This window comes from Abramis brama, assembly GCF_963993115.1.
Source record: "Abramis brama genome assembly, chromosome: 4".
In the NCBI taxonomy this organism is placed as follows: domain Eukaryota; kingdom Metazoa; phylum Chordata; class Actinopteri; order Cypriniformes; family Leuciscidae; genus Abramis; species Abramis brama.
The window spans coordinates 19,217,310-19,289,398 of record NC_139966.1 but is presented as its reverse complement, the minus strand read 5'-3'; the positions used below and the strand labels follow the sequence as shown (position 1 = coordinate 19,289,398).

The window sequence follows — 72,089 nt, the reverse complement described above, 5'->3', positions numbered from 1 at the left end:
ATGGCGGACGGGCGGCACATAGATCTTCACAACCCAGAACATTAATACACAAAATATTTGCAGCATGAACATATACATCGGAATTACAGGACTCGTGTGCATATTAAGTTGTTGTATCATACCTGTAAAAACAGGAGCAAACGTGTCAGCGTAATCATAATCCCCAGCAACTGGGAGGTCGCCGGCGCAGCTGCTCTTCTAACGTTATAGTCCTCAGTTAATTTTCATAAGAGTCCCGATCTCACTCAGCAACAGACATGACCCAGCTTTCAGCAGACCAAAGTCCCACATCATTCCTCCATTTACATAAGTAAAATAAATCTTTTCTTACAGGATCAAAATGTGCACATACTTTAGGACAAAACGTGTTTGTTGCCGTTTGTCTGTGCGGTATGAATTGGCCTTAAGCCAGCTAATATTTGTTCCACTTTATTTTTTTCCACAGATCAAAGACTGTGCTCGTAAATATCATTCACGTTAATTGCATTCAATAAAAATGGTGTCTAGCCTAGCGACTAATTCTTTGCCAACTAGCAGAACGAAAATATGAGCTGCTAGCGCAAAAACAGCGCAGCTAACGTTAGTCAATGTTAGCTTCGTTTGCGCCATAAAAGTAGTGTCACAGGTCGGGATGGGCCAAGCCAGACTGCGCCCACCCCTGAACCAGGACCACCTCGAGGAGCGTGTCAGAGGGAGGAGTCGGAGACAGAGAATAAATTCAACAAGTTTTATTTAGAAGTAAAAGCAATTTGAAAATCCTAATCTAAAATCTTCTTCCTTCTTGCCCTCAGGGATCGAAGGTGAACGGTGCAACAGCCGGGGTCTCTCCCGCTCTCTTCCTCAGTGCGGGCCCTGTAATGGATGGGACAGTGAACAGGTAAGTGGTCAGGTAGGTCTTTCACAGGTGGGGATACAGTGAACAGGCGAGCGGTCCGGTAAGTCTCTTCTGGCAAGTAAATACTTCCAACCTTCCTTCCTTCTTTCACAGGTGCAAGATTTGGGGCAGATGGATATCAGTCGAGTACGTATGCAGCAGGTACACGGTCCTATGGTGGGGCGGCTGGGGAGTCTTCCTTGGGTAAGTAAGTGATTCCAACCTTCCTTCCTCCACAGGTACGAGATCTGGAGCAGATGGACGTCGGTCAGGTACGTATACGGCAGATTCACAGTCTAATGATGGGGTGGCGAGGGAATCTTTACGGGGTAAGCGAATAATTCCAACCTCCCTCTCTTCACAGGCACAGAAACTGGAGCAGACGGATACTCCAGACAGAGTGTACCAACCTCACGTTCGTGACAGAAGGACAGCCACTTCTCTCAGCACAGGTGACTATAGGGATACAGTAGACTCGAAGTCGACCGGCTGCACAGGGCTTCTACTGACTGAGACAGACAGAAGGAATACTTCAAAGCAAGCATACAGTTCACATGAGTTGGAAGGGGACGAACACTTCTCACGATACAGATGAGTTGCAGGAATACAGCGGACTCAAGTCGACAGGCTGAACAGGACTTCTTCTGGCATAGATGAAGTGGATATTCCAGACAGAGCGGGCCGGCTTTACGTTCACGGCAGAGGGACAGTCACTTCTCCCAACACAGGTGGGCTCCCAGGATACAGCAGACTCGAAGTCAACCGACTGCACAGGACTGCTACTGAGACAGACAGAAGGGATACTTCGAACAAAGCATACAGTTCACATGCGTTGGCAAGGACAACCACTTCTCACAATACAGATGCACTGCAGAAATACAGCAGACTCAAAGTCGATGGGCTGAACGGGGTTTCTTCTGACATGGACGGGATGGATATTCCAGACAGAGTGTACCAGCCTTACGTTCGTGGCGGAGAGGACGATCACTTCCCCCAGCACAGGTGGACTACAGCGATACAGCAGACTCGACGTCGACAAGCTGTACAGGGCTCCTACTGAACAGACAGAATGGATGCTTCAAACAAGTATACAGTTCATATGTGTTGGCAGGAAACCCACTTCTCACAATACAGATGAATCGCAGGAATACAGCAAACTCGAAGTCGACTGGCTGAACAGGGCTTCTTCGGGCACAACAGAATGGATATTTCAGACAGAGCGTGCCAGCCTTACGTTCGTGGCGGAGGTACAGTCCCTTCTCCCAGCACAGGTGGACTACAAGGATGCAACAGACTCGAAGTCGATAGGCTGCACGAGGCTTCTACTGAAACAGACAGAAGGATGCTTCACACAAGGTACACAGTTCATATGCATAGAGGGGAGCGAGAACTTCTCACAATACGGCTGCGTTGCAGGAATACAGCAGACTCAAAGGCAGCGGGCTGAACGGGGCTTCGACTGAGACAGACCGCGAACATTTCAACAGGGCATCTCCTCTCCTATTAGCTCAAACAGAGGGGTTAATTCAAATTCCAGATGATAATTCTTCAACATCCACACAGTTAGAACAGATCAATGACACAGAACTCACTATTGACAGTAGACCAGCGTAGCACAGGGAGAGTGCACGGCAAAGGGAATGTATCTTCCACACACACAGCAATTCCACTTCTAGCATATAATGTGGGGAAAACGTCAATCTTTAGGCACTGCAAACTCACTTCAAAGTGCAATTTAAAGCCAGCACTCACCCTTGGGTCTCTATGCGAGGGGGGGCTGAGATCATCAATACTGCTGGGGATGCTTTAGGATATTTTTCTTCACATACACAAGCAGAGTTCACATCACCATTTTTAATGGAGAGAGAGATAAAAGACCGGTAATGAATCCATACAATCCACTCAGTGATATTTATGATCGTAATCCAAACACTCCCAGCCACATCCAATTCAGTGTCAAACACATGCAATTACGAGACTCAGTTCTCAGTTACTTAGCTCTTCTCCAATGCAAACGGGGTATTTCACTCTCCCTCTGTTGTCCTCCTGTCTCTCATCAGCTCACACTCTCCTCTTCGTTCGCCCGTCCTCAAATAACTGCAACCGCCCAATAAAACAACTTCTCACGGGGGAGAAAGAACCAACCTCAACTACCTCTCTCTCCTGCTTTTTATCCTCTCAAATGCTGGCGGGGTTTCTTCCAGACTCTCTGGGTAAATTCCCCACACCTGTTGCCAATCTGTTCAGGTTGTCATGGCGACAGACGTACACACAGGCCTGTGGACGGAGTTTCACCCATAAGTGTCCCACCGGAAACACTTCTCAGCAAAAATAGGTTCCATATACTTTGTCACATCGTGACAAGTAGCTTTCATATTACCCCCATTTGCACTACTTTACTCAGACAAAAATTTGATATTGTTGTCCTAATCTTTCTTTTCATTTCATCTAGGGAAGCACTGTCAAATGAACATGAACAAAGTTTAAACGGATCGATAATAATCAACATTTAATCAGCAACAGTTCGAAATATGTAGGTCGACGTAACTCGATTGAAACTATGCTCGGCGTGAAATGTTGATGCTTTTTAAGGAAATTGAACACAAGACTTACCTCAAGTTCACTGTAATGACGCAGGATCGAAAAGGGATGATTTTAAGTCAGGCGTTGAGTTTTATCTCACCGAAAGTTGTGCACACGTCACTCAGTGCTGACGCTTGCTGCAGCAACAAATCGGCTTCATACTGGTAAACACATCTGAGCCGAGCGCCCAGAGTTTAACCGTCACTGCTGGTAAACATTTGAAATAGCCAGTAAAATGAATTTTAGACTCAGTGTTGCTAACAAGACGTTGTGCATGTAGGCTACCCATCCCATCAACCCAAGTAAACACAGGATAGCTATCTTAAAAATTATGTTGGCCGGTAGAAAAATATTTTGGCCGGCATTTTGTTTCTGTTACCCACCATTGGTAAACGAGCCAAAAGTTAACAAAGTTGTAGTATGTATAGATGCCTGCCTGCAGGTGGCAAAGTGACGGCCTTATTGCGGTTGCCACTACTCAGCCGATGCGCGACTGCAATCACCGTGACTGTGCGAGTGATGTCAAGCGCCCATGCATGTTTAAAATACACGTAAAGAATCTTCATGACAACTAAATATTTTTGCTATGGTTATAAATATTAAAGAATGCTCTGTGCAAAATGACACTATTATTATTATTATTTACCACAGATATTTTGTTTTGAACAACGACATTCGACGAGTATAACCTAAAATACAGTCAGGAATTTACGTCAATTTTAAAATAATTTTGATGTTAATTATTGCTACATTCCATTTCCAGTCATTTCCAGAAGTGGTCCAGATCATACAGCAGAGCCGAGTTACCAGTTACGGTGAACATTGTAGTGGATTTTTTCCCTAAACCTAACTATCTGGGGCGTCTGCACTCGACACCCACCTGATCTTAATATCTCTGGCGTCTACACTCGACACCAATACCTTAATATCTCTGGCGTCTGCTCTCGACACCAATACCTTAAACTGCTCTTGCATCTTCAGTCGACAACTGGCCGAGTTTCTAACTAACTTGCTTCCCTAAACTAGTTTCCTGCGCAGGAATAAATCGACAAACAGACCTGCAAATGTCCTTTAAATGCTTTAATCACGGTCAGGAGATCTTCCCGAGCAGTTCTCAGGGAATCTCTCCCAAGAAACAAGGCCGGAGGATCTCAGACAAATTCCATTGAGAATCCCACCGTAAAACACATATACAACAGTTTTTATAGTATAGCGGTATGGCTTAAATGTCAGGCTGCATTACATAATTTCCCCACTATTTGATTGGTTCTTCATATGCAAACCCCTCTGTTACTAGGTAAAGCAAACTCTGATCTTGTGATTACTTATCACAAGGTTTTAATGATGACTTCATTTGTTCTAACAGACTGTCTAGTTTAACTTCCCAAAACTATGTTATTTTTACCCATAGACACATACTCAAAGTCACAAGTTTTTCCCCAAAGAGTTTGGAAACATTAAAAGCATATGAATGTCATTCCTGCAAGAAAAACAAATGTTAGTTGAATATTTATAGTTGATTAATTAAAATTCATTCACAACATGAATCGGCCCAGTGCTTTACAGCCGTAACAAAAATGCATGTGCCAGAGCGAGCTGCGGGCCACAATCGGCCCGGTTAACACACGCCGATGCCGAGTCTGAGCCGCAGGCACCGCGGGGCAGCCGAGCTCGGGCCGATTATACATGCTATCTGGGAAGGAGTTGTACTCATCCACAAGCAACTTCCCACTCTTTTCTTATTTTCTTCTCCTTTGGAAAGCAGTGGAGGCTTACATCACTCCCCTTATTGCCTTTGGACTGGAAATCACAACCAAACGCTGTACAATGATGCATTATATTCATTTTTAGGATGAAGCACCATTAGCTCACCTCTCTCTGTTCTGAACACAACCGACACAACCTTTACACGTCATCGACCCAGAATGCATTGCGCGCGCAAAAATAATGGCTGCCTTCGTAGTTCAAATTCTGTATAACACTGTGAGGATTTTTTAAATAACGAGAATATTTTATGTATTTCTAACTATGTATGTACTCCTATCTGTCTTAATAATTGGGGTTCCTTTTAATGTCACATTGGATTCAACTCTGATTGGTTTAATGACAAAACTATCCTTTATCTCTTCGTCACAACATGCATATTTCAATGTTTACTCATCTTCAGTTAGTTATCAATCATATTTATTCTGTAAATTATTAATTGAACACATATGACTGATTACAGAGCAACAACGGTGTAACAAAACACTCACCAGGTTCCTCGAAATAAAAGTATGAAAATATGTTTCTTCCCCCAGATTTCACTAGAAAAGAACTTAAAACTTTTTTCTTCACACTCTTTTACTCTCTTTTAAAATATTTACACTCTGAATCGTCTTTTTCCTCCGCTCTCTCTCTCGTTTTGTAAAATGGCTTTTTCTCAATTATTTCACTCGTCATGGAGAAACGCCCTCTAGTGGAGAATAGTAGTTACTAAATTTTTCCTTCAAATTAAGAGTCTGTTAACTTCATACATTTAAAGGGGTTATCATAGGTCACAGTCTAAAAGTGACAGCATGTATTGCTACAATCTTGGGATTTCATAATTTCACTCTAAAATGATTTCATCACTTTCTTTCTTTCTGCGAACTTGTGTGAATGTGTGTGTTTATGTGTTAGGTATTCGTTTTGTGTGTTAGAATAGTTAATAAAGTCTTGTTTGTATTAAAAAAAATAAGTGTCTTAATAAACCGTGCTAATAAATAGTATTTTTTACTATAGTTTAGATATTAATATCCGCTGAGCTGATAGTTACTGCTCGCGCTGGACGACTCGTTTGTTTGGCCGTAAAATAAGTGACTCTCAATAAATTAATGATTTCTTTTGAGCTTAATTGACATGTTTCCCTTACAGTGCCCATCCTAAGAAAATTAGGCCCAACCTTCTGGAAATTGCCATCATTTTAATCATTTTACTTGCAAAAAAGGAAAATAATAATTCAAAAACAACAATTCACAAAATCCAGGTGGGACTGATAAATATTAAACGTCTCTTTATTCTCTTATAATTTTATGTAGGATGAAGAGATGCAGATCAATGATCAATAAGAAAGTACACTTAAAAAGATATTACTTAACATTCTAGATTTAATAATTTAACAAAACACTTGAGTCACATGACATTCATGGGTCCTGTCTGTCTCAGTGATGAAACTCTTTATACAAAGTCACATGAATAGACTTTTATACAGTAATCTATTGCAAGTTTCAAACACACATTAGTCCTCATTAATAAAGGTTCATATGTTAATGACTCTTCATGATTTTCATCTTAAATCATACGCTGAAGGTTCAGAATTATTGGAATTACATTCTGCAAAGCTCCTGTTATCTTAAGGGAAACAGTATGTAACCACTGAAAGTGTTGCGGTTAATCTGGCTATCATATATCCTCCTGCCAGACCAAAGTCTCACATAGACAACATCTCCAACCTCCAGGATCAACACAACTCCATTAGAGGAGTTTAACCAATCCTTAGCCTGATAAGCATCTGCTGCAACCACACGCTCTCCATTCTTATAAATGAATGCAGATGATCCAGTTGGTCCATCACCAAATACAGAGACTCTGAACATGTACGCTCCTTTCAGTGGGGCTGTGAAAACACCTAAATCAAATAACAAGAGATACAGAATCAGATGTTTCCTGTATGATTGCTTTATTACCAAGCACACTGTGTGATAGTTTTGAAAGATGGCAGATCATTTAATTCTCTTATACACATTACACAACTGCCGAGAGGTCTGAATGGAGCAGAAGAGTTTTCATTACTATAAACTGGGTTTTATGACTCATTTCATTGATCATTACCTGTAATTGGGTTGTAAGCGTTCCCAATGTTTGTGAAGACGTTCTTGTAGGTTAGTGTGATTTCAGTGGGAGAAGGACCAATATATCCACTGCCAGATTGCATCAGTGAAGCTGAAAAAGCTATTTCTCTGTCTGTTGTTGAAAAAAAAAAGCAACATTGCGATTACAATTGTGATATTACTCTATTACGCTGAGAATGAATACACACTGAATTTAACATCATTCAAGCACACTTTCACCTCTATTTTCCTTTCTCAACTCCACTTGACTCAGAGTAAGATTCAAAATTTCTGTGAAGGAATGAAGATTCTGTTAAATGACATTGTACTTATTGTACTAGATAGATAACACAATTTACACAGTATACACTCAATTTTACACTAACATTTACACTATGCAATGTATTTCATTGGTGTTTTACTTTGAGGATCATTGATAAAAGAGTGAATGTTTTGGTGAGGTACCATCATTTTTCTTGTTCATCTCATCCCTCAGTCGTGTCTCTAAAGCTCTGATGTTTGTTTTCTGCTCTGTAACTGTGGCGGTTAGTTCTCTCAATGTTGCATAGATGTCCGGGAAGCTTGGTTCGCAGTTTTGTTGGCTGTCAGTTGAAGCTTCATCTCTCAAAGTGTCTGTTTGAGGTGGATTCTGTCTTCCGTCCTCAGATCTGAGCTGTTGACTGATCTCATTCTCATTGAGTCCTCCATCTACCTGATGCTGTACGACACACACAAAGGTTTCCAACAGCAGCAGTAAACACACTAAACCCTTCATTCTTCACTGATGTTTGTTTCCAGCTCTTGCTCTTCATCCTCACAGCCTCTCAAGATCCTTTTATAGTGTCCTGATTTACTGTCTTTTGTACATGATTTACATTGCTTCAGATAAAATAAAGTAGTTCAAGTTAATGGTTAATCATAATCAAAGGGATGTTCCGGGTTCAGTAGATGTTTATCTCTATTTGCAACATTTGTGGCACTGTTGATCCCAACAGAAAATAACTTTGACTTGGTTTAAGCCTTGTGGCTTTACTTTTGAAACAGTGTGTATTTTAATCATCAAATTTTGTTAAATAAACTTCTTTCTTTTCATTTGTCCTCCTCCACAATAGATATGTTTATATCATATTTAAGTGACAGATCTCAGACTGTAAGAATCGGCTTAGTAACATCACAGCCACGAGTGTGTTCTGTGGGAGTTCCACAGGGCAGCATTTTAGGTCCTTTACTTTTTCTTATGTACATTAATGATCTTCCTTATGTGCTTAATTTTTCTAGTTCTTTGTTATATGCTGATGACACTGTTATTTTTCTGTCTGGTTCAAACATTGACATAATTAATTACAAACTTAACACAGATCTGCAGCATTTACATAACTGGCTGCAAGATAACCATTTAACACTTAATATCAAGAAAACAGAATGTATGTAATTTTTACTCATCTAGGAGACAGCTATCCATTTCCAACCCCATCACCTTTTCTAATCAAAAGCTCTCAATTGTATCTACGTATAAGTTTGTTGCTTTCTGTCTCTAAAACATATCTGCATGCCATCGTTATGTCCACTCTGTCGTATTGTTTACCTGTTTGGTCACTCACAACAAATGAGATCCTTGAACCAGTAATAAGACTCTATAATAGAGCCTATAAGATTCACAACAGACTTCCAGGCTGGACTCACCACTGTATTGCACTATCTTTGTGTAATGCCTTGACATTTCAGAACTATAAAATAAGCCATGGGATAAATCTGTATTATCAAATCTTAAATGGATACACTTCAGCAGCACTGACTGCGTTGTCCAAAACTCAGCTCAAGGTTTGAGCGCACTACGAGATCTGTTACAAATGGACTTCTGGCTTTACCGGCTTTTAGGAACTGTTATGGACAGAGATCTTTTTTTCATGTGCTCACTAAAGCCTGGAATGAGATTCCACAACACATCAGAACTATAACATCAATAAGACTATTTAAAATAACATTTGCTCGCCATCTAATGGACAGGTATATCTGTGACCACTGAGATGGCTTCATGGCCTCCCCCTGATGCTCATTCTCTTGGTTTGTGTGTTTGTTGCTGTCTTGTCTAGGAGTTTTGTTGCGTATGTGGTATTTATGTTCTGCAGAGCAGGAACCTGCTGAAAATCAGTTTTATACTGAGTCAGGCCCGATTGTCTTTAATCTTTTCCTGTTTAAAAATATAAATAAATAAATAAATAAACAGTGAGTACAAAATAAATATTTTTATTTATAAAGATATTTTTATAAAATATATATATTTTTTATAAAAAATATAAATAAGGGGGGGGGGGGGGGCACTGGTTCAGAATGAATTAATTTGTCTGCTATTAATTTGCACAGTAGCTAGGTGTCACTAGTGAGCAATGCTGAATGAAGCTTTGAGTAATGAACCTTTGGCTGAAGCAATGGGCTGCGAGGTCTCAGTGGTTCAGGAAGCCTCATTTTGCCATCACTAGCGAGCATTGAGGAAAGTCAGCTGCAGTACACTGGTATTCAGACAAAGCAGCCTGGGAACCTGGACTTCCTTTGCAGAGTAGTGGAGTGCATTGAACACGATGGCAGCAAGACAACAGCAGTAGGACAAGGGATGGTTTTTCCAATCTCGTCTCCTCACAAAAAAATGGCTTTTATATCCTTCAACCAGGGCATGGCCAGTCGTTAAACCATTAGTCGTTAATTGTGATCATGAGCAGCAAGACAGAGGCAATAATCTATTCTCATCTACTCAATCAATGACAGGAAGTATCGTCCTTTCCTCTGATTCACTGCCCTGAACACACCGCAAACCTGTTGTGCCTGAAGAGTGAGTGTGTGTGGGCCGGGCTCTAAAAGGGGCGTCGTCAGGGATATATGTGTGGTGGAGGTGGTTGTGGTTTTCTCAAAACGAGCAAAGAAGTGATTAAGTTCTTCTGCTAATGAGAAAGTTAATTCTCTATTTATACTGTTGCCCTTATAATTTGTAATGCATTTCAGACCTTTCCATACCTGCCTTGGGTCGTTGTCTGAAAGGTGGTCAGACAGCTTGTTTGCATAGTCCCGTTTAGCCTCCCTGATGCCCCTCTTGAGGTCTGCCCTTGCACTGCTGTACATGGCCTGGTCCCCGAGTTTATAAGCAGAATTTCATGCTTTTAGCAGGGACTGGACCTTACCCATCATCCAGGGTTTGCGGTTAGGATAAATCAAAACACGCTTTTCTATGGTGACGGTGTCCATGCAATGAGCGATGTATCCCAGTACAGCCTCTGTGTGACTCTGTAGGTCCTCATGCTCAAAAACACTCCACTCTGTGAGGGCGAAGCAATCCTGCAGCTGAGCCAGGGCTTCATCAGACAAGATGTTAATAGTCCTGAGGATGGGCTTTGTTCTTCTCCTGAGTGGTATGTAAGCCGGAATAAGGAGCAGGGAGAGATGGTCTGACATTCCCAAGTGAGGGAGGGGTACGGATCTGTAAGCTTGCTTGATATTTGTATAAACATGATCCAAGATGTTGTTACCTCTAGTGGGGCATTTGACATGTTGGACAAATTTAGGCAACACAGTCCTTAAACAAGCTTTATTGAAATCCCCTGCAATGATGTGTACTCCCTCTGGATATATATGCTGCTGTTCAGAGATTAAGTCGTGTAAATAAGCAAGGGCTAAGCTAACATTTGCAGCCGGGGGTATGTAAACCGCAGTTATTAGCACTACAGACAGTTCTCTGGGCAAGTAAAATGGCCTGCACATGACGGACATTGCCTCTATGTCCGGGGAGCAGACTGTGGTGACAATTTTACTGTTCATGCACCAGTCGTTATGAATATAAATGCACAAACCTCCTCCTTTGCTTTTCCCAGCTGAAGCTTTTCTGTCGCTACGGTGCATCGTGCGGCTTGCTAGCTGCACTGAAGCATCGTGGATGTCCTCCCGGAGCCACGTCTCCGTCACTACCAGGTATAACAGTCCCGGACAAATAAATTTCCTGCGAGTAGTGCTTCCACTTCGTCGATTTTGTTCACGATCGAACGGGCGAAAAATGCCCGAAAAATGCCCAAATTTCATACTTACCAAATCCTTAAAGGGACAATGTGTAGTTTTTTAGGTATTTTATTATCTAAAATTAATATTTTTAAAAAGCCCAAAATAGACCATAAAACGAAACGTGACCAGAGATTACAAAAAACAAGGGTTAACTGTATCGAAGGCTTTTCGAAAATCTATGTATATAACTCCAGTAACCTGACCCTTATTTAAAGACGCACGTATCTGCTCAGTAAAAAGCAGCAAAGCCGACATGGTTGACCGCAAGGGTCGAAAGCTATGCTGGAAATCACTGAGCAGGTTATTGTTTTCAAGGTAATTGATTAGTTGATTATATAATGTTTTTTCAAGTAACTTGGAAACAGTTGGGAGAATTGCAATTGGGCGGTAGTTGGAGACATTAGTTGGATCATCAGACTTAAAAATCGGGGTGATCTGGGCCGTTTTCCACATGGCAGGAAATACTGATTGCCTAATACACAGATTAACTAGATGATGAAAGAGTGGTATAAGAGTACTGGCATGAGTTTTAAGAAAAATCATGTTTAAATTATTTACATCACAAGCATGGGAAGCGTTCAAAGAACACAAAATATTAGTTATATCATTTTGTGCGATTTCAGAAAAATAGAATTGCTGAGATGCTGCTGGTACTGATGTGAGAGACAGAGGAACAGTAAATCTAGAAGATAATTCTTGTACAGATGCAATAAAATACTCATTGAAAGAATTAGCAATTTTATCATGATCAGTGAGAAGAGTACCATTTATGGATATTTGTAAACTGTTGCTATTTTTAATTTTGTTTTCACCAGTTATAGATTTAATTGTTTGCCATAATGTTCTTGGGTTGGAAACCGTTCGATTAATTTGATTTTCAAAATAAAACTGTTTTGCTTTGTACAATTCAAAATTACACTTATTTCTAAACTGTGTGAAAATAAGCTCAGCCTCAGGTGTTTTTAGTGATCTGTAGGCTTTCAGAGAGGAGGCCTTTTTTTTAAAAGCTGCAAAATGTCAGGAGTTACCCAAGGTACTGTATTTTGCCTTATATGTATTTTACAGGTAGTAATACATTTTTGACGTATTGTCTCCACTCTTCTATGGAAATTTGACAGAACATGATCAGGATTTTGCAAAGACATCTCATTATTCCAATCAGTATCAGCAAATTCAGCATTAAACTGAGATAATTTTGAGTTTGGTACTTTTTTAATATAATTATTTTTATGACATTTTGGCTGTTTAAAACATTTCCTAATGACATATATGAGTGAATGATCTGAAACTGCTGTGTTTATCACTCCAGATATACCATACTTGGAGGGTTGATTAGTGAAAATGAGGTCCAAAATTGAATTTCGTGTTTTACCAAATCTGGTGGGATCTTTGATTAATTGATGAAGACCATATTTTATGGCAATTGTTTTCAGAAGTTTAGATTAATTATCAATCCAATTCAAATTAATGTCACCAAGAATAACAAGCTCCTTAGTTTTAACAGATTTTATTAAGTCAGAGAACTGCAATAAATATGCAGTTGGACTGACATCTGGAGGCTTGTATGTGACAATAATAGTAACTGAGAATTGATTTGTAAAGTGAACAACTAGTTGAAGTGACTCTGAAACTGTTGAAAGTTTTACTATAGAATGTGCATATTTTTTATTTACATAAAGAGCAACACCACCACCAATTTTATCAGTCCTGTCTCTGCGATATAATGAATAGTTTTCAATCGCAAGAAAGGAATCTGATATAACAGGGGTCAGCCATGATTCAGATATTGCCATGACATGAGCCTTAGTTTGGGCAAGCATGATTTTAAATTCATCCAGTTTGGGAACAAGGGTTCTCATGTTTAGATGACAAATTTTGAAACCTCTAATTCTACCAAGCTGGCATAAAGTAACTGGATTTTTCCTTAGACACGGTGGTCTTTTTTGTGCTCTAACAGGTTTAGAATTAAAGCCTGGAATAACAGGAGGAGATTTAAATAGCAACTGAGGTATAGTCGATGTGCCTACAGGTTGTTGAATGAATGTACTGCAGTTGAGATAGATCCATGTGTGGGACACCTGCATGTAAACCCAGGCCCAGAGTGTAATTTAAAACCTGAGTATAAAATCCCAGGAAATATAAAAAAGTAGACATAAAGGCATTTTTGCCAGATGTCTGTAACCTTTCATTTGCAATAATAAAAAGACATGAGCAGACATTTGTCCATTACTGTGTATAATATAAAATACTGTAAGTATCTTTCTCTGTCTGAATTTACTTGTGCAGAGTCACACACACAGTTAATTCATTATTCATAAATTGTTTGGATAGTGACAGTATGAACAACAACAGTGACACTGTGTTGAGTGCAGTGCTCATGTTGGAGGGAGTGTAATAAAGTAAACTGCAACAGAATAGTCTGGAAGGAAGGATTACAATATATTTTTATTGAGAAACAGAATTATTTCAAGTGTGTTGGGGTTTAGACGATTCCTCTTCTTGGTCAAAATCTCTCCAGCCTTGGAAAAGATCCTTTCACAAGAGGATGCAGGGGAACATAAAAATGCCAGTGCCAGCTGGTATAAATGAGGACACTGATGCTTCTGTTGAGCCCAGACAGGGGAGGATTTCCTCTTTCTTGCTGGTCCATTACCAGGAAAAAGGAAGAGGTCACAAAAAACGAACAAAGCCAAAAGGCCAATCCAAATCAAAAAGCAGTTCAATCCAGATCCAAAAAATAATCTTATCTAATTACAGTTTTTCTCGATTGCTTAAACACTATAACCAGGCTTTTGAACTAAAATTTCAAAACCATAACGCCATTTATCAAAAAGCACACCCATTTCACTAAACTATAAACACTATTCCCTGTTTTGACACATGAGTCAGATTTGTTGAACTGTCACTGCAAAACTCTACACACAAATCCCTTCATTTCTCATTGCTTAGACCATGTTGTCATTTAGAAAGCACTAGCATTCAAAATTGTTCATTCAAGTCAGCACAGCTTCAGCTCAGTTAGCACACAATTATCCAGGTGGAAACACTAAGAGTCAAAATTTAACACACATCAATCAGAACCTTCAATAGATATATAAAAGGGCCCAAATCAGTTTATTGCGTTTTGGAACAATGGATCCAGAAAGACATGAAGGAAGAGGGATAAGAATGAGGAGGAGGAAGGGCAAGGGCAAGAAGACAAGCAGTCTCAGATGAAATTTAAGCCACTCTAGTTGCCCATGTCTTTATCAATGGTGTGACTATATGAGGGAGGCTGGGCTACGAGTAAGGCCAAATTTGAGTCGCTTTACCGTCGCCTCGAGAACCTTCAGGAGGTGTGGTGGCAAACAAAATTCTTTCACTGAATAAGAGACAAACATTTCCAATTGTCTTTGATGAGGTTTATTTTCTTGCAAGAAAAGGTCAGCAGTCATACAGTCACACGGAGTGGCTGCAGAGTGTGACAGTGAAGGGAGGGCATCCTTCCTCTTTTAGTCTTGACTCCCAGAATGTTATCTTTCTAGGCCAATGATGGTATTTCAACCATATGTGGAACATTCTTAGACGTGTTCATCATTTTGCCTCCTTGAGTGGAGACCCTCTTGTCACGTCCCAACACTCTTTACCATTCCAATACAATTCGAATTCCATATTAGAATATGGTTTGTGTGTGCTCTTTTACTGTCATATGTTGGTCACACACATCTTACTGTAAGTAAATATAAAAAAAAAAAATTAGAGGAGAGAGTAAAAAAAAAAAGAGTAAAAAAAAAAAAGCGTAAAACAGGAAAAAAAATTTTTTTTGTGTGTGTGTGTTTTCTGTGTATGAATAAAAATGTCTTATGTGTTTATCATGTGAAAAGGTTTGTGATGGGGGGAACCACAAGCAACATAACTGACCAGTTTTGGAAATGTTGTTTTGAATTTATTGCACCAGTGTCTTAGACTATGTTGTAGTGTGTGTGATTTTGAGGGCTTGTGTGTCCTGTCTGAGGGCAAAGTTTGGTTTTTCAGCAAGAGTGAATGGTTTTGAGTGTAGAGCTTCATTTTGACCTGAAAATAGGATGTTTGGGGAATTGGGTGAGACGTTATGGATTTGTGTTTATAGTTTTGAGAATACGAGGCATAGTTTCAAGAAATGTGTTTAAGCAACCGAGAAAAACTGTAATATAACAAGACTATAATATAGCTAGGCCTACTATAATTAATAATAACAATATACTATAACTATTCTAACCTGATAATGTAATAATATACAGCCCTAACACATATATGACACAATAACGACAATGACAATGATAGTTATCTAACTTTCTGACTCTCTGACACTACTACAACTGCTTCTACTACTCCTGACAACACCCACAAGGTGGCGCGAGTTTCGAACCGCCTTTTATCCGGAAGCGACACTCAGACCGAACCGATGACGTATCCACACAAACCGAGGCCTCGTTTGTCATTAGTCACGTGATTTTCACGTGTCGTGGAAATTACTTTCACGAATTTAAATAATAATTGGAAGACAGCTGGAAATTTCAAAAGTTATAAAGATCTTTATTTCTTGCAAGAAAGGCTGTTCACACATCAGTCAGAGTCTGATATGAGAAGGCAAAGGTTAGTTCCCTTTTGCCCAGCTATATACCCTTAACACATCCTGGTCTGTCTCAAAAGATCGCCTTGGTTTACCTTAAAAGGAAACGTCTTTGTTCAAGATCTCTTGTCTAACATAAATTCTATCTAGACAGAACAATATCACATCTGCAAAAGTTTCCTGTTTTTAGCTGCTGCTCTTATTCACACATTTTGCTTATCTCTATTTTCATCAAAGCTGCGCACATACTTTTCACACTTGAAGTACACAATAGGTCACTTTGAGTACTAATAGTCTCTTTGCTACCCAGAACATTTTGTTCCTGCAAGCTTATATGATTATATTTCTTTAAATTCTTATGAGTAAAAATAAATGTTCAACGTTAACACAAGTTGCACACACCTAAAAGTAAAAGAACACATCTAAATGTAAAATTTCCATTACACATGTTAACAACACAAGCCTTGAATCGCGGCTTCATCTGGCACGCCCACTTTTTCTCGACACAAGCTCCGACGCCTCGGTTCAAATGTCACATCACTAATGCTCGCTATAGAGTGCCGAAGTTATGACGTCACTTTGTAGGCCAAAACGCGGAAGTGAGTTAGCATTTTAGCACTACCGGTTCCCTCACCCTAAAGTCTATGTGTTTTTTGAATGGGTTTTTGCTAAATCCCCTGAAATAAGGTCTGTGGTTAACAAAGCCTCTAAATATTTTCACGTTTTGATCTATGACATAAAACACACCAGTTATAACCTGCTTGTGATTTTTTTTAACTTTATTGTGTCTTAAAAACGGTGGTTGCTAACAAGTTGCTAAAAGGGACTACATCCTTTGGCGGGGACTTTAGACATCATGACAAACATGAAATCTCTCACGAGCCCGCGTTTCAGCTTCACGGTCTTAGAAGTTTACCTTTCAGTTAATATACATAACGTTATTTTTGTTTTGTCCCGAGATGCAACCACAAGTCATTGAATGAAATCTCGTTTGACCATTTTCCGTCCGATGTCACCCAGCGGAGACTCTGGGTTTGTGTCAGATGGAGTAAAAAAGGCTAGCAGTAGCAAGAATAAGCGTTTTTCATAACCAAATCAACAGCTAAAATACCTTTTGTCTTTCTCTTAAAATATCTAAAAGCTTGTTGACTTTGCCACTGTTTAATAGATTAGATCCGCTGCAGTTTTATTAAAGGCTAACGTTACGTTGAGAAATGTGTTTAATTAAAATATTCAAAATAATACCTGGTTTATTGACTTTTATTGTAACTTGTTTGGATATAATTATAGAAAGGGTGGGTCCTGCACCCTGATATTTGTGAACTTGGCTTTTACCCACTTATAATAATATGATTGTATTTGTAAACAGCATTACCGGTAGTTAAGGCATTAGGTAACAATGTTAACCTTTGTTATTTTAGTAGTAAATGTTAAACTATATTTAATGTGCTATATAAACGTGGACAATTCCCAGAGAACATGCTGATATGTATAGCCTTAATGCACTGTAAGTTGCCTGTCTGACACACAAATTAAATGTTAAACTATTGTATACTACTTGTATACTATTGTAACTACACTCCAGTCAGCTCACAGTAATGTGAATGTGAGATAAAATTTACTACACTGGCTCTCACATTGGGGCTTGTGGATTACCAGGTAAAAATATATAGAAAATGTTAACAAAATTAGTATATGTGGTTTATTTAGGGAACATATATGGTTTAATTATATTATAATAGGCATTTGCTATTGGACAATTCTCTTTAAATTCAACATATATAATTATATACAACTATTATATTAAATGTTTGGAATTTAACTGTGTTATGCTTGTTCAGAGATTATTTGTATAGTTATCTTAAATACATAGAACACTATTATAACTCCTCCATCTCTCCCTAGTTTTACTTACCGAGACTCGATTAACCTTGTCCCTCATGCTGGCCCTTACAATACCAGCAAGTAAACCAGCATCTAAGCTGCACTGTTCATGTCCAGATTTATAGTGGTTCTCTCCTCGATCTATGGTTTTTCTATCGTCTAAGAAAAAGGACTGGAAATTGATACGGCCATAGCTAACGTTAGTGCTTCTGAGAAAGCGCGTTTTTTCCTGGCGAATTAGCAAATGGTATGCAAACATACAATCAAACATAATACAGTGAAAGATAATCTTTAAAGTTTATTTGGGGCACAATGATCAGGCATAATAATCTTAATCACAAAGAAAATAATATTAAGGTTTATATAAACTAACAAAATAATAAACGAATAAATAAAACATTAACAAAAGATAAAAAAAATCTCAGAGAGGCACGCATAAACAAAACTAGAAAAAAAGTTTGTTGAGACAAACTTTAAGTTGGCTTGAGAAAGCCGGACCAGAGAGTTTGAAAAAGTTAAAAGTAGTTAGAAGTTTAAAGTAGTTTAAATTTTGATTGATAAATTAGTTAGAAAGAAAGAAAAAATATTAGTTAGAAAGAAAAAGATAGATTAGTTAGAAAGAAAGATTAGTTACCACTTACCACGATTTACCATAGTTTACCATGATTTACTATAGTATACCACGATTTACCATGTTCAAGTATAATTTACTGATTCTAGCATGATTTACCATAGTTTACCACGATTTACCATAGTTTACCATGATTTACTATAGTATACCATGATTTACCATGTTCAAGTATGATTTATTGATTCTAGCATGATTTATCATAGTTTACCATGATTTACCACGATTTACCATAGTTTACCATGATTTACTATAGTATACCATGATTTACCATGTTCAAGTATGATTTACTGATTCTAGCATGATTTACCATAGTTTACCATGATTTACTATAGTTTACCATGATTTACCACGATTTACCATAGTTTACTATGATTTACTATAGTATACCATGATTTACCATGTTCAAGTATGATTTATTGATTCTAGCATGATTTATCATAGATTACCATGATTTACCATAGTTTACCATGATTTACCACGATTTACCATAGTTTACCATGATTTACTATAGTATACCACGATTTACCATGTTCAAGTATGATTTACTGATTCTAGCATAATTTAGCATAGTTTACCATGATTTACCACGATTTACCATAGTTTACCATGATTTACTATAGTATACCACGATTTACCATGTTCAAGTATAATTTACTGATTCTAGCATGATTTACCATAGTTTACCATGATTTACCACGATTTACCATAGTTTACCATGATTTACTATAGTATACCATGATTTACCATGTTCAAGTATGATTTATTGATTCTAGCATGATTTACCATAGTTTACCATGATTTACCACGATTTACTATAGTTTACCATGATTTACTGTAGTATACCACGATTTGCCATGTTCAAGTATAATTTACTGATTCTAGCATGATTTACCATAGTTTAGCATGAATTACCATAGTTTACCATGATTTACCATAGTTTACCATTATTTACTATAGTATACCATGATTTACCATGTTCAAGTATGATTTACTATGATTCTAGCATGATTTAAAGAAAGATGGATTAGTTAGAAAGAAAGAAAGAAAGAAAGAAAGAAAAAGAAAGAGAAAGAATAGTGGATTAGTTAGAAAGAAAGAAAGAAAGAAAGAAAGAAAGAAAGAAAGAAAAAGAAAGAATGGTGGATTAGTTAGAAAGAAAGAAAGAAAGAAAGAAAGAAAGAAAGAAAGAAAGAATGGTGGATTAGTTAGAAAGAAAGAAAGGAAGGAAGGAAGGAAGGAAGGAAGGAAGGAGAAAAATAAATAAAGAAAGAAAGGTGGAGAAGGAAGGAAGGAAAGGTGGATTAGTAAGAAAGAAAGAAAGAAAGAAAGAAAGAAAGAAAGAAAGAAAGAATGAATGGTGGATTAGTTAGAAAGAAAGAAGGAAGGAAGATAGATAGATAGATAGATAGATAGATAGATAAGGTTTGAAGATTTGAAGATAGATAGATAGATAGATTAGTTAAAAAGATAGATTAGTTAAAAAGATAGATAGATAGATAGATAGATAGATAGATTAGTTAAAAAGATAGATAGATAGATAGATAGATAGATAGATTAGTTAAAAAGATAGATAGATAGATAGATAGATAGATAGATAGATTAGTTAAAAAGATAGATAGATAGATTAGTTAAAAAGATAGATAGATAGATAGATAGATAAAAAGATAGATAGATAGATAGATAGATAGATAGATAGATTGGTTAATGATGTGGCCCTCAAGGACATATTTAGGGTGAGTCTGAATGAGCCCATTCGCTCCCAGCTTCCTGGGGGAAAAATCCACTGGTCCTTGGCCCAATATATTGACTATGCCCTATTATTGAGCGGTTCCTCATTTACTGTGGGTTTTGAGGAGAAGCCCCACAAACCCACAGTATCTGCCAAGCCTGAGCCATTTCACGTCATGCCTGCCAAGCCTGAGCCACTTCACGTCATGCCTGCCAAGCCTGAGCCACTTTGCGTCATGCCTGCCAAGCCTGAATCTCTTCACGTCACGTCTGCCAAGCCTGAATCTCTTCACGTCACGTCTGCCAAGCCTGAATCTCTTCACGTCATGTCTGCCAAGCCTGAATCTCTTCACGTCATGTCTGCCAAGCCTGAATCTCTTCACGTCATGTCTGCCATGTCTGGGTCTCTTCACGTCATGCCTGCCAAGCCTGAGTCTCTTCACGCCACGTCGGCCGCCGAGCCGGTGTCTCCTGACAAGATGGCCGCCGCCGAGCCTGTGTCTCCTGACAAGATGGCCGCCGCCGAGCCTGTGTCTCCTGACAAGATGGCCGCCGCCGAGCCTGTGTCTCCTGACAAGATGGCCGCCGCCACGCCTGAACCTGAGCCCTCAGTTATGGCTACACTAACAATTATGGCCACAGCCATATGGTGTGTGTGGTCGGTGCACACATTTGAAGTTCACGTCACGTCTGCCGAGCCAGAGCCTGTTCACGTCACGTCTGCCGAGCCAGAGACTGTTCACATCACAACTGCTGAGACTTTTCACGTCATTGCTGTTCTTGAGCCATTGTCTGTTCCAGCCCATAACCCCATAGCTGTCCCCAAGAAAATTTTGGGGGGGGGGGGGGGGCAGTAGGGTCCTTGAAAGGACCATGGAGGCTGCGCCGCCATGGTCCCCTGAACTGTCTGGTCCACCCTGGCCACCTGAACTGTCTGGTCCACCCTGGCCACCTGAACTGTCTGATCCGCCCTGGCCTCCAGCACAGCCGGATCCGCCCTGGCTTCCTGCACTGCCGGATCCGCCCTGGCTTCCTGCACTGCCGGATCCGCCCTGGCTTCCTGCACTGTCGGATCCGCCCTGGCTTCCTGCACTGCCGGATCCGCCCTGGCTTCCTGCACTGCCGGATCCGCCCACGCCTTGCCACGGCCCAGGTCCGCCCACGCCATGCCACGACCCAGGCCCGTCCACGCCATGCCACGTCCCATGTCCTGTCCCCCTGCACGGGCCTGGCCCACCATCCCTCCCCCATGACCTCCTCCACTCCACCACCCTCCTGGTCTTATGTTGTGTTTTGGTTTTGTTGGGCGTCGGGAGACGCCCTTAGAGGGGGGGATTCTGTCACGTTTTGGGTTTGTTATTGTCATGTTTCTGTGTCATGTCTTGTTTCCATGTCTGTCATGTGATTCCCTGTTTGTCATGTGATCCTGCCATGTCTTGTCATTTTAATTGTCTGATTATTGTTCACAGGTGTCCCTTGTTTTGTTATTAGTCTATGTATTTAAGCCCTCATGTTTGCCATGTGTCTTTGTCAAGTATTGTTTCCTGTAAGTCTGCTGTTGTGCATAGTTCATGTTCATGCTTTGGTTTGTGTTTTCATGCCACGTCATGTTTTTGTTTCATGTTTTGTTTTAGTTATAATAAACTGCATATGGGTTTTCATCTTTCAACTTGCCTCCAGTGGACCTCTTATTACATGCATTTAATGGCCTTTTGACATTTAACAATATAAAAGGAGAAGAAAGTTGTGTCTGAAAGCTGCAATCTTTTACTTGTATTGCTAAAATGAATGGATATCTCGTGTTTTTCCGTGGGTGCTCGAGTTTGTCGGTGTCTGTTGGGGCAGTGTGAACATGACACTTATTTTTCATAACATTCTGAATACACCGGCCAACTTTTGGTGACTTTTTTTTTTTTGGTGTTTGTCTGCGGTGCGAATTGGCCCTTTAGTTGTACTTTTATGGCGCAAACTGAAATCACACTTTATAGCTAACATCAACATTACCTTTGGCTAAATGTGGTCTGTACAGGCAGGTTTGAAAAGTTTATTAGCTAACAATACCTTCATTAGGGCTGGGCAATATGGCTGAGAACTGTATCATGATATAAGTGTTTCATATCTATCGATAATTTTTGATATTTTTATTTATTTAAAATAAGGACCAGGAGAAAAATATAGTTAACTTTATGACAGTATATTTAAATTTAACATTTTTATTTTAAACTTAACCTTCCTCTGATTATAATCCCCTCAGTTATAAAGGCAGAAATGTCAACACAACCATGGAAAACAACACCATGGAAGACACAAAAAACAGGTCTTCTCGGGAGGCTGTGCCTACAGGTAGGAATTCTACAAAGTGATCTCTCTCGGTTTACTCTGACATATCTACGTACAATGTTTTGCTACTAATCATGCCTGCTTTTTCTTGTGTCTTACAGCAATTGCTAAGGAGATCCTCATCCAGCTTGATTCTATCAGAGAGCAGCAGTTGCTCATCCTGATGCAGCTCCTACAAATCTCCAGCAGTTCCAGACTTCACGCCAGACCCAACACATTTTGGGCTCCCACTTTCAACTATTGAGGAGCTACAATGTTTGGAGGAGACATTAAAGAATCCAGAGGAGAAGAAGAATTTGGTGAGTTAAATTATGCATTAGTCAGAACATTCCTAAAAGTCAGTCCCCACTCTCACTCATGCTATATTCCTTAAATAACTAACGAGTTACATGTCTTTGTTTCAGACTGTTCTCCTTGGAATGGTCGGAGGCATGACTCTTAAAGACACTGTGGGGTGGGTCCTGAAAAGAGCAATGAACACTTCGCTGGCGAGACTCATTAAAAGTGTGGTTCTGGGTGAGTGTCAGTGTTGGATAATTGCACTGTGGTGACATCCTACAGTGCGAAATGTTTATTTTTTTACTGGGTGTAACAGTAACAAAGTATTTAGGGGCACCAGTGAGACTGACCTGATCAGGGTCTATGGGTGTACCCTCCATTGAAACTAGGGCTGTAACGATTCCTTGATTAAAGTCGAGTACTCGAATTAAAAATATCCTCAATTGCAATTTACCCGTGTTGAGTAACCGGCAAAATACTGGAAGTGGCGCATTCCACAGATGAGAATCCATGAACCACATTATTACACCGTTTTCTAAGGCTACGCGATCTATTTAAAATCATTTACAATCATAATATAGCATAGTGCTATCATGAAATCACAAAGGCTGTGATTTAGTTAAGAATGCTCCGGCATCGCCTTATAATGGGTAGGTTATTTTGTCAAAGATCAGAAGGTGCTCCTAAATTTTCGACTGTGCTCTTAAACTTTTTAAATTAAAAAGAAATGTAGGCTAAGTGTAGAGCCCTGCATCCAAATTAAGCTTTGGTGGTTGCTGAGTAACATCACGTGGTCATGCTGCCCTCTTCTATCTTGTGTTTTTCTCAGATGCAGTCCGCTGGAATGCCCTGACCAAAGATTCTACAGAAGAGGAAACAGAGCTGCTCATCACCAGGTGGCTGTGGCTAACCTCTGATAGGGATGGTGGCCGAAGCCAGAGGGCGAACAGGCAGACAACGTAGACAACTCAAAAACGCGGTGGGCCAGAATTAAATGATTCACAGTTAAAAATGTTGATATTGGAAAATGGTATTTGAACTCCTTGATTCTACATTAATGCTGTGATATTATTTCTATTCTATTCAAATCTGTTATTAATAGGTGTGTGTGCGTAGACAACTCAAACGCGGTGGGCCAGAATGAAATGTTTTAAAGTTAAAAATGTTGATATTGGAAAATGGTATTTGAACTCCTTGATTCTACATTAATGCTGTGATATTTATTCTATTCTTTTCAATTCAAATCTGTTATTAATAAGTGTGTGTGCGTAGTAGGGGTGTCACGGTATGCAAAAAATCACGGTTCGGTACGTACCTCGGTTTTAAAGTCACGGTTCGGTTTATTTTCAGTACAGTAAGGGAAAGAAATGCAAACATTAAACTGCAGGTTGTTTATTACTATAAACTGGCACGGATTAATGCACAGGCTTGCCTAGGCTGCAGCCTAGGGGCCCCACGTGTGCAGGGGCCTCGGATTGGCCAGACAATTTTTATTTTATTTTAAATTTACTTAAGCGCAAAGGCATGGCGCCAGGATTCCAGTTTTGGATGAGCCAGACCAATTGTGGGTGGGCCTTAAATTAAAAACGTTAAATTAAAAACCTTATCCAATCACTGTTTAACCTAATAAAAATGACTGACTAATAGGCCTATACTGTTATATTATCTGTGCGTATACATAATATAGATTTTAATAGCTTGATGCTCTTTAAATATTTTGTTGCATTGTAAAAAGTTTCGGTGCATAGGACTGACCTATCCGCGGTCGCTCTCCATGGTTCTGACCAAAGAAGAGCGCTTTGGAATCTCCATTACACATCATATGCATCATACCTGGGCTGCGTTTCCCGATAACGCTGTCTCTTAGCGCGCTACGAAGACTCATAGGTATAACTTAACTAAAGGTATACTACCACTAAAGGTAGGCTATACCATTGCTAGGCATCTTCAGGGCTATCATCCACTCGCGAGGCAGAGGCGCTGGCGCCCTCCTAGCAACGGCGCTGGTCATAGCTGCGCTAGCCGCGCTAGTATCCTGGGGTGGCAGAGATGAAGATGTGCTAGGTGATGCGGATCTCGGCTCTCTTCATCTCCTGGTTGCAGCGATGACTCCGAGACTGTACGTGCGCATTTAAGGTAGCCTACCTAAACAACGACTGTTGCAACAGGGCCGAGGGCTGGGTTGGAAAATGTGACGTCATTATGTTTTTTAATTTAATCAATGTTGATTATGAAAGTGAGCATGCAGCATGAGAAAGATATGATACATCATGAGATGCGCAATGTCTGGAGACATGATTTTGACCACTTCATTGAGTCTTGTTTTGTAGAAAGTCTCTTTTTAAAAGATTTTTGTTTTGTATAAATTGTATCTTAATTTTGATCAATGTTTTATCAACCAATTGCCCGTATTTACTAAATAAGAAGCAAATATATAGCAGACAATGTAATAAGGTGCCAACACGATCACTTGCATTGCACGTGAACTGGAGGGCGCCGAAACTCATCTTGTGCCTCACAGATTTGAGAAATATAGGCTATCTATTATAGAAAGCTTGAAATGTCTACTTTCAAACGAAAATATTCAAAACCAAAAGAAATAGGCTATTCTCTGAATATGTCAACTGAAATGTGCATTTCTCTCTGGCATTCATGGCGAGACCGCATCGTCAACTTCATCTTTGCAGCGACACAGAAAACACCAGTATATTAATAAATAATTAAATGTCTCCTTGCTATTTTAGACACATTCATAATCATTACTTTAACCGGTTCTTTGTGGCAAGCTTTATGCGTGCGGTCGTGCGCTTGAATGTGGCTCATATGTAAACGCTCATAGGGTATATAGCCTGTAATTAAATTAATATAAAGGGTCGATTTGTCCACGAATGGCTTAAATTAACAACTACTAATCGACTAGAAAAAACTTTAGTCGGAGGCAGCCCTTATTCCACATATTTTCGAACCAGGCTCAGGCTATTCTGGGTTGAGCGAGCGACCCTGAGCGGAATGAACGAGCGGAGCGGAATATTCAGACATCAAAATAGACATAACCAGCTTTTTAAAATTGTTCTTAAAACTAAACATTTAGACTATTTTAGCACAAATTATGAGCTTATTGATGATTTTGTATAATTCTTGACAAAATTAGAATATATTAAAAGTTTTTATTTTATTTTATTTTTTAAGAAAAGTTTTGGGTGCACCCATAATGCCGTGCCTGCAAAAAAGACCCTAATTGGCCCATAAGAAACATAAAAATAAAAAAAAACAAGCAGGTGATTGGGTAGATGTGAATTGGCCACCACTTGAAGGAATGTAAAGGAAACGCTGTAGTGTTGGCTCTCTCAATAGCCGCGTTTCCACTGTCGGGCCAGGGCCGGGCCGTGCTAGAGCGTGCCAGGGCCAGTCGCGTTTCCACTGTCACTTCCGGGGCTTGATCGGGGCTTACTCTGGGCCAACGGCCAGGATTTCTGGCCCGTCGAATACCTTGGGCCAAAGCGGGCCAGCTCGGGCTAGAGGAGTGGTTACGAACAGAGGCGGAGTTCACCTGAGTCGGGAGACGGCAGCGCCGGATGATTCTGTCAACATTAAAGACTTTTAAAATAATTTAACTTGCGTTCATGTTTGAATGCCTTCTGTTTGTGATGCAAAAGACTATGCGCGCTAAACGTTACCATAGTAAACATAGTAAACGCTTGAAGATACGCATAGTAAAAAAAAAACATAGTGAACGCTTGAAGAAATCAGGCCAATCTTAACCCTCTGGAGTCTGAGGGGTTTTTGGGGTCCTTGAGATGTTCTGACATGCCCTGACATTTGTGCTTTTTTCAGTTGCTTATAAACATATTAATGGCAAAGGTGTAAATTCACTCTATTTAGCACAAACAGGGCTACCATAATATGTGAACAACTTGCATGTACATGTTTGTATTTTTGATAGAATAATGTTTATGCATGGTTTTTTAAAAAACAAAAAACTAAAGTTTCTGAAATAAGGCCATAAAACACATTCTAAATATATGTAAATAAGACTTTTGACTAATGGATGTCGTTGCCTAGAATTTTTTCTTCAAAAATATGTGAAAATCATCCTGCCTAATCATTCACATAACACAATACATTGATTTAAATCTTGTAAAACACTTTTTGTTTGGAAAGGCCATATGCGGGTGGGCGTGATTCACACCTGAGTCAATGGGGCCCGCATAATGAGGCTGCATACGTAATGAGCCTTTCATTCAGGTGTGTGACTGAGCCACAAGAATGCAAGGACAATATATAACTGGTTTGTTGTTTTTTCCACAAATTTTGCTTGCAAATTGTACAATATCCAAGGTAAACATTTCTAGTAATTGTGCAGTTAATTGTTCTCATACTGTATTTTCAGATTTGGAATATATTCTCTTCCCAAATGTGTCACTAATAAAGCATAATAAAATTATTTAAAGATAAGGCTTATAATGACCTTTTAAGATTTTGTTTACATCTATCCTTATATATATATATATATATATATATATATATATATATATATATATATATATATATATATATATATTTTTTTTTTTTTTTTTTTTTTTAAGGTTATACAATTACAACAACATTTAAAATTGTAACAATATTTCCAGTGTAATCTTTCTTTGTATTCGCGATTCATATTAAAACAGTATTTTTGCCAGCTGTAGTAGCTCCACAACAGCGCGCATCTTTGCGTTCATTCATTCATAGTAACGCGATTCATATTAAAACAGTATTTTTGCCAGCTGTAGTAGCTCCACAACAGCACGCATCTGTGCGTTCATTCATTCATAGTAACGCGATTCATATTAAAACAGTATTTTTGCCAGCTGTAGTAGCTCCACAACAGCACGCATCTTTGCGTTCATTCATTCCGATTAGAACAAAGCAAACAGAACTGACCTAATTCCTCAGCGGGATCCGTTTGCTCCTCGAAATGATACTTCCAGAACTTCTGAGGTAAATTTTTGCAGGATTATTATCAAGATAGTATTATTCCTCACAGCATCCTAAAGTACATAAGTCTGAAAGTGAACTCGCGGTGTGTGTTATCCAGCTGATGGGCGTTTTACAGGTTTGTTTGGATCGGCTCACATTTGCGTTTGAATAGCGCGTGCTCTCCGTGGGCGGAGCACATTAAAACTTAATTAGCTGAGATGAGAACGACTGACACCTCTCTCTTTGCATACATATTACATAAACTGTGAATATTTGTTTTTTATAAAAATTACTTCGTTTAAAAGAAGATAATTCAAGCTTCATGCCTGTATGTCTGAATGGCTGTTTGACTGAGTATTCGCTGAGTTTTGGTTCATTTTCGGACGCGTTTCAGAATGGACTACACTGACAGAGAGGAGGCAGAACTCGCTTCGTGTTTATTTTTCTTTATTTGGCAAAAAGCACAACACTTTGTTTTTATTGTGAGTATACACAAAAATAATACACATTTAACAGAATCGATTGATGTATGAAACTTGTTTTGTAAAATCAAAGTCAAAAGAGTATTTTGGGTCTCAATTCAACTCATAAGGAAAAAAGCGAGCAGATCACGCCGGCGTGATCTCCGACCTCTGAGGGTTAAAAAGATAGATAGATAGATAGATAGATAGATAGATTAGTTAAAAAGATAGATAGATAGATAGATTAGTTAAAAAGATAGATAGATAGATAGATAGATTAGTTAAAAAGATAGATAGATAGATAGATAGATAGATAGATTAGTTGCAATGAAAGTCTATGGGATTTTTATGATGTTTAATATTAATTTTTAAGAAAACTGAAAGTCAAATCAGTTTGAAAAGATATAGCATACCGAGTCAGAACAGTCTGAAGGTCTGACCCGAGTTTGGAGTTTGTAGAGTTAAAGCTCTAGGGGGAGTTAGAATTGTAAATTTAGGGTAAGAAGAAAAAGAAGAACTAGAAAAAAAAGTTTGTTGAGACAAACTTTAAGTTGACTTGAGAAAGCCGGACCAGAGAGTTTGAAGAAGTTAAAAGTAGTTAGAAGTTTAAAGTAGTTTAAATTTTTATTGATAAATTAGTTAGAAAGAAAGAAAGAAAGAAAAAGATTAGGTAGAAAGAAAGAAAAAAGAAAGAAAGATTAGTTGAAAGAAATAAAAAAGAAAGATTTGTTAGAAAGGAAAGAAAGATTAGATAGAAAGATAAGTTAGAAAGAAAGATAAGAAAGAAAGAGAAAGAAAGAAAGAAAGATTAGTTAGAAGAAAGAAAAAGAAAGAAAGAAAAAGAAAGAAAGAAAGAAAGAAAAAGATTATGTAGAAAGAAAGAAAGAATGAAAGAAAAAAGAAAGAAAGATTAGCTAGTAAGAAAGAAAGAAAGATTAGGTAGAAAGAAAGACAGATTAGTTAGAAAAAGAAAGAAAGATAGAAAGAAAAAAGAAAGAAAGATTAGTTAGAAAGAAAGAAAAAGAAAGATTAGTAAGAAAGAAAGAAAAGTAAGAAAGAAAAAAGAAAGAAAGATTAGTTAGAAGGAAAGAAAGAAAACTAAGCAAGAAAGAAAAGAAAGATTAGTTAGAAAGTAAGAAAAAGAAATAAGAAAGATTAGCTAGAAAGAAAGAAGAAAGATTGGCTAGAAAGAAAAAGAAAGAAAAAAGAAAGATTTGTTAGAAAGGAAAGAAAGATTAGTTAGAAAGATTAGATAGAAAGATAAGTTAGAAAGAAAGATTAGAAAGAAGAAAGATTAGTTAGAAAGAAAGAAAGAAAGAAAGATTAGTTAGAAAGAAAGAAGAAATATTAGTTAGAAAGAAAGAATGAATGAATGGTGGATTAGTTAGTTAGAAAGAAAGAAAGAAAGAAAGAAAGAAAGACTAATTAGTTAGAAAGAAAGATAGATTAGTGAGAGAGAAAGAAAAAAGATTGATTAGTTAGAAAGAAAGAAAGAAAGAAAGACTAATTAGTTAGAAAGAAAGATAGATTAGTGAGAGAGAAAGAAAAAAGATTGATTAGTTAGAAAGAAAGAAAGAAAGAAAGATTAGGTATAAAGAAAGAAAGAAAGAAAGAAAGAAAGAAAGAAAGAAAAATTAGGTAGAAAAAAGAAAGAAAGAAAGAAAGATTAGGTATAAAGAAAGAAAGAAAGAAAGAAAGAAAGAAAGAATAAAGAAAGATTAGTTAGAAAGAAAGAAAGAAAGAAAGAAAGAAAGATTAGTTAGAAAGAAAGAAAAAAGCAAGATTAGTAAGAAAGAAAGAAAAAAAAGAAAGATTAGTTAGAAAGAAAGAAAAGTAAGAAAGATTAGGTATAAAGAAAGAAAGAAAGAAAGAAAGATTAGTTAGAACGAAAGTAAGCAAGAAAGAAAAGAAAGATTAGTTAGAAAGAAAGAAAAAGAAAAAAAGAAAGATTAGCTAGAAAGAAAGAAGAAAGATTGGATAGAAAGAAAGAAAAAAGAAAGAAAGATTAGTTGAAAGAAATAAAAAAGAAAGATTTGTTAGAAAGGAAAGAAAGATTAGTTAGAAAGATTAGTTAGAAAGATTAGATAGAAAGATAAGTTAGAAAGAAAGATTAGAAAGAAAGAAAGAAAGATTAGTTAGAAGAAAGAAAGAAAGAAAGAAAGAAAGAAAAAGATTAGGTAGAAAGAAAGAAAGAAAGAAAAAAGAAAAAGATTAGCTAGTAAGAAAGAAAGAAAGATTAGGTAGAAAGAAAGACAGATTAGTTAGAAAAAGAAAGAAAGATAGAAAGAAAAAAGAAAGAAAGATTAGTTAGAAGAAAGAAAAAGAAAGAAAGAAAAAGAAAGAAAGAAAGAAAAAGATTATGTAGAAAGAAAGAAAGAATGAAAGAAAAAAGAAAGAAAGATTAGCTAGTAAGAAAGAAAGAAAGATTAGGTAGAAAGAAAGACAGATTAGTTAGAAAAAGAAAGAAAGATAGAAAGAAAAAAGAAAGAAAGATTAGTTAGAAAGAAAGAAAAAGAAAGATTAGTAAGAAAGAAAGAAAAGTAAGAAAGAAAAAAGAAAGAAAGATTAGTTAGAAGGAAAGAAAGAAAACTAAGCAAGAAAGAAAAGAAAGATTAGTTAGAAAGTAAGAAAAAGAAATAAGAAAGATTAGCTAGAAAGAAAGAAGAAAGATTGGCTAGAAAAAAAGAAAGATTTGTTAAGATTAGTGATTAGCGCAGCACCCGAGAAGCGCCGTGGTGAGGAGCAGAGAGTTCACTCAGAATTGGAGTAATAGAGTCAGCAATTACTAGATAGTAAATGCAAAGTTTACAATCATGGGTGTTCGCTGTATTGTAAAGAGCTGCGACAATAAACAGGGGAATTCCAACCAAAAACGCTGACCTGATGAATCAATGGATACTTGCTCTGGATATAGATCCAATAACACCTGTAGACATCATCAAGGACTATCGCGTTTGCTCAGAACATTTCACTGAGGACGACTATTTTGAAAAAATTTAATTTGCCACACGGAGCATGAAACATGTGCTGAAGGATAACGTTACGGCCATCCCATCGATAGTAAAGACAGGACAAAGTGGATCACCTGCGGCTGCGGTAAGTGTTCCGTTATGTTTTTAGATGACTAGCCTACTGTTACAGTGCCATTAGCTAACGTTAGATGTAATGTAACCTTCGTGACACTATTACATGAATAGGGTGCTCACTACATATTACAGTTGTTCCCGGGCTCCATGTATCCCCTGTAATGTTAGTATTGTGTTGTCATAAACGCGCTCTATCGCCCCAGTAACAAATAAGCGGCGCTAAAGGTAACTTTCAGGACTGAAGCCTTCAACTTATAATGAATTGGAGGGTGGTATGGGCAGTTTTCATTTTTGAGAAACAGTGACCTTGTTTGTGAAATAGTAGGCTACTCCTGTTCTGATTCTCCCCTCGACCTCAGTCTGTTCGGCATTGTCTATCAGCTTCCAAAGTTTGTAACTCCTCGTCTGTGTATTCTGGCTCAAAACGATATTGTTCTGGATCTTGGTTTGATACCAAATAAAAATCCTCTGACAATTCATCAAAGTCAGCCATGATCACGAATCACGTTCGCTACTAGCTAGTCACGTTGGTTTTGTTGACGGAACGGTGCTTCTCGGGTGCTGCGCTAATCACTCCACCCAAGTAGCAGTGCTTCGCCTTCTGAGAAAATAGTTCCCAGTATTTAAACGTTTAAAAAATGTCTGTGTCTCATATGACCTTGTTATTTGTACACACTGTGACTATACAAATCACAACATGTAAATAGGAAAATGTTGGCATTATTTTGTCACTTATTGGGATTAGTATGCTAGCTGTAGCCATTTACATCCAGTCTTTGTGCTAAGCTAGGCTAGCGGTGGGTGCGTCAAACAGACTTAAAGCACGCACGGAGATGAAAAAGATATGTATGGACTAATCTAACTCGGAGGGATACGGTGAATAAGCTAAAGTCCCAAAAAGTCGAAGTGTTCCTTTAAAATGACTGATTTTGTGGTGGCAATTTCCAGAAGGATGGGCCTAATTTCCTTAGGATTAGGCTATTCAGAGTCGAGGAATCGACTCCCCATCACTACTGTACTATCTTTAATAACATCTTCACTTAGGATGGGCAATATGAATTTATAGGCTAAATTAACCACAGCAAAACAAGTACTTGCCTATAAGTAGACAGTCCTCAGTTAATAAATAATCAAGTAAACAGTCAGTAATAAAATTAGAACAAAGAAAATGACAATAGGATAAATAAATTTACACAACAGTTCATACTGGTTCTCGAGTCTGATTGGCTGAGAGCCTTTTTCAGCTGTGTGATATTCTACCAGTTTCACCATTTGTATCACTCTGCTTGCAGCGACTATCATGGCGGTCGAGCAAATCCACCTTATTTTTAAAAAACACTACTGTTGTTGTGACAGGAAATGTAGTTTTACAGGGTTTTTTAGGCGAGAATGTAGTTTTTTAGACCTCAAATGAGTGATTCGTATAAACATAGTGCCTATTTTACAATATGTTTAGACGTTTTCACAGATGTGAGCTCCAGGATGTCAGCGGGCGTTCAGCGCTCATGTACCCGCAGAGAACAGCTTCATCTCGGCCAGTCCTTCAGGAATTTACCGCTGGCTCTTATGTAGATAGTGGTTAAACATGAGATGTAATTAATTTGGGCTATATCAAACGGGATATCAGAGTTATTAATCTATTACTTGTTCCAGAGCAAATTGATTTAGTTTATATTTAACTTGTATTCTGTTCTAGATAACATAACATTATATTTATGAAACGTTTAACTTAAATCCTGTACTAGAGTGCTGATTTTGTTCATTTGACTGAATTGTTTGCTTGTTTATTTTCTATTGTCTTTTATAAAGTTATTTTTTCCATTGTTTAGTTGATCTCTCTCTCAGAAGAAGAATACAATATTTGCCAGCCACATCCATTGCAAAGAATTGCGCCTTGGCTTGCATGAGCTCCTTCTGAAGATACAGAGGGAAGGCAAATATCTCCCCCTGTACATATTAAGGGCTTTCAGAAGGAATCCGTGGCGACACACAGCGACCTCTATTCATCCGATGTATAAGTCCTCCTTGAAGTCTCCCTGCTGCTGTCCACTGGGAGTTCCCACATGTGTCTCTTCCCTGTGTCTACGACACACATAAACACAACAAATCAAATAAAAGCAATGGTGTCACACAATATATGGTATTTATTCTTTCAATTTGATTTTGGGATTGGCTGAAGTAGTTGAAGTGGGAAGGAATTCAAGGTCGGACATATATGGTTATTTTTGTAACAATCATTTTGTCAAGTTATGATTAAAAACTTTCATTTCTCACTGCTTTCTATGTGGTGTCGCCAAATCTAGACACCGCACTGTCTTCATCCTCAAAGATCCCCTTTTATCTCCCCTATAAAGTAAGAAAATAAATCAGTAAAACAAAAAAAACTAGAACAAAGACCATCTTCTGTTTCGGTGGAAGCGATATAGCTTTCTGTTTCCTTCTGCTGAGCCAACATTTCCGGCTTGCAGGTGAGAGAGCTTCACAGCTGATCTGGGCTTCATCAAATAAAGCATTATGAAAACTCAGTTGATATGTCCAGACTGGAAGATATATAGAATGAACTAGTAGCCTAATTGTGATATTGTCTGCTTATGGATTGCGTTGCGAAGGCTTGTCTGGAGTTCCTATAGAGCGTTTGCACCTACGTCATGGTTTGGTCAGTTACCCGGATGCACGGCCATATTCGAGATACTCAGAACAAACTAGCCTCTCATTCATTTATTTCTTTAATAAACTAACTGAAGAGGTAGCTGGTACAACAGACTATACATGTGGTTGATGAGCTGATGCTGTGCCTCTCTCAACCACTAACGCCTTCTTTCCTCAGTTTTTTGCACTCTTCTCCTTAATTTGTTATAACTTTTGGCAGTCTATAGAATTCCAAATGTTTTTCCCGATGCGACTGATTAGTACAGCCATTTGACCATTTTTCAGCAGAAATAATCAGCCAAATTCGCGAGTTCAGTTCATTGGCAATGTTTATGTTCAGTGCCGCCAATATGGCCGACTTCTAGACTTTCTCATGTATCTCAAAAAAGATGAATTTAATTATTTATGTCCAGAGTTCAGATAGCTTTACTGCTTGAAAGTCTTTGTAAAGTTTAAACTGTCGTCTTCCCCTGTATAAGTAAGCATCAGTAGCCACGAGTCGCACTGGTGTCACGTCAACTCCCCTCTTCGATTGATTGGCTAGAAGAGTAGCTGTCAATCTAGAACTAGTGGACCAATGGCGACGCTTAAGCCCGCCCTAATTTACATGAAACTGGAACTGCAACATTTGGTAAAAGCAAGCGCAGAACATAGAAAGAAGAGCAAAGAAGAGAGAAAAATATGAGCAGAAAATGCAAGAGAGCACAAAGTACAGAGTTATAAAACCAAGGAAAACATACTTTTTAAGAAAAGCATGACCATAAGTTTAAGGTTTGTGCAAAATAACTTTTAATGCGTTTAAAGTTTTTATTAGGGATGAGCAAGTACAGCATTATCTGTATCTGTTAACCATATGAATTATCTGTATCTGTATCTGTACTCGGACTGGGCGGGGCCTAACCCGGAAGTAGACGGGATTTAACCCGGAAGTGGGTCGGGTTGTAACACTCTCAATATTAGCGATGTCACATCAATAAAATACAAATAGTTCAGTCATTTCACGATGCAAAAGAGATGTGTATTATTTAAACACCCAAGATATACATATCAACAATCAAACACATGAGCAGAATCCACCTTGTCGTGACTTATCGGAGTTCCCATAGTCTTTGCACTAACCGATGAGTCACATATCTCTTACCACAACCTTCGTTAGTCCCAGACAAATGTACCCCAGTCCTTTGTGCTGCAATGCATCAAAAAGTCCAATGTCACGAAATACTCCAAAACGACACAAGTAAATCCTGCCAGCGAGGCATGCTGCAAACAAGGACATCCACCTGGTAAGCTAGAGCTCCGTCAATTGGAAAAGTTCCCGGGAAAACAACACCCCACACATTGGTTCCTACCCCCTTATATACTTATGCAATCACTATTCATGAAGAAAACACCAAACAGGAAGAAACAAAAACAGGAAATAATATAATATAATATAATATAAGAGTCCAGCACAGCATTTATAGGAAATGGAGTCAAGAACTTCATAGTATTAGAAACCAAGATACAACTTGATAACCTTAATCCAATTTCCATTCTTGCATAACACACTGACATAAATTAAATATAAATATGTAGAGGTGCTACAGGGTTGTCTTGAAATGGGCGGGGCTTTAACCGGTATGTTATTTTAAGCATGCAATTGATATGGGTTGATCAGAAATTGTTATATTTATTGCTGATTAGAAAACTATTTACATGACAGCATCAGCATTGAGCTTCAGATTTCAGCTTCAGCTGTTCTCTTAGTGTTCTGTGTGTGAGTGAGCAGAGCGGGACACAGCAACACAATAAATCTGTATGTGTGTAGGGGAGGGGCGCTGTGACTAGCCTATCACAGAACGCAGACACAGTCAGCTACCCAATGAGGATTTTTATTCAATCCGAGCACAGATATTGACTCGTATTACTCGTATAATACTTGTACTCGGCAAAAGTGCTTTATCCGTACTGGATACTCGTTTCAGCTGAGTATCCGGCTCAACTCTAGTTTTTATTCATGCTTGTTATTTCTTGATTCAAGCTTATTATATTTGATCCCTGACTACTTTGTTTGCTATTCTGATCATTTTGCATTATTTTTTTCAGTTTGTGCAATATATTTGTACATGTGTTTTAAAAAATTTATTCACGCTTATTTTTTAATCCGTGGCTGCAATACTTTAGGCGGGATATTGATCCCATAGTAATGTTTCTGTTTGAGCACAAACAACATCTGCAAAGTCACAACGCTCAAAAGCACAAAGGGAGATATTTTCTTTTAAAGACATCGGTTTTTTTAAGGATTACAACAAACGGCTGGTAGGAACTACACGAGATTCCTCCCGGTAGAGTCCTGCATGGGTTCGGGTGACCCGCAAATTTTGCTCAAACGGGTGAAAAATATCCAACTGTGTCAGATACGGGTGTGGGTCGGGTCGGACACGGGAGAAACACGGGTCTAAACACGAGTTACTAAAACATTTCGACTTTATTCTCTAAATATATTGTAAGAACTGATTTTCCTGCTAAGACAAAACTCACCCTGCAATAAAGCCATAAAACGCACCCTGGACAGAAGATAGCAAAGACAGAGCACAGGACATTGTCCTGTCCAAACTTTTCTCCTTCCTTATCTCTGCATCCCCCTCTCCCTCCACCCTTCCTCTCCCCCTGAGTCAAGTCACTAAAAGTTCACTAAGAATGTCTATACATCACATATTATGTATCTTGTAAATCTATTGTTTTTCCTTTTCATGTTTGGTATCATTTTAAATGTCTCAGTGTGATTGGTAAAATGGTCTTAATGTCATTGCATTCATTGGTGTTATGAGAAAGATTGAGAACTTAGGAGAATTCTGTTCTCCTCTCTGGGTGATGTCTCTTCAAGATATCCCCTCTCCCCCGAAACCAGGTGTTACCCCCTGGGGAACAGGAATTGACCCAAAACAAACTCTAAAAAATATTGGTACAACCCTTTTGTTCTGGTCTGGGTATATAAGGCTAGGTGACAGAGCAGTCTTTGGGAACCTTTAACCAGGATCATCCCCCATACGGTGCTGTTTCAGTGTTTTCCCAAGGTTGATAGTTTAGCAAAACAGGCTTTGGAAAATGAGGAGGTCATGAATACTTCACTTAGTAAATATGAAGCAAAAGCAGTAATTAAAGCATATACCACGAAAGAGTGGCAACATAAATGGGATACAGTAAATACAACAATTTTAATTCCTCCTACGTATTGGTATCTCCTATTTAAAGCAACACTCCACCGTTTTTTGAAATGGGGCTTATTCACCTTCTTTCCTACATTTAGATAAGTGGGCAAATGCATTTTTGTCTCAGTGCATGCATTGTTTTAGTTTGACAGGGTCGGCGCTAGCTTATCTTATCTTAATGAATGGAATCCTTTGTTGCCAGCTAGCATGTCATGAGTAAAAGTGATTTAAAAAAGAAAAAAAAACACCTAGGTGTTCACAACCTTTTGCTACGCAGGTAATTACCATGTTTGCTGTAACTGTAGCTGTAACTTCTCAAAATAAACAATTCAAAAGCGAAGACACTCGGTGCAGGTCACGCCGGTAGGTTGACGGAAGGGATTTCATGTGTTGCGTGATATCTCTGCGCCCAAGTAGCCGTGCTTCGCCTGTGCTTCCCCCTAATATAGTCTCAAGTCAATATCTGCCTAGGAAATCGCCTAGTCTTAATCTGCATCGCTATTTGTACTCGTTGTGAATACGCAGGCCACAAGAAGTAATTAGGTGGGTTTTTTTTATCACTTTACTCAGGACATGCTAGCTGGCAACTAAGGATTCCATTCATTAAGCTAAGCTAAGCTAAGCTAAGCTATCGCCGACCCTGTCAAAATAAAACAATCCAAAACACAATGCATTTGCCTACCTATCTAAATGTAGGAAAGAAGGTGAATAAGCCCCATTTCAAAAAACGGTGGAGTGTTCCTTTAATGTTTGTCGGCCCTTAATGAAGTGTATTTTTTTTGTATTCAAATGTTGGTCACTAGGTGACATGTGTCCGCGATAGTGGACATAATGTTCATTGCTGCAAACAACCTTCCTTTGCAAAGGGGTTTAGATGCCGTGGACACCGTAGGAGAGAAAAAAGACACCGTGTTCTTTTTTTGGCCTTAGAGTACACACTGAAGGACAAAGAATTTGCAAAAGCATTCAGCACAATTCCACATAATGCCACGTATATGTCTCATGACATCCAGAACCAAATCATATCTTAAATGAGTGAGATTGTCACGGAACACATTGTGAATGATTTTGGTGATTCGTGGGGCACTCTTAAAGTAGATGGTACTAAAGGCCCAACTGGATGTGAAAACATTTCTATTATAGTGAGATATGTTGATGACAGTTGTTGTGTGCGGGAGAGATTGCTGAAAATGACTACAAGCAAACAATGTGACGCCTTGACGTTATCTCCGAAATAATTAATGTTGGCCTCAGCCTTGACAAGATTTTAAGTCAGTGGGTGCCAATGTTATGATCGGAAAACACGGCGGAATGCCAAAAATATTGCAAGACAAATTAAAGCACGAAGTTCCATATGTGCATTGCTTTAATCACCAGCTGCATTTAGTGGTGGTACATGCCATGTCGTCTGAGAGGGCAATGTAGGACTTTTTCAATGTGTGCAATTCCCTTAACACATTTTTTTGGAAACCCACTGTAGCTGCACAATACAAAAACAGTGAAAAACAGAAAGGCTGCTTGTTCAGAGATGGACTGGGCACTTGAGGCTACAGGCTTACTGAAAGCCATAACCGAGCCACGATTCAGGTTCAGAGCTTACATGATAAATAATTGTCTGACTGACAAAAGTTCACAAAACGTACATATCCTGTCCTTCAAAAAAACTTTTTTTTTATAATGTTGGAAGATCACAGAAGTTATCATTAGGCTACTGTCTGTCTGTGTACGACAGTACGAATGTCTGCGCATTCACTACAAATATTTATATTTTAATTAATAAAAAATGTTGTAACTTCTAGATAATGGTTTCATGAAATTTTTGTGCTTAACTTCATTAATGAGAGTGTTATATTTAATCTATAGTGCTATATTTAAATGTAAAACAGAGTTTAAATTATTCTGTTTACTTCATTAATTCGCTCACTCCAGTAAAAGTCTACAGTGTTCGTACGGTGCACACATTTATGCCTAGTTTATTTTTTATAAATGCTGATGTGTGTGGAAAATTGCATACACACGTCAATGCCCATTTTGTTTGTATGCAAAGTTTATTCATCAGGCCTCGAAACTGTAAGCGATGCAACCTGTTTTACTAAATACAGAAGTTTGTTGCTCTTAAACCCCCGTCAGTAGCCTGGAAATCCAGACCTAAATCTAAAAGATTAATGATCTGGCGTCGACTAATGAAAATCGGCCAGCTCGAGGGGCTTGCATGCATTTGAAAATCTCACTGCACGCAATTGGATAACACTCTTACCGTATCCGGTCGGCAAGACAGCAAAAACGTCCTTCTTGCAAAGGAACGATTCGAGCGGCGTCTTCTGTTCCTCTTTTAGAGAAAAAGCCAAGTCTAACTCGTTCATTGTAGCGGCCAAAGCCGTTTCAAACAACTGGTGTTCATCCATAGCCATCTTGCAATGCTTACTAATGACTTCGACGTCACAGCGCTGTCATCATCTGTTTAGCTCGCATCTGGCCCGCCTATATCAGATAACCCGATGTGATTGGTGCAGCTCAGATCGAGGGGCTCATATTTAATGAGCTCCATTGCTCGACACCAGAGTAACTTGCTGAGCAAATTCAACTTGTGCTCTCGTGAGAACTCTAGATTACCAGGGTACCCCGTCAGAGTCTCTGACTGCAACACTTTTAGAAATCAGATTACCTCTCCCACAAAACTTGCTCTGATATTCTGTGTCTGCCAGAGTCTCTGACGTGATATCATGGGAAAAAAAATTAAACACAAAGTTGTTTGAATCAAAGTTGAAAATTAAAGTTTGTTCAGGACGCACAAGCAACGCTTTCAAAAAACATCATTTAGTATTTATAAGCTGTTTCCTCATGAGGACCAATATTCAAGAATATTCACCACGGGGAAGACCTAGGACACGCTGGAGGGACTATGTCTCCCGGCTGGCTTTGAAACACCTCTGTGTCTCAGTTTATTGGACATGTATAACTGTAATTTTTATCCTCAATACATTATCAGTTTATATATTATATAATCCTTCAAAATGCTGTTTACTTTAATTTCGGTGAAGATTAAGGACCCTATGAGCACTTACTCAAAATACTTCAGTTCAGTGTTGTTCATTCTAAAGTCTGTTTGAAATTATTAAATACGTCTTTTTTCTGTCAATAAGATTATGAGAACAATCGTTTAGTTAACATGACCAATATGAAATATCATTTCTTTCCAGTTTTTGTGGTTCCCAATCTGAATAAATCCAGATTCAGAAATAATGAACTATTTATTAATTTGCACAGTCATTCTTTGTGTGATATGAATCAGTGTATGTAATTGGAGTAAACGATAGAGATTATGATGGGTGATGAGGCAGATGAACACAGGGAATGGAAATGCTGGAGACAGAGAATAGTCCGCTATATGTAATCGAGACCGGACCATGAGCTGGGGTGAGGTGCAGGTGTGAGTGATTGGGAATGACGTGCAGGTGGGAACAGGGGAGAGTGCTGGGAGATGAAGTGCAAATCTGTAGCTAAGTTTCCATCCACTTGTCAATCGAATTATCTGAAGTTCGGTAAAAAAACTCATGCGAATAAAGCTGGTGAAAGTGTGTTTCCATCCAACGGCTTTAAAGCGAATAAAAACCTGTACGTAATGGCGTCACATGCTGTTTTGCAATCAAATTGGTATATCGAATTGATTTGAGACATTTTAAGGTGTTTCCATTCATTTTCGCACTGAATCGCACAACATTCAAGCAAACATTTGCGAACAAAGTTTTGCCTCACAAAATGGATTGCATTATTTATTTGGCAAATAACGTTTCCATCAGTGTTTATCGCATAAGCCGTAAATCGATCAAGATAAAATCCGATGAGACCGAACGCATTTCATTTGAGTCAATATTCATGAAATTCAATTGAATTTTACTGTTTCCATAAGACATTTTTCATTCGATATCACTTAATTCGGATAAAAACGTGTGGATGGAAACATAGCTTGTGACAGGTGGCACCTATGATGAAGAAAAGCAAATAAAAAACAATCTTACCGCACAATAAATTCAGACATTTCAGTCTAGTAGATGTACAATCTGGTCAATTAAGTTGACACATTATTGAAAGTGCTGATTCTTCTACTTTCCCATAACTTATGATATACTTGCATTTGAAGAAGAAAACACATATAATTATTAACTAATTATTAATAGTGTAAGGCTGAAAGCTTGTGTTATTTTGAACCAATAATCGGAACAAAACAGTTGAAGGATGACATGCATAATTCAGTTACTTATCTGACTCCAATATAATTAATCTGACTTCATTAAAGTTGTTTTTATTCTTTAAGCGAGACACGGCAGGCAAAAAAATTGATTTTTCATGCAGTGGTCAGTTTTGAGATTCTGGGCTAGTTTACTCCTTCAATATGTGTTCTTTCAAACTGCTATAAAGAAAACATTGAAAATATACATTAAGATGTTTATTTTATTACATTTTGTTTACTTGCGGCAGTAAGTTAATTTCTCTCGAATTTACCGGGAAGTTAGCATTCCAACGCGACACGCCGAGATCCGTCTGTTCACTGAAGTCTATCATGACCGGCATCGCTGTAAAGCTCTGAGTCTCATGCACAACGCTATGTAACCCAAATATGGGCATTTCCTTTCTATCAGTAACAAATCGTGAATGTCCAAAGGGGGATTTAAAGCTAATGACGAAATCTCATTGGCTACAGCTGGTTTCTGCTAACGTGATTCGCTCGGACGCATCACGTGGTGTACTCTGACACTGTGTTTACCTCAGCGCAGGACCTCCGAAAATGCCTGTAACACCGCAACTATCAAGGGAAAAAAAACAGCAATTGCGCTTTGCAAGATGTGTGAAGGGAAAACAATCGGATGTATTAGCTGAAAAACCATCAGGAAGCAGCACATCTGACCGTAAGCTGTCGTTAGGGGGGTTTAATGACAGTGCCGCTGACTGTGCGACACAGCAGTGGCTGATTATGCATGTCGCACGTCTGAATTAGGGCTGCATCTAACGATTATTTTTGTTGTCGATTAATCTATCGATTATTTCTTCGATTAGTCGACTAATCTAACGATTATTTTTCCGATTAATCTAATGATTATTTTTTTTGATTAGCTGATTGATCCATTGGCAAACTTTACAATAAATAATATGCACAACTTCTACCATAAGTATTTCAAACTTTTATTAATTCATTTTCTGAAAAATACTTTGAAATTTCCCAGTATAAAAAATAAAGTGCCAGAATTAAAATGCAAACAACACTTTAGTGCATCATGTAACAATGCCACATAAATTCTGCCAAACACTGTGCAAAAAATACATTAATATGAAGGCATTGAGTAGTTTAAAGGAGCGAAGTCCAACATAAACACTGCCTAATACAGTGCAAAGAACACCTGAAATGTTTCCTTTAGTTTAAAGGAGCAAAGTCCAACATAAACACTGCCTAATACAGTGCAAAGAACACCTGAAATGTTTCCTTTAGTTTAAAGGAGCAAAGTCCAACACAAACACTGCCTAATACAGTGCAAAGAACACCTGAAATGTTTCCTTTAGTTTAAAGGAGCAAAGTCCAACACAAACACTGCCTAATACAGTGCAAAGAACACCTGAAATGTTTCCTTTAGTTTAAAGGAGCAAAGTCCAACATAAACACTGCCTAATACAGTGCAAAGAACACCTGAAATGTTTCCTTTAGTTTAAAGGAGCAAAGTCCAACATAAACACTGCCTAATACAGTGCAAAGAACACCTGAATGTTTCCTTTAGTTTAAAGGAGCAAAGTCCAACACAAACACTGCCTAATACAGTGCAAAGAACACCTGAAATGTTTCCTTTAGTTTAAAGGAGCAAAGTCCAACATAAACACTGCATAATACAGTGCAAAGAACACCTGAATGTTTCCTTTAGTTTAAAGGAGCAAAGTCCAACATAAACACTGCCTAATACAGTGCAAAGAACACCTGAAATGTTTCCTTTAGTTTAAAGGAGCAAAGTCCAACACAAAAACAGCATAACCTAAACAGTGCAAAAAAAGTTGGGGGACTGTGTTACTAATTTGAATAACTTCACTTCACTCAGTTCAAGTAACAGAACAGATCAAAAAAAATACGGAGCCTGGGAAGTCACCTGTGGGAGAAAAAAAAAAACAATCCATGGCGATGGTTTCGCAATCCGTCCACTCCGTTTATAAACCATACTCACGAATTATCAAACTGTTCCCTTGTTAATGTGGCAGTTTGAGACTTTAGGTGAATTCCGACTACGCCACCCAGATGTAATCCGGGAACCCAGAAATAGTTTGAGTGCATAAAGCACACAGGTACGCAATGGCTGAGTCAGATACCAGACAATGGTGAAAGTACAAACAGTTTATTGAAAAAGCATAATTTACTAAACACACTTTTTAATAAAGAATCTTAAAACCAGACACGTCACACATTACACACACACACACACCACTTCAGAACCTGGGGAATTTGTCCTGGCTATCAGATCAACACTGCAACCACTCGTGCTCTCTCACAACACTACACTCACTGTGAACACTGCAGATTGTCAATCAAACCACCACCACACCCAGAAGACTTCAGGAACCACGAATGGCCCCAGATTCTGAAGGAAAAGGACAAAGAATATTCAATACAAAAAAATGATACACGAAACATGCACTCTCACATCAAGGGTGTCAAAGAAGCATATACAAATCACACGCACGGCCAAACAGGCCAGTTTCTCTATAATGACCGTGCTCAGCACGTTAGCGGGGGATTCTAGACCACCCCACAAACTTCCTGACAGAGAAATGAACGACAATGTCACAAACAGTAGATCAGGTCATCACACAATAATGAATGCAGAATTCGGATTAAACACCCATATATAAACTATATAAATACAAGGGTGACATAGAGAATTTGTCAGTGTGCAATTATTTCCCCCAGCCTCAGTTCAACAGTCGAGGAGTACTGTCAAATTAAGGATCAATTTTAGAAGTGTCCTAGCAGGCTGTACATTCGACGCGTGTTTCGATCAGCTTGAATACAGTCCACGACCGGATGGAAACAGTCACATTTATACGTGAAACGCCATCCCATCCACTTCAGGGTCGTTTAGTGTCACACGTAGATAAACAGTCGGTAAGTAGCGCGAGCCGACAGCGTCTGCCAGCCTTTAGAGTCTGCCGAGCCTTCAAAGGCTGCCAAGCCTGCTGCAACACCTCCACGCTTGTATCGCTGTTAAAAATTAACATTAAGTTAAGGAGATGATCCTCCCACTTTAATTGTTAGTTTAGGCAGAAGAGAATATCACATACCTGTGGTAAATGACTCGCGGTGCTCAATGCACTCAACGTGCTAATAAAAACCTCGTAGTGAAATCTGTTTGCATCTCGTGTCTGCTAATCTCCTCTGCCACACTGCAAGGTAAACGAGTCCCAAATCACCCTTCCTGATCCAAACATTCAAGATGCGTTAGACGCAAAAAGCCCTTACCTCCTGAACCGAAACCGGCGCCCCGAAAGTGACGTCACTTCCCAGAAACGGGATAAACGCTCGCCCAGATGTCCGTCGCATCTCCTTTTATACTCGCGGAAACGCCATATTTGGGGATTAACCCCATAATGGCTGATCACATCACCACATTAACAAATCGTGCCCACGAGTTTCTAATCCGCACTCTCAGATTTGTAAACCATGCCTTCAGTTTTTGCAATCTGTACCCACAAATTCATAAACCGTGCCCACACTTTCGCAATCCGTTCCCACAGGTTTGTGGCTCGCCCTCATTTTAGAAGAACACCAGGAGCTACGTTGTTAACAAATCGAATTGTTTTATTGTGTATTAAGTGGAATACAAATTGTCTTAACTGCATCTGCATGCTGAAAGTGATTCTCAATTATAACGGGTATGGGGTGGAATATATGATTTAATATGAATGACGTGCATCAAAAAATCATATATTCCACCCCATACCCGCTACACTTTAAGCTTGCAGATGCAGTTAAGACAATTTGATGTATTCCACTTAATACACAATAAAACAATATACAATAAGATTAGTTAACAACGTAGCTCCTGGTGTTCTTCTAAAATGAGGGCCAGCCACAAATCCGTGAACGGATTGCGAAAGTGTGGGCATGGTTTATGAATTAGTGGGTACAGATTGCAAAAACTGAAGGCATGGTTTACAAATCTGACTCGTGGGCACGATTTGCTAAACCAAGGGAACAGTTTGAGAATTTGTGAGTACGGTTTATAAACTGAGCAGACAAATTGCAAAACCGTCGCCACGGATGTTTTTTTTTTTCTCCCACAGGTGACTTCCCGGGCTCCGTAAAAAAAAAAAAAAAAAAAGCCAGATAATCTAACAAAAATTCTGCATATCAATATACGTCAGCAAGATCTCAAATAGCATTGCAATGGAGGAATGTTAGCATGTTTACATGCTCTGAAGTCAGGCTTGCTCTTTTTTTAGTCACAATGTTGCCAGCAACTGAGAAAAGGCGTTCAGATGGGGTTGAAGTTGCAGGCATGGACAAGTAACACTTTGCCAGCATGGCCAAGGTGGGAAATCTTGCTTCATTTTCTTTCCACCATTTTAATGGATTTTCATCCTTTGGGATGGCCTGCTCACCAAAGTACACAAGTGTCTCATTCCTCACAAGTATCTCATTCCTCACTGCTTCGCTGTGAGAATCTTGATCTTGGACGTGACCAGTGTCTTCTTCACCGTTACTGTGCTCATCTGAATCCGAACCAAGCAAAGTATCCAGCAGAGAAACTGGCCTCCTCTCTGCACTGACTGAGTCATCCTGTTCCCCACCTTGATGTTCAGGTGTTTGCTCCCTCTCTCTTCTTTTCTCTACCAGTGCAAGACCTTGAACTTTGAGATGAACTTTTACAGTGTCCTCTGCTTGCAGGAATTTTAGTTTGCGGAATCTGGGGTCAAGGGCTGCTGCAATAATACATACATTTTCTCCATCATCTCTGAATTTAGTTTCCCACTCCCATCTTGATGTCATCTCCTGTGCAGCAACACCTTGGAAAGCCTTGACAGCTGCGTTCTCAAATAAGGTGCTCTTTATGGACTTCTGTAGGCCCTTCACCAGCGGAGGTAGAGCGGAAACAGTCACATAGGACTCTCCACTCAGGAAGACAGTGGCACACTCAAATGGCCTCCGGACTTGTTCTACTTCCTCAAGTAGGCTCCACTGATCACTTTTTAAATCCAGGAAGCGCTTCCCTTGTGGTGTGACATCAGGATCTGAAAGCGTTGCCGTCACAGGCCACCTCTGTTCAAGCAGGCGGCTGATCATGTGCAAAGTACTGTTCCATCTTACGGATACATCTTGTATTAACGTATGCTCAGGGGTACCCATTTGTTGCTGCTTTGCTTTCAGCCTTGTGCTGGCCAGTAGGGCTGGGCGATATGGAGCAAAAAATATATCTCGATATATTTTGCTATATCTCGATATACGATATATATCTCGATATCTTTACAGGAAAAATAACCCCCCAAAAACTACTGCAAAAACAAATATGCCAAATACCACAAAGTCTTTTTTTATTGAAGTGCAAATAGGTAGGCAGTTCATGTAGGAACAAAGTGTTTCTGCGACATTTAAAAAAAAAAAAAAAATCCCTGTATACAAAAATAATAATTTAACTGTAAAATAAAGGAAGAAATAATACATATTGCACTATTTTAAATAAACCTGTATAGAAATATCATTACTAATTTTGGCAAAAAAAAAAAAAAAAAGCCATATATCCCCCAAAAACTGCACAACTGTAGAGTAAAACATTAATTTAAAAAAAAAGTGATACAAATGCATCTAAAAATTGACATGATTGTTACAAAATCACACTGACTGGGGCCTCTGGAGAACTCAGAACAACTGCTAGCATAAAGTTTAAGGTAAAAATATCTGCCATTAAATTACAGTATCTTACTACTATGCAATTAGATAAACGGTTCATTCATTACATCACTTTACCTCTGTCTTTATCCACCTTTATCCTCTTCTCTTCTTGTTGGCACTGTATCTATAGCAGAATAGGTAGGCTAATGCTAATTTATAATGTGTCATGTAAATTCGGCCATCCGTCACAATCAGGAAACTTTCACCGTGTCTAGACATTGCGCGAGCTGCCAGGCCCGTTTCTACAGGGAAGCATGTTAAGTGTGAGTGTGTTAAGCGCCCTCAAACTAAAGCAATGCGGCGAGAGGCGACGCTACACAAAAAATTACCAACAACAACTGATCGCGCGCGCGCTGTTTCTGACGCACTTCAAGCACTCGCTGGGCGGGGAAAGATTGATGTGCCTGACCGGACTCGGGGGACTTGGTTGAATGAGACAACACGCGAGGGGAGGGGGAACAAAAGCAAGGAGGCGGAGGAGGGCGGGGGCGAGCACAGCATAGAGAAGGCAAACAAGCAAAGTTGCAAAATCAGAATTAATAAACAATATATCGATATATACGATATGTCAAAATCCATATCGAGTTTAAAAAATATCTCGATATATCGTAAATATCGAGATATCGCCCACCCCTACTGGCCAGCTCACTTTTTTTAAAATGTTCCACAAGGCTCTTCGCAGCCCTCAGTGCCCTGCTGATCTGGGGATCCTTTAGAGCATGGTTGACAACCAACTGTAATGTATGACCAGCACACCTGAGAGAAGCAATCCCATGCTTTTCTTCCAAAATGCGTAAAGCAGCAACCACATTCGCAGCATTATCATGTACAACCACGATTACATTGGTCATGGATATCTCAAACTTCTCAGCTGCTTTTTCCACCCAGGTAGCAATATTTTCAGCTGTATGCCGATCTTCAAGTGGCATGGTGGTCAAGTTGAATGAAGTAAGCTCCCAGTCTTCATTAATGAAGTGGCAGGTGACACCCAAGTATGCCTCTGTGGCAATACTGGTCCATGCATCTGTGGTGAGAGTGATTTTGGTTTTTACTTTTTTGAGTGAAGCTTTCACTCTCTCAAAATTCTCCTCATATTTCTTCTCCATCAACTTAGTGAAGTGGAACCTGGAGGGAAGTGTGTATCCTGGGCTGAACGCGTTGATCATCTCACGAAAGCCCTGACCCTCTACAATAGAAAGAGGTCTCATATCCTTTACAATCATGTTCAGAATGCTATCGGTAAGTCCAGCGGCCATGTGGGGCGTGCAAAAAGTTACGTCCTTTTTATGGAAGAAATCTTGCACGCAGCTTTGCCTCTTCCTGATAAATAAAACAAGCACATCATTAACATTTTTAAACATGCAGTCTATGAATGCTAACAATATATCAGCTGTATTTTGAAGAGGGTAGTGTATCTGTATATTATTTTAACATAAAATCTATGAATGATGACAAAAAAATATATTTCAGAAAGGGTAGCCTAATTATGTCATTTTATTATGAAATATGCAAACAGGAAGCATTTTAAACTTTATTTTGAACTAATGGTACTATTTCATAAAATGTAAGATGTATACAGTAACAGGCCTATTTAGGAAATGTGTTGTTTACTATAGTCTGTTATTACTGTAGTGGGAGTATGATTTACTTAATTAACTTGTCCGAAAATGCACTTGTGTTTATCTGCAAAAAGGTTCACATACAATAGATTGCAGCCTAGGCTACTGTTAATGTAAATATAACGTTAGTCGTTTGTTTTTAAAGTCTACATTAGAGACCTGCGAGGGACGTATTTCTCCCTTAATAATTCCTAAAAAGCTGACATCTCAGTTTATCGCGAGCTCACAAATCTCTGTTATTATAAATGAAACTGGCTACACAATGAATCTTTCATAATATCTACACTTTGTTTGCTATAATCAGATGATTTGCCAGTGTGCAGAATTCAGCACTGAACAAAACGTCCATTTTGAGCGGTGAGGGGATTCTATCTTAAATGCATCTGATTGGCCATTACGTTCAAGAAATCAACATAAATGTCTGTGATTGGCTAAATTGTTCAACGCTGCAAAAATGTTATAAATAGATAGAGACTCTGGCCTGTAAAGCGTTTCTATTTTGTTTTAGTTGTTCTTGTTGCTTTTGTGCAACAGATGAATGGCAATTTATTCGTTCTTAGATGTTCAATTAGTAGATATTTACATTTTGTGGGAGTCCCGTGAATCGTTTTATTCTCCCGCAACCAGCACACACACGAGTGCATTACCGCCCGCGCCCGCCCCTCAGAACTATATTCCCGCGCCGCACCCCTGACAGCTTCAGCTCTAACGTCGATCCGTTTTTGACCGAAACACAGCAGGTATGACCGCAACAACAACTCCAAAAACTCACTGTAATAATTAGGCCTACTACTTACCCAGCTGGCTCGTCATTTTGAGTTCGCAGAGTCACGGGATGTTTCCTTTTAAGATGCTCGTTCATAGCAGTTGTGCTGCCATGGTATGCCATTTCAGCTTTACATAGTGAACAAAGCACCTTCTTGTTTGGGCGTAGTTGGAAGTATTCCCATACTTTGGATGATCGTGGTCTTGATTTATTGTTGTTTTCACCGTGAGCGGGAGCAGAAGCCGCCATTACTCAAAATATCTCGTAATTAATGTGACGCGTCGACGCATTTCATGCGTGTCGAGAGGGGATGTCGCTTTTGACGTCAATGTCCGCATGGTGCTTTTGGCACATGAATTAGTGATGGGATATGCTGCACTGAGGAAGGTCAGCAAGGTGTTGGGGATCCCTTCCCTTCACCTGAAAACATACCAGAGGCATGACAAAAGAGTGACAGGTAGGCTTTGGAAACAGGGATGGGACAGGGATGTTGATTTTGGAGGTCTAATGACCTGTTACATTTATTATAGTGCTGGTGTAACAGTGAACATATTTTCATGGATGGAACAAAGATGGATTCGTAACAGTAGAATAAAATGAGAGAGAGAGAGAGAGAGACATACACACACACATTAACAGTAGGCTGCATCACACGCACGCACAATTATGGATCTGTTGCAATAGTATAACATTACAGGATGGCCTTATTCTTTATAGTAATTTTATTTTATTTTAGCTTGTCCATTTGGCTGCTATAACTGCATGGTCTACTCCCTGGTTCTTTCCAAAAGAAATTGGGTGTTTGCCACTCAAGTGTACCGTTTCAATAAACTCAACAAAAAAGGAACAGTTCTTGACACAACATGCATTTTTATTTTAGTGGCGGAAATTGAGAGAGGATTGGAGTCACTGCACAAGACTAGGGAGCAGATCCGACAGGCCTATTCAGATGTTGATCCAGAGTTAGCAGAGTTGCTGAGGGAGGATGCTAATGCTATAATTAACATTGGTGTCTCTTTTGATGGCACCTGGCAAAAAAGAGGCTTCACTTCCCATTATGGCATTGGTGTTTGCATTGACATTCTTACAGGACTGGTCATTGACTTTGAGGTATTATCCTCTTACTGTCATGCTTGTGTCCTAAAGCAAAGTGCCAAGAATGAGGGGAAGATTACTGTGAAGGAATTTGACAGCTGGAGGGAGACACACACTGACTGTGCCAAGAATTTCACAGGGTCTAGTAAGGCAATGGAGCAGGAGGCAGCAAAGTGGATGTGGGGTAGATCAGTCAGTCGCCACCAGCTGCGGTACACTGAGCACGGTGACTTTTATTTTGACGGCGCGACGGACCTTTATTTTGGCGGCGCTGAGAACGCCAGAGCAAACAATGCTCGCATTCTCTGTGTTTATTAGTTAGCGATCTGTCTAACAGTACTGTTTAATATGTTATTAGATAGAAGGGCAATTCCACGCAAAACTGTCACATCCATAACGCCAACACAATGCCATGGTATTTAGTTGGCGTTATGGATGTGACAGTTTTGCGCGGAATTGCCCAGAACTGTTATAGAAAGTAGACAGTATATGAAAAAAAGGTTATTAGCCTATGCCGTGTGGTTGATGTTCAGTGTTGCTAGCGGGGCAGATAAACATAATCATGTTTGGCTTGGTCCCCTCAAAGTTGCGTTGGATTTTCTCTTCAGCATAAAGGTTTAGAGGCCCATCTATCACTGTTTTCCATGTTTGTATAGATAGTTTCTGGAGTTAATATAGGCTATAATCTGTGTGTTTACATTCTAGCTGTTTTAAAAATGGCGGGTGCTGGTGCTCCGCATGCGTTCGGTCAATCAGCGTACACTAACGTCACGGGTAGTTCCTATAGTGCTGGTTTAGACCCTACTCTGAAGTAGGACCTAAATTAGTTCCTCCAAATGGAGTTCCTAGAACTAAAATCGTTCCTAGTTCCTGCGGTGCGAACACGCCGACATCCGGGTACTTTAGCCAATAGTTCTAGGAACTGTGAAAAGGTTCCTCCGGTCGGAAAGCGGCTAATGAAAGCAGAGATATGGGCAGGGCTTCGCCACTGCATGTCAACAGACGAAACACCATTGCATACTAGGTGCAATCCATCTTGGTGTTGGTATCGGAGGGCAGAAGACAAAGATGAGACCCCCGAAAGCCACACTCGACATGCTGCAAATTACCTATCCCATGAGGTGGACCAGAAACTTCTCCCCATCTATCACCGCATGTCAAGCGACAGCTTGCTGCAAAGAATGCAGCATGGTGGCACGCAAAATGCAAACGAGTGCCTTAATTCAGTGATATGGGCTCGCTGTTCTTTTTGTGGGCAAGAACAGGGTCGAGGCAGCGGCAAGCATGGCCATCTCCTCTTTTAATGAGGGTGCCTCAGCTATGCTTAATGTGATGGCAAACTTATGGCTGGAGAGCACACTTATTACAGTGAACACCATCAAGCAGACAGACCTGCTCAGGGTGTCCAAAGCAAACACCATTCAGTCCGCAAGTGCAAAACGCAAACGAAATCTTGTGAGCACAGACAAGAAAGTGAAAAGGCACCAGCAAGAGATGTCAGAGGGACCTACATATGGTGCTGGAATGGATAATTAGAGTTTATAAAGCTGTGACAGCTACTGTTGGTCTTGTTCTGTGTCCATACAACTGTCTAGCGTGGGTTTTGTTGGCAGCTTTGTGCATGATACGCCAATGTTAATTAATTGAGTTACTGCAGTTGTAGGCCTTATATGCCTGCGATGTTATTTAATAATCAGTTTTCATGAGTTTGTAATATTATATATTATTATAACTAAGGGCCTGAGAATTTATTCTGTTTTTGAGCAATTTTTTCCAATCGAAACGTATTAAATCCCCCTATTTAAATCTTTAAATGCCGTTTTCTCAAAATCAGTTTTTTGTCATTCTTCAGTAGAAACATCTCAGCCTATGTAGCACCTGTGTACACCAAACTTTCCAGTTATACACTTAGCAGTATTCTGAAGATATTTTCAGAGGGATTTGTTAATAAATCATTCCTGGCCTGATTTATGTGACATTTGAATAAAAAAAATATGGCGAAAATCGATTTTTTTAAGGCTATGGACAGTATGTTTTGATTTCCTAGGTAATGAAAGCATATATCCTGAAATCCCTCTGAGTTTTTATTTTCATCTTGTGTGTAAACAAAATAAAAAAAAAAATTTTGCACCTGGCTTTATCATATGTTCAGATCTATCTACCGAAAATATATGCAAAATAACGCATATTTAATTAGATAATGCCTAATTTGCATAATTAAACATACAAATTTCAAAAACTTGTAATACATTTTTTTTATATACTTGTGTAAGTAATCAACTGAGGAAGTTTCATGGTGATATATATTATTTTAAAATTTTACCCTATTCACCTGTAGTGTCTCGCCTTAATCTATTATTCTAATAATAATCTATTATTATTCTAGGTAAAAGTCTTTCTTAGAACAGATAGTAAAACATTAGATTTAACCTGAACGCTAGGATAACTGAAGTTAAAATGACTTTTGTTTTCAACATTATCAGCATAATAGGAAATATTCCAAAAATCCTTTCAAGCAGGCAAAGTTATTTGTTTCTAAGAAATGCCTAATACTGTATTGGCAGAGATGTACAGTAATTGTTAGTTATGTATGTATGTACAGTTGGTAGTCAACCAGAATAATACTTTTAGCACCGCGGTAAAATTTGGGATGTGTATTTGCTGCCTTTCACCGCTAAGAGACGCTACAATCACAGATTTTGAAAAGTGTATTCTCTCCGTTACGTAATCTGTCGCGGCTCATTGAGAGCTGTAGCAGATAAATTCAAGTGAAACATTGTAGTTTAACAAATTCATAATCACAGTACTGAAATTACAGTACAAAATTAGACCTGAAAATAAATGTATAGGCTTTTATTATTTGCATCGAATTTAACCAAATTAAACGTTACTCTGTAAGCCAAGTTTTTCTATAATTAGAAAGCTATGCATTTTAATAGGTTGTCTTAAACTTTGTGTTCTTTTAATTTGTAGTTGATTTCTTAACTGAAACATAGCACTGAAATAAATGAAACTAAATTATCATAAAATTAAAACATCAGGACTTGCTAACCGATTTTAAACGGACTCGGTAGCATTTGTGTTTTTTCATTCTTTGTGAAATTAAGAATAAAATAGCCTACAGTAGGATGTTATGATCAGCATACTTTTCTTTAATAAATAATGTAAACGTTGAAGTATAAAATAACATTTTAATAGAAAAATGCTACATTAATGAGGCTTTGCATGAGCATTTCATTTATGATAAGATGCTGTAGCTTAGTGCAGGGTTTCTCAACCTTTTGCCTACTGCAACCCACTTTTTTTTGTATGCCAGTCATACGACCCACTAAGGCTGGAAATAATTAAATAACTGAAATGCCTCTTAGATCTATACGCTACTACTCCGTAGGCATATATGTTTATTATAATTAATTTCGGAAAAACAGACTATGAGGCAAACTGATTTTTTTAACTCACGTTAATGTGACACCTGAGACTGCCGCTCTGAAATAATCATATCCAGACGCAGTGGAATTTGGGAAATTGCGACTCGTAGTGTCGCACACAAACTAGCTGTTGTCAGCCTATTCCTGCTTTTTGTTTTCGGTGCAGTCACTGTTGAAAATCCTGACTCGCAAAGATAGGTAGTGCTAAATGGCGAGAGATACTTCGTTGCACGTTCTGCGAGTTCAGGATATTCGTGTCTGGTTTGAATCCAGAATGAGCTCAGGTCTGTTTTGCGAAAAGCAAGCTGCAGGCTGCCGTCAGATGCAAGTTCCACTAACTGTGTTTGCAAATTAATGGGGAGTACAACATCCACATCACTTGGGTCTACTGAAAAAGGATCGCGAATCCACGCATTCCCAACTCTTCGGTCGTTGGGAAAATAATCAGAGAATTTCTGTGTTATTCTGGTCAGGTGTTCCCGGACAATTCTCTGTATGTCGGTGCTGATGTGAGGGAATTCCTGCAGAACATCAGTGAGGTTAGGAAACATGTCAAAAATGTTTAAATTTACTAGCATTTTCTGAGTGAAAATTGTTTCCTAGCTTTTTTAAGTAAATCCTACTCCAATTTTTTTCAGTGTAGGTTTCTCATTTTTATCAGCTTTCTTTTGCTTTTCAAAGGGCCGTCTACCTTTGCTACCGGTCTCACTCGCTGTAAACACGGGTTTTGTTTCAGATGCGTTTAGTGCGCTTGCCCCATTAAAAGCATTTTATGTGTAATTTAACCTATAAATTAAACTTGTTGCATTTATATTTTGGGCGCATCTGTTTGCCCTTACATGATTTACTAATAAATGTATATTTTAATTGAATTGTCTTAATGGATTAAGCATACAGATTTTTTCACGTTAGTCCTAGAAGGTCCCAGGGGGCTTGATGTCTTGCCAACAGTTTGACAATTTGTTAAATGTTCACAAAATCCATATAAAGGGTGATTAACAGTTGACTTCTGAAATTAAATAAAAATGACAAGATAAGAGGTTTCTGCCCGACAGCTACAATATGTTATTAAAAAAATAAATTACATCATTATGGAGAAATTAGTTCTTGCAGAATATGTAACTGTACTCATTTTTTTGTTTTTTTTTGATGAATGCTTACCAGGACATTATATATACTTATATAGCCTACAGGATAATGAGCGTTTACATAATATAGCCCGCACTCAAGCGCACGACCGCACGCATAAAGCTTGCCACAAAGAAACTGAAAAAAAGTAATGATTATGAATGCGTCTAAATGTGTCTAAATACGCTGTGAATGTGAATGTGCATTATACACTGAGTTTCGGTTAATTTATGAGATAACTCGCCGGCGCCTCCATGTCGTGATTATCTATTGTCTGCTATTTACTTCTTATTTATTAAATCCAGGCAATTGGTTCATGAAACATTGAGTAAAATTAATATAATTAAGATATAATTAATAAAAAACGAAATTCAATTTAATAAAAAGCAGCTGTTCTGTTTGAGGTCTCTGTGAAAGTTTTAAAGCAGTCTTTTAGTGCCACTTTCAGAGCGCTCGTCTGTAACCGAGAACTGACACGTTTTTCCCTCATAAATGCGAACACAAAAAATAAAAATAAAATGAATATTATAATGTTTTTTTTGTTGGGTCAGACAATGATTACCAAATTTCTCTCTCATATTGCTCCTCATAACCACTGAAAACGGTTAAAAAAAAATATAACGGTGTATAAAACCCGCTTCAATTACAGTTAAAAATATCTGAACTGTGCTCTTTTGCGTACTTCTAATTTTCTCATGCACTTTGTCTTGTATTCCTGCAATAGATTCATTGATCTGGCCATATATGTGACCAGACTAACGTAATTTCTCTGTCATTTCTTTTTATCTCTTTAAAATATTGCCTACTTTTAGAAAAAAAATGACATAATTATGAATCAAATTATTATGAACAAACAATGAAACTCTGTCAAAATTCGACAACACAAAGAATTATCAAAAGGCGATATAACGCACATCTCAGGATAAATTAATTATATAAAAAACAGGGAACATTTTGTAATAAGCAAAACTGAACAATATGCGTAATTAAAATAATTGTATTATGTTTTACCAAATATTTGATACCACTTCCCCATAATGATGTAATTAATTTTTAAAACAACATCTGTCAAACTGTCAATCAGATAGCTCTTATCTGGTCATTTTTATTTTATTTTAGAAGTCATAACTGTTGATCACCCTTTATATGGATTTTGTGAACATGAATATTTAAAATATTTACAAACTGTTGGCAAGACCTCAAGCCAACCCCGGACATTCTGAGACTAACGTGGAAAAATCTTTATGCTTAATGCATTAAGACAGTTCAATTAAAATATTTATTAAAATGTAATGGCAATCAGATGCGCCCAAAAACAATCTTAAAAAAGAGAAATCTTGTAAGGCTTTGAGTGTGTTGTTTTTTATGCGCCACCTTGTGGATATTCTGTGAAGCGAAACACATTGAGGGAATTTGTAAGTAGCGCCCCCCCCCCCGAAAGCACTTGCAGAATTCTGCGAGAAGAATTGCTGAATGCCGCTGGAGAAAACACGCGTTTTTAAAGGCCACATCTGTAGTGAGAGAGGAGATGTGTGGAAGGAAGGAAAGAGAGGAATCAAAGATTATACCAAGGTTTTTGACAGTGGTTGAAGGTTGAACCAAAACTCCAGCAATGTTAACATTGTCAACACAGAAACGGGATGTAATTTGAGGTGAACCAATAAGAAGTAGATCTGTTTTATCAGTGTTGAGTTTGAGAAAAGTACTGGGGCCTGTACCATGAAGGTAGCTGAACAAACTCGGGGTTACAGGATTAGTTTTTAGTTGACAAAACCAAACCGATGCAATCAGGCTTTATTGGTACCATGATGCAGCTCATCAACTTTCTCTGTCAACTCAGGCTTTGATCCTCAAGCTATGATTACTCCACGCGCGCGTGCACATAAAAGAGTGACGTCGACACTGAACAACCAATCGCGGGTAGAGCGAGAGCGATATATTTTTCCGCAGAGGAGCAAGAGATAATCATTCAGAATTACGATGAATTTAAATATGTATTTCAAGCTTGAAACAATACGGTCTCTGCGGCCAAAGCAAGAGAAGACTGTTGGAGAAAGATTGCTGATTGTTAATGCGTAAGTTAAACAAATACGTTCTATATTTATGTAAAATTATGTATATATGTATGTGTAGCCTATGTGTAATATAGCCTATAGCCTATTTTTATAATATATAAAAAATGTGCATGTATGTACTAAAAAAGATTAATATTCATTGATTTTTAGATTTTTAGATGCAACCCCAACTCCAAATGTTCTTGGCAGCAGATAAAGACAAAATATAAAAATATAATTCAAAGTGGTGAGTATTTACCACAACCTTTTATTACTTTTGTGAACATTTTATCACAAACACTTGTTTGCAGCAAACAGAAATAAAGAGTTATAAGGGACAGAAATAAGGGACGGCCGATTATGGATGGGATTACAGGTGCTGTACAATCTGACCCTGGTGCTGGCTCCTCTAAGCAAGTAACACTGGGTACGTGTGCAATACATTACTACTTTTTTTAAGTTTTAAATATGGCTGACTGTATGTTCTGCAGTAGAGGGAAATACAGAGTCCCTGTTGAAGCCAGCACACATACACACAGTCTCGCACACAGAGGTCAGTATGCAGCAGACAGAACACCAAACATAACTTGCTTTACAACAGTTATGCTTTACATTGGCCTATTTTTATTTATTACTGTGGAGGAAATTAAGACACTCTGTCTGTGTGTTTCTGAGACAGTTGCTGATGTGAATGCACTGGGGTTTTTTTTATGGCAAACATTTGAATGTGTGGCATAAAAAAGGGACTGGCCCTTACACATCTCTTTTATTGTAGGATTTTTCACAACCTGCCCCAGAAACTGAGGCCTCTACCTCAATGGGCTTCAGAAGAAATGTGTAAGGATTTAAAACCCTTGACATAAATTACAGTCAGTCCTGTGTTTGTAGGAAGTCAAGGAACTTTTTGTGCTTTTGATGAGCCTCCAGAAAACTTGTAATGATAATGTCTGTGGTGGAATTATGTTACAAGTGGAAACAGACTCAGTCAGGGCCCTGTACAAAAGGAGTCTTGAACTAGACTGCACACTAAAGGAGCTGACTGTGAGCTGAGGAGGCTCCAAACAAAATCAAACAGCTGGATAAAACTGATCTCAGTATGTATATAGTTATATAGTATATATAGTATAACTTATTTAACCAAGTAACACTTTAGTATGAATATTTATTAATGCAACTTTCTCTTGCTCTCTTTCTACCTCCCATCCCACAAAACCAATAAAACAGTTTGAGACCTGTCTGCAGTTTCAATGTGCTTTTATTAAGTGTAATATTGTATGGTGATTGCATCTACATCTGCACCAGCTGGGTGGTCAAGTGTGATCGGGTCAGTTTCATCAGGGAGAAGCTGGTTTTGTGGTGTTTCTCGCTCCTTTCTACTGGTGGCTATATTGTGCAGAATGGCACATGCAGCCACTATCTGTGATGCCCGCTCTGGTAACTCTTGCGCCGAACACAGTTAAAATGTGCCTTTAGGATGCCAAAGGTCATCTCGATCTTCACTCTGGTTTTACTGAGGGCCACACTGAAGCGGTGCTGTGGCCCTGTCTGAGGGTCATGATGGTTATTGTGTAGGTTTTTCTAGCTCAGTTCAAATTAACAGTGTTTTGTACTGTACCAAATTTAACTTGCTTTCCTCAAAGTGCTGACACAACACAGACTCACGGAAAATTTGTGAGACAAGCACTGGAGCCAGGCCATTTGGCATCCAAACTTGATCATATGTTCATGACCACAAGTCGTCTGCAGATGAAATGTTTAGTAGATCATTGTTATATCTGTTAAAGTTACTATTAATTTAAAGATTCATCTCACTGAAAATAATCATCTCACATATTCACATCATTTCTACCTGAACATTATGGCTGTGATAGGACTTCCTATTAACATAATCTGCCTCATGTTCCCCTAGAGCAGTGGAGATTGGAGCAATAGACTGCATACATGTTGCAATGACTTGGGAATCCTATCATAAGATTAACAGAAGAATAATAAAAAGATTCAAAATAATTCTTAACATGTATTATATTGTATAGTACATTTGTGAAATTTGCTTTAAAAAAAAAAAAAGTGTTCATGTGATGTCACCCTATCAATATATCTTACTGGCACTTTTATAAAAGCCCTCTTTTATGGACATGGTCGATAAATGTCCGGGGAACACTATTAATGAAACTTTTCATGTACTCCTGCAGAGCGAGGACCACCTTGCGAATGGTTCGACAAACATATGTTTTCCCCTAGCTTCTGTGCGTCACCGTGCAAGAATGTACCACTTTCAAAAAAAAAAAAAAAAAAACGCAACGCAATACCATTTGCGGTACAGTAAGTGCATAAATTCGACGTGTTAAATTCTTTATGTGCGGCTCAAGAAGTTCGCAAAGATAAGAAATTCCTTCCGCGGAAAATCTGTATCTTTCATACAAGTAACTATCAGTTAAGGCAAGGGGATTTTGTCTGGCTAAAAACTCTTTCTCTACGAAGTGCTCGTCAAACAATTTGCGCTGAGCTGTCCACCGGATTTGGAAGAAAAGGTGAAGCCATTGCAACAGACACTTGGAATAAGTTACGTCACCTATATGTTTCTTTGCTCTCAGCTAATTGGTCAAACTACAGTCTGAGATCTTGAATCCAGAACATAGCCTGCCCCGGAGCAGGTTAGCCGTGCAGCGTAAGATACCATGGCAACGAACACCGATTAAAGCTGAGCTACTTTCATAGTACCTAAAACCCAGGGTTGACGGAAACTAAACTGAAACATAGCTGGCTAGCCACCTAAACCGGCTTCATGGTATAGGCCCCTGGTCACCCAAACATTTATATGATCAATACAAGCTGATATGGAATTTGAGGGGAAAGGAGCATTGCGTTGAGGATGGATGTATAGTTAGGTGTCGTCTGCGTAGCATGGAAGTTAAAGCCATGATGACGGATGATGTTACCTAGTGGGAGCATGTAGATGATGAAGAGGAGAGTGCCAAAAACAGAACCCTGGGGAACACCGAGTGAGACAGAGGCAGCAGTGGACTTAGCCTGGCGGATAGAGATGTAATGGCGGCGACCAGACAGGTAGGAGGTGAACCAGGATAGGGCAGTTCCAAGAATACCAAGAGCAGAGAGTCGTGAGATGAGAATACTGTGAGAGATTGTGTCGAATGCAGAGGAAATATCTAGAAGAATTAGAATACTAGTGGAGCCGGAGTCAGTGGCCATGAGGAGATCATTGACAACCCTAAGAAGTGCTGTCTCAGTGCTGTGGAGGGTGCGAAAACTGGATTGAAAACATTCATAGTGATTGTTAGATGACAAATGTGTTTGAAGCTGAGCAGTGACCACTTTTTCAAGCAGTTTCGAAAGAAATGGTAGATTTGAGATTGGTCTGTAGTTGGCCATGTCAGAGGGGTCGAGGCCAGGTTTCTTTAGGACAGGAGTGACAGCAGCAGTGTTTAATTCCAGAGGAACAACACCAGTACTTAGTAGTTGGGAGATGAGAAGTGAAATTGGCAGTGAAATAACATGCACATTTTTTAAGTAAAGTAGTAGGAGCAGGATCAAGATGACAGGAAGATGCGTTTGCTTTGTTGATTAAGAAGATAGGTTTGCTTTGTTGATTAGCTCAGAGATATAAGCAGGGGTTGGGGTGGCAAAATCAGTGAGAGTACCAGGTGTAAAAGCAGTGGGTTAGTCGTGTGTGGAGACAGGGGAGATCATGGATGGGAAATAATTATGAATGCTATCAATTTTATTTTGAAAGAAATGCAGGAATGACTCACAGAGGTCTGCTGAGTTACTTATGACAGGTGCTGGAGAGTTGGTGAGTTTATTGACTACAGAAAAAAGTGCTTTGGGTCGAGAAGATGCATTATTAATAATAGTAGAGTAGTAGCTAGAGCGTGCAGTGTTTATAGCAGATTTGTACAATTGGATATGGTCAGTGAAAGCAGTAAGGTGAACAGTCAAACCAGTTTTATTGTAAAGGCGTTCAAGACGTCGACCAGCTGTTTTTAGATTACGAAGTGCAGGGGTAAACCAGGGAGACGTGTGTGTAGAAGGTACGACTCTACTTTTAAGAGGTGCATGTAAATCAAGGGCAGTGGAAATACAGGTATTATATTTGGTAAGGATATCAAGAGAGCTAGTGTGTACAGTAATATCAGAGAGATGAGTTTGTACAGATTCAGAAAACAGTAGAGGATTAACAGAATTGACATTACGGTAGGTTATAGTGGATTTCACCCTGATGCGGGGAAGAGGTATTTCACAGTTTAGTTCGATGAGGAGGTGATCAGACAGTCCAATTTGAGAGCCAAGCACAGAAACATTGTGTAGACCAGCAGTGCAGTCATGATCCAGTGTGTGACCTTTTGAGTGTGTAGCCAAATCGACATGTTGTACAAGATTGAAACATTCAAACACTGACAAGAGTTCACGCGATTCTGCACAAACAGTATCAACATGTATGTTGAAATCACCAAGTAATATAACACAAGGGGATAAGGCAGAAGAAAGGGTTAACAGTTCATGCAGTTCACTGAAGAAATTTGAGAAAGATTTAGGTGGACGATACAGGAGAATCAAGAGCATTGGAGATGTACCAGAAACTTTGAGAATTAAATATTCAAAGGTTGAAGTCACATGAAAGTCAATAGTTTTGACTGGAATGCTGCTGCGGTAAACAGCAGCCAGGCCACCACCCCTTTGATGTCAGAGGAGGTTTGGCCAGGTAGCTGTATCCAGAGGGAGTGAGAAGATTTAGGTGGAAATAGTCATTAGGAGTTTGCCATGTTTCAGTGAGGAGCAATAAGTCAAAGTTTTTCTCAGTTAGTAGAGCGCAAAGTACAGTAGCCTTATCTGTGAGAGACCGACCGTTAAACAGCGCAACTGCAGGATGAAACACACAGTCATTGCGTGTATGTAGATTAGTCAGAGACAGATCACAGGAAACAGTTTTTAATGAGGTGAGTTTTTTTCCACGGTGAGTAGACGGCAGCATAGAATAGTATCCGAATGGAGTAGCGCGAAGATCGGCAGATAGCAGCAGAGTAGTGTGTAGACTTGTAGTCAAGACCGCCTAAACCGAGACCAAGACACTACCAAGACCAGAGGGTATCGAGACCAAGACAAGACCAAGACCAAGACCAAGACAGAATAAGTCAAGACCAAGACCAAGTCGAGACCAAGTCGAGACCGGAGGGGAAAAAAAACAGACTAGTGTTGAAGCTAAGCTATAACTTGTATGAATTCAAGAACAGCAGCATACTAGGGTTCAGCCGCAGTTGGCAGAATAATACAGAGACAGACCATGTCATGTGTGTGACTGTGAGCTCACTGTAAATGTTTATGCAGACTGGGTGAGATCAACTATGTGTAGCAATAATTGCATGACGGCTGTTACTGCACTATTAGAGGATTGAGACTCCCTTAACTTTTGTGTACTGTTTTGTGGACTGACATGACTGGTACTGACTGGTTCATCTGACAAAAGATCAAACACCTCCAACACCATCTTGCTCCTCCAACAACTGTCTAAAGAATGAGAAATATGTAACCAATTGAAATTATACTTAATGTGTAGATGAAATCGTAACATCAAATTAAAGATACAATTATAAACTTGGATTAGGCCTAATGTTTAGTCAACACAACGGAGATATGCAGATGATGTTTAAAAGACCATTTATTTAGTCTAACACCATGCTAAATACAATACTGTAATCAAACAACACACACACACACACACACACAGAGAGATATCAAAGACACAAAACAAATGCATCTAAGCAAATGCCTGCCTATCTCTGCCGATTTCGGAGTCTCAGACTTCAAATGAATCCATTCTGCAACTTTTAAATACATAATAAAAAATTTAAAAACGAAATTATAGGCTTAAGTGCAGGATCCGAAAGTTGGTCGTTTTGTCGCTATGGTTACACACACACACACACACACACACCGTTGGCGGTGCGCTCAAAGTCATCTGTCAGTTGTGCAGTTACCCAAAATCTCCTGAATGAAGATAAAACCCATCATGTCACTGATATGTGTTTTTTAAATCAAGTGATCAAAGTGCTCGTTGCCGCTGCGATCAGTGGCGCGGATAAAGTGTTTTCTCGTGTGGCTTGCGCACACACCACACTGCTGCACTCGGACGCGCGCTTCAATCCGTTCCGTTGCGGATAATAATGTTGCATTATCGAACGTTGTGTCGTCGTGGATATTGTAGTATTGTATTGCTAAATCCCCGACCACTATGTCGGTCTGAGACAGCGAGACCTAGACAAGACCGAGAGGTCCGAGACCAAGACAAGACCAAGACCAAAGACCGTCAAGGCCGTGACAAGACCGAGACCACGTAAAAGTGGTCTCGAGACCGGTCTCGAGACATACATCACTAGTAGTGTGAGTTGTGCGAGTTGGATGAGTACCAGTGATGAGTTGGGAAGTTGTCAGTGTCCGCGTTATATCCACAGTAAAATCCACAGGGAAATGATAGTAATAAAGTCCAAGCAAATGTCCAGTTCAGCAAGAAAGGAGATGACACGGTAGACGCCAAACAAACAAAACAAAAAGTTCCAGCGTGAAGCAGCAGCCAGGTGCGCACAGCGTACTCACACCGGAAACGGAAAAAAAACTTTTACAATCAACTTGTAAAAGTGCATGTACCATTATATGACCCCTTTAATGTTCCTAGCTGTCCATAATGAACACAATGAGTTGCAAAGTTTCGATTTAGACCGCATTTTACAGCAAGGTGATGCAGTTTACACTAGTGTCAAACGAACACTGCAGAACAAAGGACAATTTGTGGCTAATTTTTTTAACTTTGATGAGCTGCCAAGCACAGTTAAGACCAACTCAGCCTGCTACAACATCCTGAAACATCCTCAGAGAGTTGGATTCCTAAAAGATTCACCTGTCCTAGGCGAGTATGAAAACCTTGAGAATACTCTGCAATGCCTCAGAGCTAATGTGAGTGACGCGTTGCTGCTGTGTGGATGCACGTGTATCGCCGTATTCAGAGATCGCTCAGGGAGGTTTGGTTATTTTGATTCTCACTGCAGATCAGCATATGGAATGCCTGATGAAGATGAAAGCACAGGTACGGCCGTGATGTTGACCTTCCGTTTAGAAGACATGATCGAGAGGCTGATGCTATTGTTTCAATGGTGTTTCGAATTGAGAGACCAGCAACAATTTGTTCTGCTGCCTGTATCGTCCATTAACCGAATACATCCATCTGTCTCTTTTGAGAACAAAGCTCTGTCAAAAAGTGAACAATGCAGGTCTGCTGATGTCTCACAAATGTGTGTCCAAGATCCGGTTCAACAACCATCTGAGACTAACGTTAATGAAGCCACGTCAAATCAAGCCACGTATCAAGCCCACTTGACTCAAGATAAAATGGACGTTATAACTTCTGTCACTCAGAATCAAGACAGTAATAAAAATGTGTCCTTCAGTGAACTTTCTCATGGCATGCTGTCACAGGATCAATTGCCATTGTCGTCTCCTAATCACCAATATTCACAATCGACAATCAAGCAGACAGAAAAACTGAACAAGACTCGGAAGCGAAAGGCTTACTCTAAAAAATGGCACAAAGAAATGGTTCAGAGGCAAGGTGTTTATGACAAAAAACAGGCTGTACGTAAAGTCTATGATTACAAAAGAGGTAGTGAATCCAGGCAAAGGCGTAAACAAGCCATGAAGAACAAGTAATGGAATAGTATGTTTTACAGGGAAGAACACAAACAAAAAATGAAAAACAAATATAGAAATATTAAAGAATACAGAGAGAGAAGAGAAAAGCTTATGAAATTAGCAAGTACAGAAATAACAATACAGAGGGGAAAAAAGAGAGTAATAAATATAACTAAATATAAAGAGCAACATATGAAATATCTTGTTAATCGATATTTAAAAGATCCAAAGTTTAGGCAAAGGCAAAGGGACCATTATACAAACCGATGCAAAAATGATCCAAACTTCTATGAAAAAAGGAAGAACATTTTTAAACAACGTTATCACTGTGATGCACATTTTAGGGCTCATCAGAAAGAATACAATTTATTTAAATCTAAAAACAAAATACCTGAAATCAAGATACTTCACAAAGTACAGTGTGCACAAGACATACAGAGCAAATACAAAAACATGAATCTGATGCGCCAGCAGAGAGACACATTACAAAATACCCAGCCTGACGCATTACAAGATCCGACTTTGTTAAGAGCCTTAAATGTTTTCAGAGATGTTATAAGGCAGGGCCCAACTTATATCTGCACATGCTGTGCCAGAGCGCTCTTCTCTAATCAAGTGAAATCATGTGATCGTGAGCGCTATCAGACGAATCCGACAGTTGCTTCAGTTTGCCTGACTGGAAACTATGTTCACGTCTGCTCCGACTTCCCTGATCAATGTGCCTTGGAGAACAGGAAAACAGAGTGGATCTGTCACTGCTGTCATAATACACTATTGAGAGGTCTGATGCCAGACATTTCTTTAGCCAATAAACTTCAGTTTGCTCCCATTCCTCCAGAACTCTGCGATTTGAATGTTCTTGAAAGACACATTATTGCAAAGTACATTCCTTTTGCTAAGATTGTTACACTACCGAAAGGCCAACAAAGTTGGTCGCTATTAAGTTAGGCGACTCGAGGCATGCTTACTTCTGGTCTTTGCAACGTTCGTATTTACTGCAGCTGTCTGATGTGGTTTGTGTATGTTCAGTCTTGAATGTTGTAATATGACCACATTTGTTTTTTAATCTCCAGAATAATTTCTGTTCCGGTCAGAACAATTTCCTTCCAAACACAGAAATTACCTCAGCAATGAAACACGAAGACAAATTCCCAAATAATGCAAACAAGTCTTTGGATAACATTGGGCTGCATAAAAAGAAACAAAATGCATGTGCCATGGATAAATAAAAAGGAATCGCCTCTGCACGGACAGTAAGGTAATTACTTTAACCCTCTGGGGTCAGCAAATGCGTCGGCGCATTTTGCTCGATTTCTTTTCACATAGCAGCAAAATAGACTTAAAATTAAGTCGAGATAAAAAATATTTAGTCTAAACCACTAGTACATTACATGCCATTTTATTTAATATTTGGTATAGGTTATTTCAGTGTAATGTTTAAGTTGAAGTTGCTGAAATTAATTGTGATATCTATTTTTGTTTTTTAAATAAAGAAAATAAAACGCATCATTCTCAATTTATCCAGAATCTTGCTGCTGTCTGATGTGGTGTGTATGTTTAGTCTTGATGTATGTTTTCATGACCACATGAAACCACGTTCATTGACCACATTTTTTCTTTTTGACCTCCAGAATGGCCTCAAGTGGAAACAAACCGTATCTCAGAGGAGAGCCTGTCCGGATGCGCTGTGTGGGGTTGCGCACCAGCTCCAAAAGCGTTACGTTTAAAAAAGTGGAGTGTGACATCAAACCCGAAAAAAAGAGTCATGACATTAGCTTCTCTTTGGGATGGGGCAAAAGTTTACATTTCGCAGCAAAATTCTGAAAACTCCTTGTTTGAGGAGAATGTGACTTACTTTGTAAGAAACTACTCGATAAATAAAAAATATGGCAAAGAGTGCCTAATTGTGGACCACAAATCCACCATCTTTAAAACTGCCCCACTAGCAATGAGTGAAAATGAAAGATCTTCAGCCATGGAGGTCCTCCACCTGTCATCTATAGAGAGGACTGGCGAAGAGCACAACTTATTTGTGAGTGGAGGATACGTTACCCTTAGAGGGCAAGTCAATAATGTGAGTACTTTTTAAATAATTTAGTGTTTCACAGTCCTAGATAACGTCTACAATGCAAGTAAATCATTAACATATGGGACTAAATCTTCCCTCTGGGCAACATAATAATGTTATAATTAACCTTTGGATAATACATTCTTAGGTTGTACTTCCCAGTGTGTGTGTTTGAGGCTAAGTAAAAAGTTTTGCATAGATATTTCCACTCGCTGAACTATGACTGAGCGTTTGAAAGTGTTTTAGTTTTTTTTATAAATTCAACTCAATCCCTATTTGAAATAGATTATCTTTATATGTATAAAGATGTGTTGATACACACAGAAAAATAGGGGTATCGTTTCCGTACCTTAAAGTACATTTGCCACGAAAGTACCATGTAAGGTACAGGAAATGGTCCTTAAGGTGACAAAGCTGAACCTTTGTTTTAATTTAAAGGTACAAAAACAGTTCTGGCAGCAAAGGGTACATAAATGTACTTTTAACAAGCTTAAGGTACAAATTATGCAGCAAATCAGAGATCAATTTGAATTTAAATAGAGAGTTGTGTTTATTTCAGTAAAAAGGTTACTGGTAAATGTCCTTCCAATTCTTGATCAGTATGGCCTATATAAGTTTCATTAATAACTTTCAGCTAGTCATCATTACATTGCATTGTTTTTATTTTATTAATTAAAACAAATTATAACTGGATATATTTAAAATACCATATCAATGTAGGATCATGATATGGTACCAACAATATAATAATCCTTTATACATCCTTTTATACACACTGGTAAACTCCCTGTAAATTACATGTGAACAGGGCATACACAAATACTGGTAAATTGGTTCTGGCAAAGATCTACCAATCTTGTGTAAACAGCACATTTACAAAAATAAATAAATAAATAGTTTACTGCAAATTAATGGCATTACTTTGTGAAAGGGGCTTATCACTCGACTTCATTGTTTTTGAAATAACACTGTTTCCATAGCAACCGGAGTTTTTTAACGGCAGCTGCGATGACGCGTTTACTTGAATCAGCGATTGGCTCTTCTATTGAGAAGGCACAATATCAAGTCGCCATAACGCAGTTGCGCTTTCTTTCGTCTTGTGCACAAGTAGAGTAACGTTATGTGAAAATGTCGATTAATTGTCCATTTCTGTCGAGTTTGTCCACGGATGAACTACTTCAAAAAATAATTGAAGCTGGAATACAGATCAACGAAGAAGAGGCAAGAAAATTCAGGGGTAAGTAAACGTTAACCATATCTTGTTTTTTCTGTTCATGCTACTTTAACGTTACTGTGTTAGCTAACGTTATTGACAACGTGCTCAATCCTAATCCTGCTAACGTTACTGCCGATCGACTGTCCTGCACAGTTCATCTTCAACTCTAATCAAACACAACTGCCTCTAATTTTCAAGTGATCCTAAAGACCTTAATTGGTTGCTTCAGGTGTTTGATTAGGGTTGGAGATAAACTGTGCAGGACAGTCGATCGGCAGGAACAACTACACCAACGTAAGTTATGGCTTGCTGGGTTAACGTTACATAGTTATTTTGTTGATTTACTTACGCAAGTCGCTTAAAATATTTCCACTTGTCGTCGCCATTAATTTCATTTTTAAGCAAGAGCCCCTGCAGTCTTGGGCAGTACAACCCATTTTTTTCCCGCGTTGCGTAGTCTGCTGTCGACTAACGTAACCTCACATGATGAGGGAATCCTGAATCAAAAACGGCTAAAATTAACATTTGTCAATTCAGGAACAAAATCTGACATGACCTGTCCCATAGATGTTGTTTCTTATGTTCAAACCGCGATAAAAAAAAAAAAAAGTATTCAGGCTAAGGTTAGATCAAACCATGCGCATGTGCTATCTTCACACATACGTTTTTCTATTCCCACTCGCACCTTTTCAACTGTTTTTCGATGCAATCACGCACTGGTCGAGGTTTATGAACGTTAAAATCGGGTCTAAACGCAAAGAAGCATTCTGTGTGAACGGCCCATTAAGGCGAGACACTAACGTTACAGGTGAATAGGGTAAAAATTAACTAACTTAAGCAGATATCACCATGAAACTTTCCCAGTTGATTACCTACATTAAGACGAGAAAAAAATGTATTACAAGTTTTCTGTAATTTAATGTTTCAATATGCAAATTAGGCAATATCTAATTAAATATGCACTAATTTGCAAATATTTTAAATCTGAGTATTGGATAAAACCAGGTTAAAAATTATTTTTTCATTGTGTTCACATATTAGATGGGAAAAAATTCCAGAGGGATTTATGGATATCTACTTTTGTTATCCTGTAAATCAGAAAATACTGTCAATAGCCTTAAATTATTTTCACCATGTTTTTGGGAATAAAATGTTATATAAATCAGGCTAGGAATAATATATTTACAAATCCCTCTGTAAATGTCTTCATAATATAATAGGTAACGTTACAAGACTGGAAAGTTTGGTATAGGTGCGACTGAAGTGAAGATTTCGGGAGTATGAGAGAACATTCATTTTGAGAAAACGGGCTTTAAAGATTTATCATTAGCCAATGAGATTGCGCATTTCAGTAATTTTACTTTCACGATTGGTTGCTGATAAAAAGGAAATGACCATATTTGGATCCGACAGGATTTTACAGGAGAGAGAGAGAGCTTTCCTACGGTGCATGTGATGAGAGGGAGGCAGGGAGCAGACCGCGATCACGGAGCAGCATGTTAAGAACGCAAACTTTTGTTGAATTTGTGAGAAATCTACAGACGCAAACAGACAAAGTGTAGTAAAATAAAGACCTAAATGTGTATTTCTGACTTTTTTTCACCACAAATCTGAAAGAAGACATTGTTTTTGAGACGCATCCCAAAATCTCACCATTGACCCTTCGCAGGGAGCTTGATAGACAGGTGATCTGACCAATCATACTTCGCCATCCGCCATTTTGTCCGACAAAGCAGTCAGGAGATTAACATGGGAGGATTTGAACTTGAAAAACGGAGTGTACTGACGCCTTCCGTGGTTAAAACAACATTCCTTCTTATGTTTAATGTTTATTTGAGGCTATAAATTAACTAGAAGGAAGAGATGATCGGTTCACGAGCAGCAAAAAAAAAGCGACAAAACGGTATTTATTGTTTAAATTTCTTTTAAAAAATTACCAAATTTGAAAGGTGAGACTTTGTTTAATATGTTTAATATCAAACGTAAAAGAAAAGTAACCTGCTCTGTCCTGTCTGTCAGCGTGCTGTCAGTCTCCTCTCTGCTCCACGATGTATTTTTCACTGCGTGAGAACATGGTGTGGCGTGAGAGCAGCGTAGCTTGTCGGACATAGTGACAGTAACTAAGGGGGACAGGTCTTTGCGAACGGTCAATTGACCAGTAAAAAACCCCGATGTTTTTGCCTTGTCGTGTCTTGCCTTAAGAACACTGTTTCTATAGTAACCATAGCTTCAGTGGCAGCGGCAGTGAATGATAACTTAATCAGTCATGGATTGGTATTTATTTAGATGTTTTGGACTTGCCCCTATTTTGCACTTTCTCCAATTCATAAGTAATGAGCGCACCGTATTTGGTTTAGCTCATTTTAGCAGTTCATAGATTTGAGCAAAAATGGCATTTTCTGCCGATTCTCGTTTTCCACACATTTGGGCGTAACGTCACTTAATTCTGTGTGTTTTTTTTACAGTTATCAGTGTATAACTTGTAATTTTGCGTTTGTTCAGAAAATGACGTGGATGGAGAAACAGTGGACTGTGGACTCACTGAAGCCATGGTTGGCTACCTGTTTGATGGTTCCTTCAAAAAGCAACTAAAATTTCAACAATTTGTACGCCAATATAAGGAGTCTGAGACCACTGTTGTATTAGAGCCCGTACCAGTTGAAGTCGCTCAGTCTACGGAAGAACCCCAGCCTCATCCATTCACTAATCCAAGGTAAGGGCAGCATTATGAGGGTCCCATTTTGGTAAATGTTTTCAACAAGATAAATGTGTAAATGGTAAATGTGTTCAAGAGTTTGTCTTGCTCGTTTGCGGTTTTGTTGGATGGTGAATTTGATCTCTTTTTATTCAATAGGATCCACCCACAATTGACCCTTCGCAGGGAGTTTGATTGACAGGCGATCTGACCAATCATAATCCGCCATTTTTTTTTCCAACAAAGCAATCAGGAGAGTTAGTAGATTAACGTTGGAGGATTTAAACTTGAAAAACGGAGTGTAGTGACGTCTTTGCATGGTTAAAACAACACTTCTCCTTATATTAATTTTAGGGCTGTAATCTCCCAGTCGATAATTTGGTCGATACGTTCTGGCTCGACCAAAATTCTGATTGGTCGATTTTTTTTGCCGCGTTCATTTCATCAGTTTTGACCTATTATTATTATTTTTTGTAGTCTATGGTTTTGTTAATCTACTATCTCTCTTAACTGCGTGCGCCGACAAAATGGCAGATGGCGAAGTATGATTGGTCAGATCACCTGTCAATCAAGCTCCATGTGAAGGGTCAATTGGTAACTGATGTATTTGATGTTGTATTGCAGTGGTGAAGCAGCTCACAGGAGACTACCCCTTGTGACTGTCATTCCAACCTTTCCCAAAGATGTCCAGGCGAGACTTGACACCAAGGAACCGTGTCACACAATTCCAAAAGTACGCAACAAAATAATCAGAACGCTGTATGAAATGATGGCAGAATACACCCTGTAAGTATAACAATTATTGTCCCTAAAGAGGCACATGTCCCTAAAGAGGAAGTTTAAAGCAGAACGTGCACCTCTTGTCAGCGACAGTGAAGTCCGAAAGCTGAAAGAGAAGTTTGGCCATACAAAACAGTCCAGATCCACCAGTGCATCTGCAAGTTTCTGTCGAAAGTCTGCTAGTGTAGCATATGTAAGCCCACTGCCATATACATATTTTACACACACACACACACACACACACACATATATATATATATATATATATATATATATATATATATATATATATATATATATATATATATAATATATAATATATATATATATATATACATACACGTATACATAAAAAATTTTTGTTAAGTCGCTTTTACATTTTCACTTAGTGCAGGACAATGTAAGGTAGATATTAAATTAATTCTTTTTCACATATACTTCACTCAGGGTTCCCGCGGGGTCTTAAAAA

The 72,089-nt window shown here is 38.7% G+C and overlaps 1 protein-coding gene and 1 long non-coding RNA gene across 2 annotated transcripts; both read right to left on the bottom strand.

The window, feature by feature from the left end:
• Window positions 1-43,507: 43,507 nt before the first annotated feature.
• Window positions 43,508-44,781, bottom strand: LOC311082338. Its single transcript, XR_014606105.1, has 3 exons — window positions 44,644-44,781; window positions 44,466-44,567; window positions 43,508-44,385 (listed from the first exon to the last, which is right to left on the bottom strand). It is a non-coding gene; the product is annotated as an uncharacterized lncRNA (long non-coding RNA).
• A 774-nt stretch (window positions 44,782-45,555) lies between these two features.
• On the bottom strand, window positions 45,556-49,707 carry LOC311082091 (E3 SUMO-protein ligase ZBED1-like; the record flags this gene model as incomplete). The annotated part of the gene is made up of 3 exons (XM_084112835.1): window positions 45,556-46,486; window positions 47,830-48,393; window positions 49,490-49,707. The coding sequence occupies 3 exons, from the start codon at window positions 49,705-49,707 to the stop codon at window positions 45,556-45,558; spliced, it is 1,713 nt and encodes a 570-aa protein (XP_083968961.1).
• Between the last annotated feature and the right edge of the window lie 22,382 nt (window positions 49,708-72,089).